Genomic DNA, 72,089 nt, shown 5'->3' on the forward strand with positions numbered 1-72,089 from the left:
GTACTGTCACGACAAGTGCTGGGTCCTCCTAACGGTGACCAACACTAGACTACAGTAAGCAGGTTCAAAATGACGTAGGTTCCAGAAGTTACACAGGGTGATTCTTTCCATCTGTAGGTAGGCTGTTTAGGTTTTCTTATTGGTAACGCCACGTAGCGCTCTGTATGAAAATCACTGGCTGCGCTGTGTGCAGTCTGTGGCTAGTTTGCATTGTCTGCCACTGTAGTGTTGGGCAGTTGGCTGTTAACAGCGCGTAGCGTTGCGCAGTTGGAGGTGAGCCGCCAGCAGTGGTGGATTTGGGAAGAGAGATGGCGGAGTTGTGAGAGCGGATGATCTGGACAGTGACAGTAACTTTGTAAGACTGGATGTCATGAACTGATATATATAATATGACTTTTGAACAATATTAAGGTAAATACATTGTTTTTTCTCTATCAAAATCTTTCATTTGCTAACTATGAATCTTTTATTTAGCTGGCAGTAGTGGCGCTCGCTGTATTGCTGTAGCTTGAGTAACGAAGATTTTTGGTGAGGTAAGTGATTTGTGAAAGGTATAGGTTAATGTTAGTCAGGGCCATTCTTTTGTAGGGATTTTTGAAAGTCAGATTGCGTTGCGCTAAAAATATTGTGTGTCAGTTTAAGCACGGTCCTGTATAACATTTCTAAGGGGACGTTTCACATCGTGTTCAAACCACAGGGTTTGATCGATGAGAGGATATGGAACAAAAAAGGTCTAATGAACTTAAGTCCGGAAATGCATGGTTTCCATACTAAAGACCAGTTATTCAATCATACTTTGTCACAGAGACTGCGATCTAATAACCCCTATACCATTACAATACGCATGGTTTCCTTCTAGAGGGTGGTTATTGTTCCTCATGCCCTAGTACTCTCTTCTGTCATAGTAATTGGTAATATTGTGTCCGATTCACTTCTCTTCCTGACTCGTCTTTTAGTAGATGTGATACAGAGTTGTGGACAATGGTTCTGCATTCGAATCGAGAGCTTGCCGACATGCAGTTTACTTACGGAAAGGCAATTGGCAACGGGCGGCGGGTAGCAAGGCTGTATCAGGAGACCTATCCCGCCGACAATAATCACAGCATTCAACATTTTTCAACAGTGTTTCGCCGTTTGTCTGAGACAGAGTCGTTTCAGGAAGCAGGGAAGGACGTACCCAAAATGTTCGGACACTAAACATGGAGGGAAATGTGATTAACACTGTGGAAGGCGACCGCCGTGTCAGCACCACGCAGTTGGCCCGCCAGGACAGGTAAGCCAGACGACTGTGTGGTACATTCTCCAGGACAATTGTTACTATCCTTATCACTTAGAGCGTGTGTAGGACTTACTAGACCAGATTGGAAGCAGCCTTGTCACTGGTTTCTTCACCAGACGATCACGACTCCAGGCTTTGTGTCATGCATCACACTCACAGAAGAGGCGACCTTTACGTGGAGTGGTATCTTCAGCTTTCATAACAGTTATCTGTAGGATAGTATGCAGAACCCCTACGGTATGGTGACAGTGAACCATCAGCGTCGGTGCTGCCGAAATGGATATGGAAGGATATGCCGGGAGGATGGGCCGGGATAAATGGCGACCGTATTTTGGGACTAGTCTTCCATATCGCTTAGCTCGCCGGAACTACCGGCGTTTCCTGCAGATGACGTTGGCTTCCATGCTGGAAAAAGTGCCATGGATGATTCGAAGGGTTATGTGTCTGCTACATGATGCTGCCCACTTCAGCGTTAACGTCCGGACGCATCTCAATCATGCATCACACCCACAGAAGAGGCGACCTTTACGTGGAGTGGTATCTTCAGCTTTCATAACAGTTATCTGTACGATAGTATGCAGAACCCCTACGGTATGGTGACAGTGAACCATCAGCATCGGTACTGACGAAATGGATATGGAAGGATATGCCGGGAGGATGGGCCGGGATAAATGGCGACCGTATTTTGGGACTAGTCTTCCATATCAAATGGTTCAAATGGCTCTGAGCACTATGGGACTCAACTGCTGAGGTCATTAGTCCCCTAGAACTTAGAACTAGTTAAACCTAACTAACCTAAGGACATCACAAACATCCATGCCCGAGGCAGGATTCGAACCTGCGACCGTAGCGGTCACGCGGTTCCAGACTGCAGCGCCTTTAACCGCACGGCCACTTCGGCCGGCTTCCATATCGCTTAGCTCGCCGGAACTATCGGCGTTTCCTGCAGATGACTTTGGCTTCCATGCTGGAAAAAGTGCCATGGATGATTCGAAGGGTTATGTGTCTGCTACATGATGCTGCCCACTTCAACGTTAACGTCCGGACGCATCTCAATCATGTGTTCCCTGGTCGATGGATCGGACGAGGAGGTCCAGTTGCGTGGCCTGCTCGTTCCGCGGATCTCAATCCGTGCGATTTCTGGTTATGGGGACATTCAAAAGTATCGTGTTTGCAGAGCCCATTCCAGATGTGGAGACACTGGAGCAGCGTGTTCATGCTGCCTCTGTTCGGATGCAGCCTGGCCGATGTGAACGTGTGAGACAGAACATGCTGCGACAGCTACACGTATGCGTTGAAGCCCATTGAAACCATTCTCAGGACATACTGTAACTGTGGCTGCATGGTACAGCGCGAATTAGACCGCAGTCTCTGTAACAAGGTATGAGTGAGTAGAAGGGCTGTAGCATGGAAACCATGCCTTTCCGTACATACGTGGGTTGAAACTTTAATAGTGGCAGCTATTTATTTACAGCTCGTACAAAATAGATACGTGTTTCAAAGTTTTACTGATCTTCAAAGTAGTCACCAGGATTGTGTATAACCCGTTGCCAGCGACGTGGAAGTCGTAGGATACTCTTAGCAGTGGCAGTTGTGTTGACTGTTCGAGTTTCGCGGTCTGTTGCCCGACGAATTTGTAGCGGTTCTGAAGCGAATGCCGTGAAGTGTTTCCTTCAGTTTAGAAATCGAGTTGAACTCACCAGGGTGGAGTGCAGTAGGTGGTATAGCACTTAGCAGCCCCATCAGTCAAACAAATCAGTAACAGCTTGCACTGTTATGCGCTTGAGCATTGTCTTGTAAAATGATGGTCAGGTCCTGCAGAAAGTATCATCACTTCTGTCCCTATGCTGTTAATTTTTGGAACACAACCTACGACCAGCTTAGAGACAGAAGTGACTTCCTACAGGAGCTGACCATCGTTTTCCAGGATAATGCTCAAGCACGTACAGTGCAAGCTGTTACTGATTTGTTTGACTGATGGGGCTGCTAGGTGCTATACCACCTACTGCACTCCACCCTGGTGAGTTCAACTCGATTTCTAAACTGAAGGAAACACTTCACGGCATTCGCTTCAGAACCGCTAGAAATTCGTCGGGCAGTAGACCGCGCCGCGCACACTGCTAAAAGTATCCCACGACTTCCACATCGCTGGCAACGGGTTATACACAATGATGGTGACTGCTTTGAAGGTCAATAAAACTTTGAAATGCGTATCTATTTTGGACGAGCTGTAAATAAATAGTTGCCACTATTAAAATTCCAACTCTTGTAAGTTCATTAGACCTTTCTTGCTCCCTATCCTCTATCGATCAATCCCTAGGGTATGTACACGGTGGAAAAAGTCACCCTGTATATACACTACTGCCCATTAAAATTGCTACACCAAAAAGAAATGCAGATGATAAACGGGTATTCATTGAACAAATATATTATACTAGAACTGACATGTGATTGCATTTTCACTCAATTTGGGTGCATAGGTCCTGAGAAATCAGTACCCAGAACAACCACCTCTGGCCGTAATAACGGCCCTGACACGCCTGGGCATTGAGTCAAACAGAGCTTGGATGGCGTGTACAGGTACAGCTGCCCATGCAGCTTGAACACGATACCACAGTTCATCAAGAGTAGTGACTGGCGTATTGTGACGAGCCAGTTGCTCGGCCACCATTGACCAGACATTCTCAATTGGTGGGAGATCTGGAGAATGTGCTGACCAGGGCAGCAGACGAACATTTTCTGTATCCGGAAAGGCCCATACAGGACCTGCAACATGCGGTCGTGCATTATCCTGCTGAAATGTAGGGTTTCGCAGGAATCGAATGAAGGGTAGAGCCTCGGGTCGTAACACATCTGAAATGTAACGTCCAGTGTTGAAAGTGTCGTCAATGAGAACAAGAGGTGACCGAGACGTGTAACCAATGGCACCCCATACCATCACGCCGGGTGATACGCCAGTATGGCGATGACGAATACACGCTTCCAATGTGCGTTCACGGCGATGTCGCCAAACACAGATGCGACCATCATGATGCTGTAAACAGAACCTGGATTCATCCGAAAAAATGACGTTTCGCCATTCGTGCACCCAGGTTCGTCGTTGAGTACACCATCGCAATCGCTCCTGTCTGTGATGCAGCGTCAAGTGTAACCGCAGCCACGGTCTCCGAGCTGATAGTCCATGCTGCTGCAAACGTCGTCGAACAGATGGTTGTTGTCTAGCAAACATCCCCATCTGTTGCCTCAGGGATCGAGACATGGCTGCACGATCCGTTACAGCCGTGCGGATAAGATGCCTGTCACCTCGACTGCTAGTGATACGAGGCTTTTGGGATCCAGCACGGCGTTCCGTATTACCCTCCTGAAGCCACCGGTTCCATATTCAGCTAACAGTCATTGGATCTCGACTAACGCGAGCAGCAATGTCGCGATACGATAAACCGCAATCGCGATAGGCTACAATCCGACCTTTATCAAAGTCGGAAACGTGGTGGTACGCATTTCACCTCCCTACAGGAGGCACGAGGCATCACAACAACGTTTCACCAGGCAACGCCGGTCAGCTGCTGTTTGTGTATGAGAAATCGGTTGGAAACTTTCCTCATGTTAGCACGTTGTAGGTGTCGCCACTGGCGCCAGCCTTGTGTGCATGCTGTGAAAAGCTAATAATTTGCATAGCACAGCATCTTCGTCCTGTCGATTAAATTTCACGTCTGTAGCACGTCACCTTCGTGGTGTAGTAATTTTAATGGCACGTACTGTAGATGATTGCATAGGACTGCATGCAGATCTACATAAAACCAGTCTGACAACCAAACCGACGTCTTGACACTTCTGATGACGAGTACATTACCGTAATCTTGATCACTGTCTGTATGCGTATCCCGTCAGCAATCCGCGCAGATCAGCTGTGTGTAATTTTGGGAGAGTGCAGTGGGACGGAGTGCAGAGAAGCGGGAAGGAGGCCGCAGCGCTTCCTGGTCGGCTTTTTCTGCGGAGCACGCACTCCGCATCACGAGTGGCACCTGCCACCGCGCCGGCGCATTAGGGGGGATCCGGCGCCACGCATTCCACACTGCGGGGGTCACCGGGGTCAACCGGCCCGCGAGCCCCTGCCGTATCGCGCCTGCTCGCCCGCTTCCCGTCCTCCGCGAGCACACAAAAAAGTCCGTCCCCAGGTCCAGCAGTCTCCCGCGTACGTCCGGCGTCTCCTCCAACCACTGTGACATCTACGGTATGTCTCACGACTGCTGGTATCGTCGAACGTTGAAAGACTACATGAGGCTGTACGATAGATAGTCATAAAGTCTTAATTAAAACCTCGAAAAATTAAATTTACGTAATTACTTGTTTGCTTAAAGATACGTACCTAAATTCTTGGTACACTGCAGGGGTGGCTGTTATCCCTGGAATAACCGGTTTTCGGTCATATCTGTTTCTTTCCACCCCAGTTCCACATGACTGTTACAACAGCTCAAAATAACCGATTTCCGAAATACGCGATTTTCAGTTTATAATACCTATTGTTTCCTGTAATAACCGTAAAAATCGAGCAGAGATCAAAGACGTTTTGACTGTCTCAGACTGTAGATACATAGAACCAAAATACTGAATTGGCAAATAAAAGAAAACCTTGTCTGTCCACCTTTCCTCGCGTTTCTCTAGAAGTAATAAGTGACTAAATAAATAAATAAAACCCCTCATTCTCCTACCGAGTCTAATTTTTTGAAACTCCGCTCAAAAATCGTGTTCTAATGGGGAATCATACCACAATTTGGGCATTACGCATAGCCAGTGCTAAAAGATGAAATCTGATATTAAATAACTCTGTTTTTCATGTTAATTTTTCCGTTTTCGAGGGCTACAAACAAAAAAGGATACATTTTGTACACACAGGTGGTACATCAGCTACTCTATTTTTATTGAGTACTATGAGTGAATTATTGTTAATTTTTTAATTTATTACTGCTACCATACTATTATTCTTCTTTTATTGTTTCATAGAAATGGCAGACTAACCTTTAATTTTTTAAAGCAACCGAAGCATCGAACTCCAGTGCATTACTTTGTAAAAATATTTCCAGACTACGGCTGGTGTCGCTGTGCAATGCAATGGATGTACGGAGACGACAGCGACAACTACCATGCAGGCCAGGTGGAGCAAGCCTCGCACACGACACGTACAGTCGTACCTTATGTCACGACACACACGGCAACAGCGGCATTAATGTCTCAGCAATGCTGTACCAATTCGCAGGCCATGCGTTTGTTGCTCGTTTCTGTCGGCGTTGTTGTTAAAACACCAAAGATTGCTTTTCTCATTTTCTATAATAACACAGTACTGCAGACGAATGCAAATTTTACGGATATAAATTCCTCCTGTTTTAAAAAAGTTTTATTTAAAAACGAAAAATTATAGCACTCCTGTTATGGCTAAATGATATTTCGGTATTTTACTGAGCTATAATGAAATATAAAGAAGACCTAATAAACGAGAGCAAATAAATACCGAAAAAGACTGGTTACTCACAACTAAAATACCGGTATCGGTTTTAATCGGTCGGTCCTTAGTACACAGCACCATAGTTCGCCGCTAGAGGAAAAAAAAAAAACACTGGTATAGGGGTAACATTCATATCGCAAGACTTCCTACAAAAGTATTTTGTCACACATACAATTGACAACCGTAGAAATTTTCGTTAGCGTTAGATGTGGTCCTCTCCCAAATGGGTAACAGCTCACACAAGTCGTTAGTGGGCTAAGTACACCAACAACATCCTGTACCAATGGTACATCCACCACTGGTTCTCAGGAAGTCTTGTGAGATGAGTGTTCAAAAATGGTTCAAATGGCTCTGAGCACTATGGGACTTAACAGCTGTGGTCATCAGTCCCCTAGAACTTAGAACTACTTAAACCTAACTAAGGACATCACACACATCCATGCCCGAGGCAGGATTCGAACCTGCGACCGTAGCAGTCGCACGGTTCCGGACTGCGCGCCTAGAACCGCGAGACCACCGCGGCCGGCGAGATGAGTGTTATCGGTGAAATATTTATGATAAGGAAGAATATGGATCTGATTGCTTATCGTTTTACTCGCAGCAATTTACGCCGTCTTCTTAGGTTCCTGCCTGACAAGTTCGGAAATTACCACGTATTCGGAAATAAACAGCCAAATATTTATTTCATTCTTCGTTCTCTAATCCAACGGAGATGTTAAATTACACTAAATATTGCAGAAGATATTTGTACTACGTGCGTAAGAAAGTCCCAGAATGTGTTAACAATGCGAAGATGAAAAGAATGCACAAGAGATAGTCAAAATAATGTGAACACCAGTATTTACTTGGGAATGGTTTATTAATTAAGGGTTCGACTCCCATTTGCCCATAATACAGTTGCTATTCTTCTTGGAATACTGGCATAATAATGATTTTGTAGTCTCCAGTGGAATTTTATGCCACTATTCGATCAGAACCTCTTCTAACTCCTGTAGTGACGAGGGAGGCGGAAACCTGCTCTGGAGTCTGACCTCCAATACCGCCCATTGGGGACTGCGCAGGCCAGGGAAGACGCTGCAGTTCAGTTGCATGCTCCTCATACAACGATCTTACTGCCCTGGCTGTGTGAATGGGTGCATTATCGTCCTGAAATATGGCATCATTGTTGGGGAACAACTCTTGAATCATGGAATGCACTTGATCACCTAAAATGTTCACATAATCGTTGGTGGTAACACGCCCTTTGAGAATAATGATGGGACAGCAGAATACCATGATATGGGTGACCACACCATCACACTTCCACCTCCATACTTAACCGTTGGAATCAAGCAATTAGGATTGTAGGATTCTTTTGGCGTTCTCGGCCCGATGTTGGAAGTAATGAAATCGTTGAATCGTCAGACCATACGACGTGTTCTCACCGATCAGCCGTCCAGGATTTATGCCCCTGACACCATGTCTTACGCTTCTTTGCGTTGGTTGTCGTTACTAATGGTTTCGGTATAGCAGTTCGTTCGTGAATATTCCCTTTATGGAGTTCTCAGCAGACAATGTAGGTAGATACGCGGTCTCGAAGATGGCTAATGAGCTCTGCAGTCACCCTAGCCGCCGTAGTTTTGTGTTGTTTTGACACAATTCGTGTTAGCGTACGGCAATCTCTGTCATTTAGATTTGATTTACGCTCACTACTACGTTTGCACGATGATGTCTTTCCATTTTTTGTGTAAGCTGCCATGACTCTTAAAACAGGTGCTCTTGAAAGATTCAATAAGTTGGATGCCTTGGTTACTGATGCTCCAGATAATTCGCCCCCTCAATCTGCTCTCTTTGCAACTCTGTTAGGTCTTTTATTGCACTTGGACCTCGACCTCTGAATGCAAATGCTTTGCAAGAATGAAGGGGCATATCAACTCTCTGTGAAGAACCGAGAATCTCTAAGATATAGACAAGCATATTACAGTTGAGGTGACAGTGGGAAATGTGAAAAATCAGCCATGAATCAATTCTGAACGTCTTCCAAGATAGTCTGAACATGGTGCAGATCGCCGTCCACTAGGTTTCGCAACTGATTCCGTCCATTCAATAAGCCCACTGAATCTAGCCAGCCGATAACGTGTCTCTTAAGGAAAGGCAAACCTATGTTTCTAGCATTTGTAGACTTAGAGAAAGCTTTTGACAATGTTGACTGGAATACTCTCTTTCAAATTCTGAAGGTGACAGGGGTAAAATACAGGGAGTGAAAGGCTATTTACAGTTATAAGAGTCGAGGGACCTGAAAGGGAAGCAGTGGTTGGGAAGGGAGTGAGACAGGGTTGTAGCCTCTCCCCGATGTTATTCAATCTATATATTGAGCAAGCAGTAAAGGAAACAAAAGAAAAGTTTGGAGTAGGTATTAAAATCCGTAGAGAAGAAATAAAAACTTTGAGGTTCGCTGATGACATTGTAATTCTGTCAGAAACAGCAAAGGACTTGGAAGAGCAGTTTAACGGAATGGACAGTGTCTTTAAAGGAGGGTATAAGATGAACATCAACAAAAGCAAAACGAGGATAATGGAATGCAGTCGAATTAAGTCGGGTGATGCTGAGGGAATTAGATTAGGAAATGAGACACTTAAAGTAGTAAAGAAGTTTTGCTATTTGGGGAGCAAAATAACTGATGATGGTCGACGTAGAGAGGATATAAAACTTAGACTGGCAATGGCAAGGAAAGTGTTTCTGAAGAAGAGAAATTTGTTAACATCGAGTATTGATTTAAGTGTTAGGAAGTCGTTTCTGAAAGTATTTGTATGGAGTGTAGCCATGTATGTAAGTGAAACATGGACGATAAATAGTTTAGACAAAAAGAGAATAGAGGCTTTCGAAATGTGGTGCTACAGAAGAATGCTGAAGATTAGATGGGTAGATCACATAACTAATGAGGAGGTATTAAATAGAATTGGGGAGAAGAGGAGTTTGTGGCACAACTTGACTAGAAGAAGGGATCGGTTGGTAGGACATGTTTTGAGGCATCAAGCATTGGAGGGCAGCGTGGAGGGTAAAAATCGTAGAGGGAGACCAAGAGATGAATACACTAAGCAGATTCAGAAGGATGTAGGCTGCAGTATGTACTGGGAGATGAAGAAGCTTGCACAGGATAGGGTAGCACGGAGAGCTGCATCAAACCAGTCTTAGGTCTGAAGACAACAACAACAACAACATGTCAGGCCATCTAGTTAATCTTCTTTAGGCCCCTAATCGCCATGGATGAGTGCACGGTGCACCAGTACGATCCGGAGACAAAGGACAAAGCGAGAAGTGAAAATACCAGGTTCTAACATCGTCTAAAAAAGGCTATGATCCAACGATCAGACTAGTAGACGCAAAGGTTTTTTTATTTTTATATATATTACTGACTTGGTGGATGCTAACAGATTATACTCGTAACTGGTAAACCGTCACAGGAGCATACTAGCGAAATGTCCTGATATGGTTACGGGTCACTGCCAGAACGAACCGCCAAGGAAGTCTCGAAAACGAAGTGTTTCAGTTCCACAATAACGTTCCATCTCTTTCAGCACAGTCACGGTCATACATGCTGCTTCTTCGATGATGCGTGTGGATAGCCATTACGCACCCTTCTCTGCAAAGTAGACCGCAATGGTTCAATAATATTGAGATATGCTGACTGTGGTGGACAGGGGAGATGCACCAATTCATTCTTGTAATCACAAAACAAGAGTTGGACGATGCGACTGTGTGAACGGGGGCTTTATCGTCATGGTGCACAGCATCACCATAGAGGAACGAAGTTTGCACTATGAGATGGACCTGATCAGCCAAAATGGGCCCATAATCCTTGGCAGTAATGTGAGTTTACAGAGCAACCATGCGGCGCAAGGAATACCATGATATGGCTACCCAAATCATCACCGAATCCCCTCCAAGTTCCACACTTGGGACGTAAATTCGACTAGAAGTTGTAAACAGTGTGAAACAAGACTCATCCGACCAAACGACTTTGTGCCGTTGCTCTGAAGTCCATGTTTTATTACTTAGGACCACGTTTTCCTGTTACGGACATTTCCATCACTCAGAGTAATTCTGGAATTCCGCATCGCTCTGCAGTACCGTGTCTCTGGAGCTCCTTTAATGCTGCTTTGGTGCTCGCAGGGTTCGCGAGTGCGACATTCAATTCTGCGGTTACTTTTGCAGCTGCCGTCCACTAACACTTCATCGCAACCCTTTTCAATGACCCTCTGACACGATATCTCAATAAACACATTCGTCCGCATTATGACTTAGCAGATCATATTTGCCCACTTTCCCTGTATGCCCCGTCTTCCTTGGTTACGGAAGCGCCCACCATACGAACATCAACAATATGCCCACGCTCGAATTTACTTAGCTCCAGCGTAATGCACTCAAAACTACACAAAACAGTCTTCTGACTATGACTGACACTTGCGACGTAATACGGGTTCCATTCTATCATTGGCTGTCTGGTGCAGCAAACGGTTATGATATTTTTTGAATAAAGAGGATCTCGGTTGGAAAATGGTTTTTATTAATACCAATTATGCACTTCTACCTTATAAGGCACATCAGATTATGTAAAAATGTAGCAGAAGAAATTTCATTCAACAGTTGCCACAATAGGGCATCAAATAAGAATTAAAATCGTCTGGATAAGGCATCAACTCTTCAAAAAGCTTATCGGAACCGAAATGAATCTCACTTGTACTAACCAGGAAAGTGCTTGGGCTCGAACAAACAGATCTGTACGAACGTTTGGTTATAGGACCATTATGTACCTCTGAATGTGCTGGTGGGTGTCGTTTTTCTGCAAAACTCTGCAGTCATGCTCTAGATATCACTGTAGATGTAACTGTAGACGCCGTACGCAATGCAGCAATCTTAACTATAAATGTAAATGCGGAATGTCAATAAAATGCTCAGAGCAATACGAATGACTGCCAAACGCACAGTGAAGAAATGCAAGTTGATCGCATGGCGTATTTGCACATTCAATAAAATCAGTGTTGAACGCCACGTCAATGACACTTTTGAAGTTGTTCACTGGTTCACCAATATCGTAGCCAGCGTTCTGCCACGCGTAACGAAGCATTGGTCTGTATACTCCCGCAGATAACTGACTGTAAATGACAGAATGCATATTCAATAAAGAATCTGTCGTGCAATTTCGGCTGCATATTACTGGAACGTAGTTAAATGAAGTCTGTTATTCTCATATATTTTATATTGCCTGAAGTAATACACATCCAAAGGTCGTGCATATTTTGTAGTTTTAGGCGGAATGATTTTTAAATCTACATGTTTTCCGCCAGATGCTTCCAGTAGTACTCGTTCATCCTTATGTCCGGACCAGGAGCCACAAAGTACTAATGACTTTCTCGACAAATGTGGATTCAAAACTGACAGAAAAAACGTCTTCAGATGTTGTTTCCCGCACTTGCCGTAGCACTACCGTTTGCAATGAGTTGTTCGTCATTATCATCCCTATCACCATCATTATGTGTTAGTGTTACAACACTATCTGTTTCTAACTTATGCTCATATTTCTGCACTATAATAGATACCAGACAACATGCGAATGATACGTCTTCTACATCAATACCATCTTCACGAAGAAGGGTTCTTCGTAACTTCATGTCAACCAATCGCAATACATTAGCAGGATTGATTACCAATCGCCGAGCCATCTGACGCTTCAATACACAAATAATGTCACAAAACGCAACTTCAGAGACACACTGCACCGTCCCTACTGGTTCCGACTGGCGTACCGGCAGGTGAGTGTGCAATGCGGCATGGCATACGCAGAGGCCTCTAACGGACGACTGCAGAGTTTTGCAGATGCGGGAGTATCAGTAGTGCGATAAGAGACCTTTACATTATTTCTCACACGATTTTGGTGTATTTGTGTTTGTTCGAGCCCAAGTACTTTCCTGGTAATATCATATCAGCATATAAGATTCTTTTCGGTTTCGATAAGACTTTTGACGAGCCGATGCCTTATCTTGATTTTCATTCTTATTTTATGCCCTGTTGTGGCAGTTGGCGAACGAAGTTCCTTCTGCTATATTTTTACATTACTCGCTGGTGCCTCACAAGCGCGAAACGCGTAATTGGCATCAATAAAAACAATTTTGCCGCCGAGACTGCCTTTATTATTTAAAAAAATTAAAATTAAAAAATAAACTTGCAACGTATTGAGGAAATTGCACAGGTGCCGTTCGTGGTCAAATACAACAGCGCAACCTATAAGCTTGGCTATCATCTCCATTTATGTTCAGGTATGCATTTCTCGCGGTGTTTCCATATTTTTGTCCAATCGCTGTGAATTGAAATCAGGCACCTACACTGTGTATCTGGACATCCCAAAAAACATACTTATTCATATTAGGTGCGTTGTGCTGCCACCTATTGTCAGGTACTCCATATTAGCGACCTCAGTAGTCATTAGACATCGTGAGAGAGCAGAGTTTGGAAAATTGTACTGAAATGCAGGAGGATCTGCAACGAATTGACGAATGGTGCAGGGAATGGGAACTGAATCTCAATGTAGACAAGTGTAATCTGCTGCGAATACATAGAAAGAAAGATCCTTTATCATTTAGCTGCAATATAGCAGGTCAGCAACTGGAAGCAGTTAATTCCATAAATTATCTGGGAGTAGGCATTAGGAGTGATTTAAGATGGAATGATCATATAAAGTTGATCGTCGGTAAAGTAGATGCCAGACTGAGATTCGTTGGAAGAATCATAAGGAAATGCAATCCGAAAACAAAGGAAGTAGGTTACAGTACACTTGTTCGCCCACTGCTTGAATATTGATCACCAGTGTGGGATCCGTACCAGATAGGGTTGATAGAAGAGATAGAGAAGATCCAACGGAGAGCAGCGCGCTTCGTTACAGGGTTATTTAGTAATCGCGAAAGCGTTACGGAGATGATAGATAAACTCCAGTGGAAGACACTGCAGCAAAGACGCTCAGTAACTCGGTACGGGCTTTTGTTGAAGTTTCGAGAACATACCCCTACCGAGGAGTCAAGCAGTATATTGCTCCCTCCTACGTATATCTCGCGAAGAGACCATGAGGATAAAATCAGAGAGATTAGAGCCCACACAGAGGCATGCCGACAATCATTCTTTCCACGAACAATACGAGACTGGAATAGAAGGAAGAACCGATAGAGGTACTCAAAGTACCCTCCGCCAAACACTGTCATGTGGCTCGCGGAGTATGGATGTAGATGTAGATGTAGAATGGCACGCTCCGAGGAACTCACGGACTTAGAACGTGTTAGGGTGATTGGGTGTCACTTGTGTCATACGTCTGCACAAGAGATTTCCATATTCCTAAACATCTCTAGGTCCACTGTTTACGATGTGATAGTGATGTATAAACGTGAAGGGACACGTATAGCACAAAATCGCACAGACCGACCTCGTCTGTTGACTGACAGTGACCGCCGACAGTTGAAGAGGGACATAATGTGTAATAGGCAGACATCTGTCCGGACCATCACACAGGAATTCCAAAATTCGTCAGGATCCACTGGAAGTATTATGGCAGTTAGGTGAGAGGTCAGAAAACTTGGATTTCATGGTCGAATGACTGCTCATAAGCCACACATAAAGCCAGTAAATGCCAAACGACCCCTCGCCTGGTGTAAGTAGCGTACACATTGGACGATTGAACAAAAGTAAAACGTTCTGTGGACTGGCGAACTGCGGTACACAATGTGGCCATCCGATTGCAGGGTATGTGTATGGCGAATGCCCGGTGAACGTCATCTGTCAGCGTGTGTAGTGGCAGCAGTAAAATTCGGAGGCGGTGATGTTATGGTGCGGTCGTGTTTTTCATGGAGGGGGCTTACACCCCTTCTTGTTTTGCGTGGCACTATCACAGCACTTCCTTACACTGATGTTTTAAGCACCTTCTTGCTTCCCACTGTTGAAAAGCAATTCGGGGATGGCGATTGCATCTTTCAACACGCTCGAGCACCTGTTCATAATATACGGCCTGTGGCGGAGTGGTTACACGACAGTAACACCTGCACAGAGTCCTGACCTGAATTCTATAGAACACTTTTGGGAAGTTTTGGAAAGCCGACTTCGTGCCACGCCTCACCGACCGACATCTGAACCTCTCCTCAGTGCAGCACTCTGTTAAGAATGGGTAGCATTTCCTTAAGAAACCTCCCAGCACCTGATTGAACGTAAGCCTGCGAGAGTGGATGCTGCTGCCATCCAGGCTAATAGTGGGCCAACACCATACTGGATTCCAGCATTACCGATGGAGGGCGCCGCGAACTTGTAGGTCAGGTGTCCGGATACTTTTGATCACATAGTGTATAGCAGACAACATTTTCTTGGAATTAAAGTGAACTTTGGGAGCACATATCAAACGAAAGCCACTGAGCCTGGTATGCAAGCTATATGAGAAAGAAGAACACTCAGGCTTCAAGCAAAATGTAAGAATCCATCCTAAAGGATGCTTGTTTTGACAAGTGTGCATTTTATGGAACTTCTAGATTTATATGTCGTGATTGCAAAATACTGACGTGAATTATTTACAGAACAACGGTAATTGATAGAAGATGATCCTATTGACATCAGTTTGGAATCCGGAGATGTGTAGGAACTTGTGATACAACACTGAACCTACAAATTATCTTACAAGAAAAAAAATCTACGTTTATAGAATTTGTTGAATTAAAGAAAGATTTTGATAATTTTGACTGACATACACCCTTCGCAATTATGAAGGTAACTAGAATATAAATACTGGGAGCAAACGTTATCTACAAGGTGTGCAGAAATCAGGCACCAGTTACAAGAGTCAAAGGACAATAATACTCTGCAGTTACGGCGGTAACTGGAACATAAATACAGGGAGCGAAAGGTTATCTACAAAATGTAGGAACAAGGCAACAGTTACAAGATTAGAAGGACATGAAAAGGAAGCAGTAGTTGAGAAGGGAGTGAGACAGGGTTGTAGCCTGTCTCGAATGTTTTTCAATCTTTACACTGAGAAAGCAGTAAAGGAAACGAACAGGAAATTTGTAAGCGGAGTTCAATTTTACAGAGAAGAAATAAAATTTTTGAAGCTTTCTTGCGACAGCAAAGGACTAAGAAGATATATTGAAAAGAATAGACAGTGACTTGAAAAGATGCTGTGTGATAAATATCAACAAACGTAAAACGAGGTTAATTGAATGTAATAGAGGGAATCAGATATGAAAAGAGACGCTAAAAGTAGAGATTTAATTTCACTATTACGATTTAAAAATAAATATCGATGACTGACGGAGAGAGGTAATAAAATGCACTGACAACATTAAGGAAAACGTGTCTGAACAAGAGAAAGTTTTGAACATCCAATTAAGAAATAAGTATCAGGAATTCTTTTATGGATGTCCTGGAATGTCCTTGTATGGAGGCGAAACGTGGACGATAAACAGTTCAGTGAAGAACAGAAGCTTTTAAAATGTGATGCTACGGAAGAACGCCGAATATTAGATCGTATAAGTAATGAAGATGTATGGAATCGAATTGGGAAGAAAAAAATATCTAGTACATTTCTGTTGATGTAAGGGGTTGGTTGACGGGACACATTCCGGGGTATCAAGGCGTCAGGTTGTTAATGGAGGGAAATATGGGAACAAGGCTATAGAAAGGAGATTACAAGGGATGTAGGTTGCAATAGTTACACAGAGATGACTAGCTTTGTACAGAGTAGGATAGCATGCAGAGCTGCATTAGACCAGTCTTGGGACTCATGGCCACAACAACAAAAGCGTGCTTTGAATATTTCAGGTCACATAGACACTTGTCTCTTCGGCTCTAACCGTTTGGTAATTTGCGCCTTTTCCGCCATATTGCGACAGAGGTTTCGCAGTGGTTAAAGGATTGGTCTCATATTCTGGAGGAGGAATGTTCCGATACCTGTACACCCATTAAAATTTAGATTTATAGATAATGGCAAGCAAAATATACAAAAGTGAAAATATACGACAGCCGAAACACCAAGACGAAAGAGAAAAAAATATAACGCTCTCTTGCGCCCACTGTCAGGAAATTTTCGTACAGCTGTGAATGCTTAACGGAGACAACAGAGAAAGCACATGAGTGTAGGTGGCGTTCATATTACAAATACAAAACCGATTTCATACAAACGAGTGAAATCACTCACGTGACAAGGCATTATAGAAAAAGACTTATAGTTAATACAGTATAATTCATAATGAGATACTTAAAACCGTTTAAAAGGACATAAGGTGTCAGCTAATTATCTATCGCTTTTTCATATGCGTGAGGGTTGTAGTTAAGTATTTCTGACATGTAATATATTTAATTTCTTATTATATTATCAGCAGCTGGTATGCAAATTTATAGTTCGGTATGGATCGGTACGCATGCGACAGCGTGCGCTACCAGTTTGTTCCGAAACACGACGCATAAAAATGGGATTTCTCCGGGGCTCGTACCTCGGGTTCTATTGGTGATAGAAAGGTAGGATCAAGTGTTCTGGATAGCGTATGGGTTATTGACTATTGGTACATTAGATCTACTGCATCGCATTATTTAACTTTATTGTACTGCAGCTCCAGAAAATTTAGAATTTGGTACTTTCTATAACTGCTGTCCTAACTTCTACTGAATTATTTTGGTGATCCCATCGTCTGTTCCGAAATATTTTGTAGATACCAGATTTTTCAAACCAATGGTTCAAATGGCTCTAAGCACTATGGGACTTAACATCTGAACACATCAGTCGTCTAGACTTAGAACTACTTAAACTTAACTAACCTAAGGACATCACACACGTCCATGCCCGAGGCAGGATTCGAACCAGCGACTGTAGCAGCAGCACGATTCCGGACTGAAGCGCCTAGAACCGCTCGATTACAGCAACCTGCGACTGTAGCAGCAGCACGATTCCGGACTGAAGCGCCTAGAACCGCTCGATTACAGCGGACGGCCTAGAGTTTTCACTCAGACATTGTTTTCTTCTGATCCCTAGACTTCCTGCAACCAACATTTTTCCCTTGCCTCTTGTAATGGTACTTGAATTACGCAACCATTACGGCACCTCACCTGAACCTCTCGATACCAGCTATATTCTACTGTGTTTCTGCAAAGTAGTTGACATATTTCTGAGACAACATTCAGATTTGATTTCATTTGTGATACATCGATATGTTTATATTGCAATGATATTATTCTTATGTGTATTCTTTCTTTTGTCACTACGATCTTTGACGTACTTGTAACTCTGATTTTTGGGCGCGTAAGCGATAGTTTGTTAGTTACTTAGTTGTTGACTCGTTAGAGAGTTGGACCTTGAGAAGGTCAAGTGTTGGACGTCATGTTGGAAAGACGCATAACGTAGTCCGCTTATAAAATGTGAACTTTAACAGTGACTGTGAGAGAGATGTTTTCAAGTATGTTTTGTATTGTGAAGTGATGTTTGTGTTTACGTGATATTGCGATAAAAGCAATTAAAAGGAAGTGCAACTTAAATTCGGAGTGCTGATTACTTTTTTACATCACCATTGTCCTGCAAAAGTGTGATCTTCAAGAATGGTTTGTGAAGCGCATCTACAAAACTTTTGAATATAGCAAAATAAAACCTAGGCCTCTTTGCATCCGAGCTTGGAATCATAATCACCTAGATTTTCAACGATTGAGCCATGATAATACGAGACCAGCGTGGGAAACACAAAAAGATGAGTGCCTAGTTTTTTATTATTACATGAAATGACTATTAACTGTGCTCTAATGACACCTGCCACATAATACGACTGTTGTTGCCCGAAAATGCAGTATTTAGCAGCGTGCGCAACAACACAATCGTTATTAAAATTTTTACCTTTGTTGTGGTAGGGTTGTTAGACTCTTCAAGAATATAGCAAGATAAAACCTAGGCCTCTTTGCATCCGAGCTTGGAATCATAATCACCTAGATTTTCAACGATTGAGCAATGATAATACGAGACCAGTGTGTGTTCTCACATCTAGAAGATGATGTCTGTTCAAATTTCCCGTCAGTCGCAAACTGTTTGTAGTCCGTCCTGCTTTATAGGTTCTCCAAGACATTCAAAGATTTCCGGCAGTTCCTCATCACAATGACCTCATCTAGTACCCCTGTTAGAAATATCTACAACACTGATGAAGAAAGAACCGCAACAGCAAGAAGGAATTGCGAGACATACAAGGAAATTGGTATGTGTGTTCTCACATCTAGAAGATGATGTCTGTTCAAATTTCCCGTCAGTCGCATTAGAGTGGCGTTAGTAGCGGATGCAAATCAGGTTTGCTTTAAACAAACGCTGTAACGGTCATCAGCATTAGGTATCTTTGAGATGCGACGTGGTGAACTGATGTTAGACAAGAATGCCTTTAAGGTGACAAAGACACCATTACCAACCCATCATTGCGTTTGAACAAGCCCATGTAATAGGGCTACGAGAAAACGGATGTTTGTTCGGTGATACTGCAGAACTAATTGGCAGTAATGTAGCTACTGTGTCGTAAGAAAATGCGGTCGTAAGAAGAAAGGGCTCCGGACAGCCACTTGGCGCTACCGAAAGAGAAAACCATTTTGTTCGGCAAATGCCTCTGGTGCATCGTACTGCATCTGCAGCAGCACATTGAGGAGCAGTTAGCAGCACAGTGATGGGACGACCTGTTAGAAATCGGTTACTTCAACGACAGCTTCTAACAACCCTACCACAACAAAGGTCAGCATTTAATAACGATTGTGGTGTTGCTCACGCTGCTAAATACTGCATTTTCGGGCAACAACAGTCATATTATGTGGCAGGTGTCATTATAGCACAGTTAATAGTCATTTCATGTAATAATGAAAAACTAGGCACTCATCTTTTTGCGTTTCCCACGCTGGTCTCGTCGTAAAATCATGGCTCAATCGTTGAAAATCTAGGCGGTTATGATTCCAAGCTCGGATGCAAAGAGGCTTAGGTTTTATTCTGGTATATTCAAAAGTTTTGTAGATGCGCTTCTCAAACCATTCTTGGAGATTACACCTTTGCTGGACAATGGTGATATAAAAAAATAATCAGCACTCCGAAATTAAGTTACGCTTCCTTTTAATTGCTTTTATTGCAATATCACGCGACACACTAAACATCGCTTCACAGTACAAAACATACTTGAAAACATCTTCCTCACAGTCACTGTTAAAGTTCACATTTTATAAGCTGTCTTTCCAACATGACGTCCACGACTTGAATTTCTCAAGGTCCGACTCTCTAACAACCCAACAACTAACTAATAATCGCTTACGCGCCGAAAAATCAGAGTTACAAGTACGTCAAAGATCATGGTGACAAAAGAAAGAACACACATAAGAATAATATCATTGCAATATAAACATATCGATGTATCAAAAGTGAAATCAAATCTGAATGTTGTCTCAGAAATATGTTAAGTAGTTAACAGAAATACAGTAGAATATTACTGGTATCGAGAGGTTCAGGTGAGGTACCATAATGGTTACGTAATTCAAGTACCATTACAAGCTCCGGGCCAGACTCCCTGTAGCGTGAATTCCACTGACCCCAAATAACCGCCATTTGCGAATTCAGTGGTGTCAAGCGAGAGCTCATTAGAGGACAGGGTCGAGGTCTGTTGTTTTATCTTATGAAAGATGGTTCTGACCCGATACCAGTGTGGCCGTGTGTTGGTTATAAGACTGGGCATACAACTGGAGCTATGGTCTGGGGTGCGATTTCGTACGACAGCAGGAGCACTCTCGTCGTTATCCCACGCACCCTGACTGCAAATTTGTTATTCGATCTGCTGTGCTGCCGTCCAAAAACAACATTCAAATGGTTCAAATGGCTCTGAGCCCTATGGGACTTAACGTCTGAGGTCATCAGTCCCCTAGACTTAGAACTACTTAAATATAACTAACCTAAAGACATCACGCACATCCATGCCCGAGGCAGGATTCGAACCTGCGACCGTAGCAGCAGCGCGGTTCCGGACTGAAGCGCCTAGAACCGCTCTGCCACTGCGGCCGGCTACAAACAGCATTCCAAGGGGCGTTTCCCAACAGAATAACGCTCGCCCACATACCGCTGTTGCAAACCCAGCAAGCTCTACGTAGGGTCTCCATGCTGCCTTGGCCTCCTCGATCACCAGATCTGTCCGCAATCAAGCACGTATGGCACGTCTTCGAATAAAAATTTCAGAATCCACAACCGGCATTAACCGTACCTATATTGACCGACCAACTGCGACAGGTATGGAATTCCATCTCACAGCTTGACATCCGGTACCTGTACAATACTATGCATGCACGTTTGCATGCTTGCATTCAACATTTTGGCGGGTACACCGGTTATTAATATACCAGCATTTCACATTTGCAATGGATAACCTCACGCTTACATTAACGTCTGGTCTTGCAACGTTTATCACTTTAATATCTAGACAAATGTATTCCCGAAATTTCATTGCTCTACATTAATTACTTTTTGATGCTGCGATGTTTCTCCGTCAATGTATTATTTACCAACTAGGATCACGTAACAACAGCAGTTGTTATACATTCTTTGTTTTTTTTTTCTATTTTCCCTGTACTACTTCGTCGTCTTCCCATGTTGTCTCCTCTTTTTTCCTGATTTCTTAGTTATTCTGCCTTCAGAGCCTTCTAAATTTAGTAATTTACTCTTAAAAAATATTTTAGATGGGTCACGTTTTATGCTCCATCGGACAGTTCGCCGTTGGTGTGTACGGCGTGAAACAGCTGAAAGGAAACAACCTGCAGTAGTCGTCAGAATGGTCCAGCTGGAGGAGGGACCTTTGTGGACTGCGGAACTTTTTCGTGGCATTCCCTGGTTGATATTGTCATTCTAGAAGGTACAATGAATTAACACACGTATACATCTATACTTGGGAACCATGTACACTGCTACATACAATATGTCTTTCCCCGGCACGATAGCATGTGCGAGCAGGACAGTGCAAAGTGTCACACAGTTTGCGGTGTACGACGTGGTTCGAAGCGCACCAGGATGATTTTACCGCTCTCCCCTGGCCGCCAAATTCCTCGACTTCCAATCCTATCGGCAGTCTGTGCGACCATATCATTTGGGCTGCTCACGCCATTTATCCTCAACCGAGAAACCTAGCGCAGCTGGCCATGGTGCCGGAGTCGGCATGGTTCTACATCCCTGTCGGTACTTTCGGGAACCTCATTGATTCTCTTCCTTCTCGTCTCATAGTGGTCCGCCTGCAAAAAATGCCTATTCAGGCTTTTGACAGGTGGTCACATTAATGAGACTGGACAGTGTAGTTCATCATTAAATATCCGTGTGCATATAAATAATTCGCTGTTACCACTACGGGGTACGGTTTTAGTTTTTTATTTGAAGAAATACTGTAGTACAACCCTGTGCTTTTTACGTTTTCTTAATCTTACATCTGTCGCAAACTGTTTGTAATCCGTCCTGCTTTATAGGTTCTCCAAGACATTCAAAGATATGTTACTTGCTCCATGTTACTTTTCATGAATGTTGTTATGTTTAGCAGTATTTCTGAGACCTGTTCTATTGGCTATTCTTTCTGAAAGGCTTATTTAAGGGACTGCTTTTGTCAGATATCCTCAAATTCTTGTAAAACCACATACAAAAGACGGCTCTTTATTTAAGTTCCGTTTGATTCCCTACCCAGAATCGTTAATGAAATTACGCGATTTCTTTACGTCAAAATTTTAAATTCTAACATTTTTTTTAAACACTGTAAAGAAGGTAAGCTGTCCCATTATCAAACACTAGTATTTCAGTGCCAATACCTTTCCGCAGTGATATCTCCGGTTCCCGTCAGATCGCAGAAGTTAAGCACTGTTGGGCCTGCCCAGCACTTGGATGGGTGACGTCCTGATCTGCTGAACGCTGTTGGCCTGCGGAGTGCACGTCAGTTGAGGAGCTACTTGATTGAGGAGAAGTGTTCCCGTTCAGGAAAACTGCTAGCGGCCTGGAGAGTTGTGTGCTGACCACAAGCCCCTCCACATCCTCGGCTCAGTATGACATGGCGCTCGTTTGGTACCATTGGGTCTCCTGAGACCTGTTAGAATTGAGTTTAAAGAGAATTCCTATACTATAATTGTCTATATTGCTGTGCGGTACAGGATCCTTACCAGATTGGACTGACAGAGGACATCGAAAAAGTTCAGAGAACGCAGCTCGTTTTGTATTATCGCAAAGTAGCGGGTATGATATTCTAGTTGGGGTGGAAATCATTAAAACAAAGGTGTTGTTCACTGCTGGGAGAACTTTTCACGAAAATTCAGTCTCTAAATTTCTTCTCTGAATGCGAAAATATTTTAACGACGCTCATCTACAGTGGGAGAAATCTTTCATAAAATAAGAGAAACCAGAGCTCGCAAGGAAATATTTATGTATTCGTTATTCCTGCATGTTGTTCGAGAGTGTAATGGTTGAAAAATAATACCAAAGTGGTTCGATGAACTCTCTGCCAGCCACTTAAATGTGAATTACAGAATAGTCGTATGGATGTGGATGTACATGCATGCTGCCTTTTTCTGAAATGAGCACCGTATTTTTAGTTAATATGTTGATGAGGTGCGTCTCTCGAAGTGAATTTAAGATAAACGTAAGACTCACAATCCTCTTCTCTGTATCGTAAACCCTAACTGCATAAGATAGCGTAATATTGTGTGGGCGAATTATTTATCCATCTAGGGTTGGTACTGAGGGGAGCTGGATGTGCTTATTGTACGAGACGAGAACATTAGGCGGCCTCTCTAGGCTAGCTCAGATGCAAAGAGAAGGAGCCCGTTGCCAGAAATATGTAAATCCTGAACCTGCGAATTTGAACAGCTGATGCTCACATGGCCTTTGGCAGTAGACAATGCTCCAAGAAATGGCGGAGTGTCAGACAAGCTGAAAGATGGCTTCTTATAGCTCTTCAAGAATTTATGATAATTCACAGTCCAGTATTAAAGAAAATCTGAATACATCGACGATTCCAGGTAAAGGGGGCGCATCCAGTGACACAAAAATGTTTCAATATATTTAAAACAACAGAAGTTAAAATTTCACTGTAAAGAAACTTTTAGACGTTGAATCTCTGGATTCACAACTTTACTCGCTTCATGCAATTTCCACAAACGAGATCTCAGATGATAGCATTGCACGATAGCCATCATCCGTGAAACCTATGTATCTGTCTCTATTTTATTTTTGATTTACCATGTTTTTTACATATTTTTCATGATTGAAATGTTTGTCAGAACATGGTATTCTTCACAGCGAGACAAAGCAAATGAATGCAGCATAGATACCTCATATCTAGTCGTATTTGTGTATTTACTTAATTAGCAGTTTACTATTTTGCCAGTAAATTTATTTAAATATTGATTGCAAGTGTTATTAAAAAACTGTGGTAATTTAAAAGTGGTCGTTCTCATGTGTTAGCTGACACCACAGTTGAAAAGAGAACCTTCTGTCAAGAAGGCATAAATAGCGTTTGAACAATATTTAACGCCAATCTGTGTCATTTGTCGTGAGCACACTTGCGCAAGAATACTGACATATTTGATTAAGGACAAACCTTACCCATATTTATTGTGAATGGTCTGAGCGTGACCAAATGTTTTTAACATTTCTTTGTTGTAATATATTAGTTATTCTGTGAAGTGGTAGAGGGGAGTCAAATGATGCATGTAAAACGTAAGGACAATGGACTTTTAGTGGGTAGGGTACTTAACCAAGGAAAAGCAGGCAGTATCAGAATTCTATGAGAGTCAAGTAGAGAGGTACAGTTTTTCGAGTGGGGAGCTCATGGAAGCGATTCTGGACACTTGTATATTCGTTCTGGAAGAAGGCAGACTTGCCTGTGCTATGGTGTGGCTCTTGATGGATCAGGTGATGGATTCTGGGTGGTGAACGGCCGTTACCGTAGTTTAATTTTTGAAGGGACTGGATATTTAGAGCGGACTGAATGTGCTCCAACCTGTGCTTAACTTTTTCCGCTTGTATTACGGAATTGAGGATACTCGAATATAAGTTATTATTCTTCGTATAACGTGTGACTATTTTTAAATCATCATGTTGAACTCTGAACTGTTTTCAGCAGGTGAATATTTCGTGTACTGTGTTTACCAACTAGATTTAGTTCTCGCTTACGTTTGACGACTATTAAGTTTGGGGGTTTTCCTGCCATTCTCATAACGCTCTCAGCGTCTCGCTGTATTGTAACTGAAGATCGTAGGAGTACTTCCCATTTATTTGAAATGTCCTTTCTTGAATAAACGTTATTTAACATAATTCTCTGTCGTTTATATCAACTACAGATGTTAGACTATAATACTTGACATTAAATTATTCATTTAACTTTTATTTTGTGTATCTGTGTATTTTATTAACTAGCAGTTCTGGCCAATGCTTGTACTATTTGACGCAGAATCACTGCTACAGGTTATTATTTGCAAAGAATTAACTGTAAGACATGGAACAAGACGTGTGCGGCTCGACCCAATGATTGCATTGAGCTACTCTTATCAGAGTCGTGCATAGCCCAAGTAGGTAAAGCGCAAGTGACCACAGGTAAAGGCGCAGCTGTTTTGCTCGCATGGGATGCTGTTTAGATGAGTAACTATTTAGCAAAAAATGGTTCAAATGGCTCTGAGCACTATGGGACTCAACTGCTGAGGTCATTAGTCCCCTAGAACTTAGAACTAGTTAAACCTAACTAACCTAAGGACATCACAAACATCCATGCCCGAGGCAGGATTCGAACCTGCGACCTTAGCGGTCTTGCGGTTCCAGACTGCAGCGCCTTTAACCGCACGGCCACTTCGGCCGGCAACTATTTAGCAGTAAATGTTAGATATCGTCGCAATAGAATGCATAAATAAAGAAATTGTGATTGTGAAAATAGCTGCAGAGCTTCTCCACAGCGACTGTAGCAGCTAGCAATAAAGTACGCTGAGCTACGGCACCATCAGCTGTGATACTTTTAACTACCCCTGGGCAGCGGCCAGTAGCTCTAGGCACAAGGAGACCTGACGACTTTAAGTGAAGTTCAGAGCCACATAAAGTTTTCAGTTGCAGGGCTAGATGTCTCTGACACTGACACACGCAAAGAGCCAATCTGCTGGACTGCTAAGTTGCACGGGAAGGTAATATGCAGTCAGGGCTAAAGTAACAATTTATCGGATACGAGACAGAACTATGTAATCACGCACATAACAACTTGGACATGTACGTTTGATGCGACATACGTCGGTAACTGGTAGCATGGATTTTACAAATCACGAGACGTCCCCTTTATAGTAAATTATTTTTATTTTATCACTTCCATGAAGTTATGCAATACATTTAAATACTGTTGCTCTTTATCGCATGTTCTGCTGCATATTTTATTACTTGCACTGAATTGTACAGGTTCTGTTAGAAGGAAAAATTCTAAAATAATAGAGAGGAACCACAGGAAACTTAAATGTTGGCCGCGGAAGGGAGGCTTTCATTTCCGCTCCTCTTCATTTACAAACCGTTGCCTTAACCAATGAGATTCCTCGCTCATTTTGGAGGTAGTTGATAGTAGATACGATGACGGCAATGTTAAGATTAGCGTATTAAATCAGGTCATCAGAGCCCTTACGGAAATATTAAAAGCTAAAAAGTAAAAGTGTATATCCCTAACTAAAACTTGATCTACCCTGTTACCACACTTACTCACACATTTACACGGAAACAGTTAATATACTTAACTCGTTCATATAGAAAACACTGTTAAAATATAGGCAAAACAAGAGAACATCAGCTAAAGTAGTGAAAGCTGATGCTGTGCTCTTTGCATTTAGTTTGGCTTTCTGTGCCCTACTCAGGTCTCGCTCATGCATGCCGTCTTTGCCACATTGTATGCCAATAGGATAAATTACGTACCAGTACAACACAATATAACTGTCCCTTAAGGTAACTGCTAACAGATTCTCTTCCGGTACACACTGGAGAACGACAATAGGAATTTACTGATTAGTCCGTGCTGACCTCTGTGGCCGAGTGATTCTCGGTGCTTCAGTCCGGAGCCGCGCTGCTGCTACGGTCGCAGGTTCGAATTCTGCCTCGGGCATGGATGTGTGTGAAGTCCTTAGGTTAGTTAGGTTTGTTCAAACTCTAGGGGACTGATGACCTCAGATGTTAAGTCCCATAGTGCTTAGAGCCATTTGAACCATTTTTCTTAGTCCATGCAGAGGACCCGGGTTCGATTCCTTGCCGGCTCGGAGATGTTCTCCGCTCGAGGACGGGGTGTTGTGGTGTCCTGGTCATCACTCCATCATCCTCGAGACGCAAGTCACCCAGTGTCGCGTCAACTGAAAAGCCGAAGCTCCTCAGGTGGGGACTTCCGGCTATCAGTTCCACACGACCATTCAGTGATCATTTACTCGATGTGCATACAAAAGAGAGGAGGAAGTAATATTGTGAGCAGTGAAGTATTCTCTGCAGTTTCATCGGTTTAACTTGCACAATGCCTAGTTTCCTTTTAATAAAGGGTATACTCAAAGCTCTCATTCAATTCATATTCCCTGGTTATGATAACTCTTATCGAAATCTGCTGATTGCAAAATTAATTTATTCACTGTCATCAAAACTGGGAACTTTTCATAGGATACAGTCACACTCAAAACTTAATAAAAACAATGTAACGTGCTGTGCTATAATAATCCGTTGATGAAAAAATAACTGATGTAAAGTAGGGAAATACAAAAGGTAAAATAATTCAACACAGTCCACACTGTGAGAATCGGAGGATCAAAATAGCGACCAGAGGAGGTGCAAGTGTGTATTACTCATATGCTAATGCAAGTAGGATCTCAAACATTTTAAAATGGCTTTTTAAGTGCGCACCAAGAGCGTGCGCTGGAGACTGCCATGGAAGTACGTCTAGATGGACTCGTGGAGTCGACCACCAATACATACAAAGGCACGAAGAATATAAAAATCATTAACTGACAGAAATTTTCCACAAATGTGTGTCATCATCATATTTACTCAAGAATCAACTCAAAGCTAAGATCATCCTCTCAAGACAAAATAATACCCACGGAAATGCATAATACACATGAATCTACCCCATGAAAAATTTAGAATAAACAATATTCACAAAACTTTTCACTTATCTCCTTAGAGAACTGTACCAAATTAAAGGCAGACTCAAATCGAACTAATCTAACCGAATTCTTTGTCCATGATGCTAAAGCAATGCTCGCAGAAGCGCGTCTATCACTTACCAGGTCGCGCCGGAAAGTACTTGAATTCCTTATACGCATGCGCGGTCACCATGCGCTAGTGATGGGGGAAAGAATCACTGCCATCTAGCCTCCTGCACCTCAGGAAAACGGGACCATCGGACCATTGGGCTCTGTTACTGACCGGCGTCTCTTGTTTTAGCATAAGCTGTGTAAACGATAGGTTGTCACTACGAACTGGGCTCTGAATACGGCGGGAGGGGGGGGGGGGGGTTCAAATTACTCGTATCCTCCAATTTACACACACACGGATCGCCCCCGTCGGAGGTTCGAGTCCTCCCTCGTGGATGGATGTGTGTGTTGTCCATAGCGTAAGTTAGTTTAAGTAGTGTGTAAACTGAGGGGCCGATGACTTCAGCAATTTGGTTCCATAAGATCTTACCACAAACTTACAATTTTACACACATGGAGGCTACGTGTTGATGCAGCACCGAAAATACAAACAGAAAAGCTGGCCGCTGTCAGCACCTTAAGGCACAAGTTGCAAGTTTATGAAATGGGTCTTTTTGCCTCTTTTCAGTAGGAGCTGTAGCCTGCTTGTCGTAACAAGAAAAGAAACAATGTCTGATCCAGCTACCCTGGAAACATGCAAAAATCTCATGTGGAAGATGCATTGGTCCCAACGTCATCGAAACTAGAGAGCACATTCGGTAAACTACTGTAGTAGCTATCCTATCAAGGCGATATAAGACACACTTTGTACATTCTGTACTCTGCAAGCCGCGCAAACTCGCCAGAGGAGGAATCCATCCATCTAAGGGTAAAGCATTACACGGATGCTCATTAGAATCACCTTGTCCCTCCTATGTGGTAAGTAGGAGGAACGCAACAGCCAATCAAATACGATACTTAGGCTTATTATGCCTGATTCTGAGCCGTTTTTCCCTCCAGTTAACACACGATATCGCGTCTCAATGCCGAGATCACTGCAGGTTGGGGGACTGGCAACTCGTGCCTCAGCACGTGCCATGTAGGCCTCCTGGGTCTGCATCGTATGCGGCTCCATTTCGTCGAGTTTCCACGCAGCCTGCCATCGGCAGGGTGACACATTCTTCTCCAGCCTCCTTAGCTAAAAAGGGTTATCCTGGCTAGTCTCGACTTATATATGCTCGGTACATACAGCTGACAGACTCGCATGTACTAGTGAATCGGCCTTATCAGAAAGTTTCTGCTGCAATTACATCTGATCCGGTTTATAACACCTTTTTTGACCTATTTTGTATCTGTTTCAATATTTCTACGTCAATTTGTAGTATTGATTATGTATAATGCTGCATCTGTCATGGAAATTCTTTGACTTTGTGTACATATTACCGTTAAGCGAACTTTTTAAATTATGCTTGTGAATTTAACTAACCACTGAAATGATTGTTATATAATGTAATGTAAATGACTTGGTCCATAGTTCAGTAACGTAGTGCTGAATGTAAAAGATGTGAGGAGACCCCGCAGCTACGGAAGTAGCTTGGCGGACTAGGAAAGGTGTGGTTGGCGCGCAAGTGGCAACTCGTCGGGTAAGGTGTCTGGGCCGAGCAGTGCTGTGGTTCACACCTCGCTAGAAGTAACGGACCATTCTGGCTCATATTTTTGGAATTTTGAGGCCAGAAGAGCTGAAGTGTAGTATTTATGGGCCTAGGACGCTGCAGTTGGTGATACCATTATCATGATATGGTTTCCGGTACTATCAATATAATTCCGATGCCAAGATGATATGTAACAGGGCGAAGCCGACAGTATTGCTATGACTGCATCGCCTCCAGGTTAATGGCCACTGCAAATTATGCCACCAGTACCACCAGACTTCCACTAAACTGTTTTTATTTGGCACACTATAAATGGACCAGGTATTTGAAAAATTTGGTTGATTTTAATAATAATCGTGGTGTTGCTAAAAACACTATCTTACAAACGTGATTATCCTAAATCGCAAAACTGGGCATTAATCCTATCCTAGTGAATTTAATTCCGAGTGTCCTAATTTATTATGAGAAAGTGACTGAACTTGAATTTAATGTTGTGTTGTCATTTGCACACCCACTTATATTTTTGAGTTGGTCAAAAGACTGCATATCAAACCACATTTCTTATTTAAAGAGTTATAGTTTGTTGTACTTTACTTAATTAATCATTAATGATAAGACTACTTAACATTTCTCATCCAAACTAGTGTAGTTGTGTTAATGAGCATGGTTCTTCAGACCACGAAAGTTTAAGGGCACTCATGAACAAGGCTAGTTAGAATCAATGCAGAAGTTCCTTTACAGCCAGTGTAGTTAGATTTGATTTTTTGTTTAGTTACTTCAAACTGAACTTAAGAAAGTACTTTTTACTGTGCTATCTGTTCTAATGCAAGGTGGTCGATGCACAGACGTAGATACGCTGTACTAAGCAATGAAGTTATAGATCATGATCATTAGCAGACTCCCTAATTTAAATTCAGAATTTCAGCCTTTTCCCTGTTCAGTATTGCTACTACACTCCTGGAAATGGAAAAAAGAACACATTGACACCGGTGTGTCAGACCCACCATACTTGCTCCGGACACTGCGAGAGGGCTGTACAAGCAATGATCACACGCACGGCACAGCGGACACACCAGGAAACGCGGTGTTGGCCGTCGAATGGCGCTAGCTGCACAGCATTTGTGCACCGCCGCCGTCAGTGTCAGCCAGTTTGTCGTGGCATACGGAGCTCCATCGCAGTCTTTAACACTGGTAGCATGCCGCGACAGCGTGGACGTGAACCGTATGTGCAGTTGACGGACTTTGAGCGAGGCCGTATAGTGGGCATGCGGGAGGCCGGGTGGACGTACCGCCGAATTGCTCAACACGTGGGGCGTGAGGTCTCCACAGTACATCGATGTTGTCGCCAGTGGTCGGCGGAAGGTGCACGTGCCCGTCGACCTGGGACCGGACCGCAGCGACGCACGGATGCACGCCAAGACCGTAGGATCCTACGCAGTGCCGTAGGGCACCGCACCGCCACTTCCCAGCAAATTAGGGACACTGTTGCTCCTGGGGTATCGGCGAGGACCATTCGCAACCGTCTCCATGAAGCTGGGCTACGGTCCCGCACACCGTTAGGCCGTCTTCCGGTCACGCCCCAACATCGTGCTGCCCGCCTCCAGTGGTGTCGCGACAGGCGTGAATGGAGGGACGAATGGAGACGTGTCGTCTTCAGCGATGAGAGTCGCTTCTGCCTTGGTGCCAATATTGGTCGTATGCGTGTTTGGCGCCGTGCAGGTGAGCGCCACAATCAGGACTGCATACGACCGAGGCACACAGGGCCAACACCCGGCATCATGGTGTGGGGAGCGATCTCCTACACTGGCCGTACACCACTGGTGATCGTCGAGGGGACACTGAATAGTGCACGGTACATCCAAACCGTCATCGAACCCATCGTTCTACCATTCCTAGACCGGCAAGGGAACTTGCTGTTCCAACAGGACAATGCACGTCCGCATGTATCCCGTGCCACCCAACGTGCTCTAGAAGGTGTAAGTCAACTACCCTGGCCAGCAAGATCTCCGGATCTGTCCCCCATTGAGCATGTTTGGGACTGGATGAAGCGTCGTCTCACGCGGTCTGCACGTCCAGCACGAACGCTGGTCCAACTGAGGCGCCAGGTGGAAATGGCATGGCAAGCCGTTCCACAGGACTACATCCAGCATCTCTACGATCGTCTCCATGGGAGAATAGCAGCCTGCATTGCTGCGAAAGGTGGATATACAGTGTACTAGTGCCGACATTGTGCATGCTCTGTTGCCTGTGTCTATGTGCCTGTGGTTCTGTCGGTGTAATCATGTGATGTATCTGACCCCATGAATGTGTCAATAAAGTTTCCCCTTCCTGGGACAATGAATTCACGGTGTTCTTATTTCAATTTCCAGGAGTGTAGTTTCACATGTGCCGTTAATTGGTTTTATAAACCTTTACACCTAGTTCATTTAGGGTACGTGTTGTTGGGAGGCATATGTTAGTGTCTACTATCTCATTGGCCATTTGTTAGTGACAAATTTATCTGCAAGGTTAGGCTACTGTGTTGTAGTATGAACAGTTATAAGAAAGAGTTAAGTGTGTGTGTGTGTGTTTGAAGGAAAGGTAGGTAAGCCTTCTGCTTTATCGTTTTGCTTCACACAAGAATGTCTGATTATTAGGTTGGCGACTGCTTTCAATATGTAATGTTACAACTTGCTTTTGTGCTAGGAGAACGTCTTTCCCTGACCCATCATTTATTGTTGGTAATACATAGCTGGATTGTTTCGGAAACGAATGCCAGTTTGATTGTTCTGTTTTCATTAGGTTATCTCACGTTCACGACTTTCAAAAATTCTTCGCAGGGGTATAACGTTAGCATCGATTGCCGTTTTAAGGCGGTCTGTGGTACCGTTACAGGTTCCTTCCAGAAAATACATCATTTGTCATCAAATACAGTGATTTCACTAGGAAACTGAATCTCGAGCGGAATTTAAGAGAATATCGCTATTAACAACTGGAAACGCCAAGTTCAAGGCCATCACTGCATACTAGAATTTTGTTCGACTCTCAGACAAAAGTCAGTAAAGCTTAAGCAAAAAATGTAATCTGGGATTGAGTTCTTTCTGCACTCAAAATCTTTTATATAATTCTACGCCTCCTTATTACTCTGTATGTTGAATGTTTCCGCCCTTGATGACATGAAGCTGCTCCCAGTGTTTACATTCTTCTTCGTAGAATCCATCACTTTTGGCCTTGTTATAGCAAATGATTGACGTGAAAACAAGTTTTAGAGAACGAAATACATTAATAGTTAGTAGATTTCATCACTTTTGGCCTCTTTATAGCAAATGGTTGACATGAAAACAAGTTTCAGAGAACGAAATATATTAATATTTGGTTGAATCCATTACATTTGGCCTCGTTATAGCAAACTGTTGACATGGAAACAAGTTTCAAATGTTCAAATGTGTGTGAAGTCCTAAGGGAGCAAACTGCTTGGGTCATCGGTCCATAGACTTACACACTGCTTAAATTCACTTACTCTAAGGACAACACTCACACTCTTGCCCAAGGGAGGACTCGAACCTCCGGCGGGAGGGACCGCACGATTAGTGACATGGCGCCTCTAACCGCGCGGTCTACAAGTTTCAGAGAACGAAATACATTGATATTTAGTAATTTTAAAGGGTTTCAACTAGACTCTGTCTAAACGAACGATTAATTATCAGGGGTCATCAAGGAAGAAAACAGCGATTGCATGATTTTAACGATGAGTTTATCCCTTACTCCTGAGGAGTCGACTTTCATCACTGAGAAACACAACACACTTGACTACAAATCAAGCTCTTCAGCCTAAGTCAACAATGAATTAATGCTATCATTATGGCTGCTCTAGCTGTAGGCATTGGCCTAGCAATCAGTTCTACGACTCAACGACTACGTTTCACATCATACCAACCAAATATTGTACTATCAACGAATCGCTGCGTAAGTCTTATTTCTTGGCCGGTTCTTCACGAAGTGAGAGAGCTTGGGTGCTAAGGACGTTACCTCGATCTTGTACGGGGTAAAGCTGTTCGGCCAAGGCCCGGCGTAGTTCAATGACGGTTGTTTAAACACCGATAACAGAGAGCGGCGATTCGCACGTAATTCGCGCACGAGCGCAGAGTAAGGCTGTCTCGGCGTTGCAGGGAAGGGGTTACTTTGAACACCACATCCGGCTTGTCTCTTCCCGGTGAGCCTGTTATGTTCAAACAATTTACACCTTTCGATGTAACAGAACGGAGTATTAATCTTAAGTGAAATTAGTAAATGATATGGGCACTCTCAATTCTCTTGCTTCCATTAGTCTGTTGGCGCGTTTTTCGACACATCCTCTCCACGCTACATGTTTAGAATAAATCTCAAATGACACTGCAACCCGTGGTCAGTTCAAGAAGATTTTCTCGACAGCAGGGGGATAAACCGTACTGAATCAAGGTGACCGTGGGTTCCACAACACTACATGCAGATGACGCACCACGAGGAGCTGCCGCCGCAAGGCAAGTGGATTCTTACCAGCCCTAGTAATCCGGCGAGCTCTCAGACATATTTCATCTCAGCCTCTAGAGACGATGATCAGAGAATCAATCATCCGATTTGGATTGTAATTGAAGAAGGGCTTCTTCGTTTGTCGGCCGCCTCCGCTGCTGAGAAGTCATCATAGATAGCTGTAAAGTGGAGGACTCGGGTTTCATTCTCGGTACTACCGAGTACAGGTGGTCCAAAAAGCATGATAGAAAGTATGTTAAGTTCCTGATTTCACATAAGTATAATTATTCCATATCATAATAGCATATCTAATCACATTTCAGGTGAATACCTGATTACCAGAAATAAGGAAGAAGCAATATGGAATCTTCAGTGCAGCCTAACACACTCCAAACCACTATTCAGCAATCGCTGTTGAGGTCCCCTACAGCATACATTTGGCGCATTAGGAAAGCATCTGCTCCCGGGTTCAGCCCCTCATTTTGTGGAAACTCCTTCTGGCACAGGCTTCTGCGTCGCTGTCAGACAACCTTATGTCCCCAAGGCATGCCCGTCTATCGTTGTAGACTCAGACGAACGAATAACCGAGCTCATCGTCAGGCCGTGAAGCCCGGAGTGATGTCTACTGCTGTGTCATTCTTTGCCTTTCGGCGTCATGCGGATGCGGTATGGAGGGGCATGTGGTCAGACCGCTGCTCATCCGGCGGGTTTGCACACATTGCAGACCGTGGAGTCGCCACTGCTAGGTCAAGTATCTTCTCAATTAGCACCAAAACAATGAATGCACCTCGCACGAATCCTCCCGTCGAGGAAAAATACAGAATGGTCCAAAAAGTATGTTAGAAAGTAAGCGGTCGTTGTGGAAAAAAGACAACATGTAAGAACACGAACTTTATTTTATTGAATACAAATGGAGAGGGAGGCTTCGCCTCCTCCACCTCCACTCGCCCTACCGAAGGAGCAGGACCCACCCTCACCGCAGCAGTCGTCGACTTCTTCATCTGGTTCATGGCAGCAGGAGGTGGACGCGTACCCTTCTGGACGTTTTCCGGGGCCAGAGTGCAGGCCGGATGGCGGAATACGGCCGGAAGCTTGACGTACCCTGTAGCCACAGCTTCCGGTCCGTTGCGGCGGCCACACTCCTGCATTCCCCGCTGCGGTCGCAAACCGTACATGACGACGGTCCGTCGCTTTGGGGGAGAGGAATGTTCTTGCGTAACCACAAGCTCCGGAACGAAGACGAACAGAAAACCAGAGAAGGTGGCGAGGAAACGTCGGCCAATGGTGCGAGGAATTGGACCACGCTGGGCCTGGAGCGACATGTGAAAGAAGTGAATATAGTCGCAGCTCCTGCCAGCTTCGGGGCTCAGATTGGGCCAGTCGGCGACGGACATTGGTGCTTCGCTATCAGATGGTCGTGATCTGTATTAAGTGCTCACTTGGACTCTGTGTAGCAACTGTTTTCACGTCGCCTCTCGCTAGCGACATTTGCTGTAATCAAAATTAAATATTCTTAATTTGCTTTCTAGAAATAAAACTACTAATGTTGTTTGTTCGAATTGTTATATAGAATTCCGAGAACGCAACATCCTTTAAGCACCCTATTAGCGACGAGTGGGCAAGACCTCACACTAATATCCACCACTTGGTTATTTATTATGTAAATATTGCAGTCCTGCGAAATAGTGATATTAGTAATGATATTTTAAAAATAATTTATCTTCGTGATAAAAATACTATAGAAACCTTTCTTTACCCCTCATAAAATACATTTTACTCCTTAGGGGATAATTACCCCAGGTTGGGAACCAATGCAATAGAAGAACAGTTCGGACAAGACAATTGATTGTATCAGCATGACAATGCACCCTGTCATCAGCGATGCAACTGTTTGTGTGCAGTGACATTCCTGGACTGACGTGGTCTGAGTCTCGACCTCAGACAAGTGAAGCACCTTTGGGATGAGTTGGAATGTCGACTTCGCTCCAGAACTCAGCACCCACCATCAGCATCTTCTCTGGTTTCGGCTCTTAAAGAAGAATGGGCTGCCATTCCTCTACCACCTCACTGAAAATGTCCCAGCATAGTTCAAGTCGTCATAAAGGTGAAGGGTGGACATTTTCTACATTTCTGTGCAGTAATAGGAGCCTGTTACCAGATAGTGTACATGTAGATGAAGTTGCAGGAAGTGTAGAAAGCTTATAACAATATGAAAGTCGGATTTCCATGAGCGGCTGTGGAAACCTGATAAGTTTTCTTCGGCTTGATGCAGGAGAGAGTTGCTGCTTACTGTGTACGCACGTGATTAGTCGGTACAAGGCTAATAAAATTCTAGATGATGAAGCTGGAAGAACTGTTGTTTACAGAGCCAAACTGGTGAGCTTCAATAAAAGACGATAAATCGGATATTCAGAGGATGCTGGTGTGTGATTGTTGACCTATGTTGACCTTGAACTATTGTCTTCTTTATGCTTCGGGGATATCATTGTGGGAGTTGAAAGAATCTACTTGAAGATGGTACATTGACTGTTTGGGGTCTACGCTTATCCATTCAGTGGCCGGATATTTTTCTGTGACAGTAATTATGCTGATTGACAGTATAATTTCAACATACTTAAGGCAACATGCAGAGTGAAAATCTCATTCTGGAAATATGTAAAATTGTCAGTAACTGTAGAGTATGCTTTAATATGTAAACTGTAAACATTTCAGCTCAGCCTCATAAATTACGTAGACGTTACACCAACCACATTCCGTATGTAAGAATAGATCACAAAGTGCGTTTCTCATTCAGAAATCGCGTTTTACTGTTTTTTTTTTTTTTTTTTTTTTTTTGTGCTGCTGAATCCTTGAACATATTCTCAGTTGGAAGGAATATAATAAACTTTCTTGGGGCTGAGAAGCTTATGTCCACGAATTAGCGTGGTTTTAGAAAGCATCGTTCGAGCGTAACTCGGCGTGCCCTGCTGTGACGTGATATACTGTGAACTATGGATGAAGATCAACAGGCTGATTCCATATTTCTAGACTTCCGGAAAGCATTTGACACAGTACCCCATCGTAGGGTGTTAACGAAGGTACGAGCATAGGAAGAAAGTTCACAGACATATGAGTGGCTCGGAGACTTCTTAAGTAATAGAACGCAGTATGTTGTCCTCAACCGCGAGTTTTCATCAGACACAAGGGTGTGGTCAGGAGTGCCCCAGGAAAGCGTGATAAGACCGTTCTGTTGTTCTCTATACACATAAAAGATTTGGTGGACAAGGCAGGCAGCATATCTGTGATTGTTTCTTGATGATGTTGTGGTGTGGGTGAAGGTGTAGAAATTGAGTGACTGTAGGAAGATACACGACGGCTTAGACAACATTTCTAGTTGGTGTTATGAGTGACAGCTAGCTCTAAATGTGGAAAAATGTAAACTAATGCGGATTGAAAGGAAGAACAAATCTGTAATATTCGGATACAGTATTAGTAGTGTCCTGCTGGACACAATTATTTCGTTTAAGTATATGCTGCAAAGCGATATGAAACAGAACGAACATGTCAGAACCGTGGTAGGGAACGCGAACGGTCACTTCGGTGTACTGGAAGAATTATAGGACAGCGTGGTTCACATATAAAAGACACCGCATATAGGATGCTGGTGTGACCTATTCTTGAGTACTGCTTGAGTGTTTGGGATCCGTACCAGGTCGGATTGAGGGAGGACATCGAGGCAATTCAGGGCCGGGCTGATAGGTTTGTTACCGGTAGCTTCGAACAGCAAGTAAATGTTACGGAGGTGCTTCGGAAACTCAGGTGAGAATCACTGGAGGGAAGCCGACATTCTTTTCGAAGAAATTTACAGAACTGGCAGCGCGTAGAACCATACAAACTTATAAAGCACTGTTGTACAGCAACCAGGTTCCTCGGTGCATTAATAAATTTTCGAAGCTACTGCGGGACGCAGACGGTAGAACCATCTCCGACTCAGACCGTGTGTCACAATCATACAATAGAGCACGCGAAGAGCGCCAGTATTTCAAAAGCAGGGCAATGCTCGTAACATATTGAGAGGCACCCACATGCCTTGCTCATACTGTGGCATCAAGCAGTCAGGCCTGCAAGATGAGTGGTCTGCCAAGCGAGTGGATTCATTCATATCGGTCGAGTAACATGAACTCTAGTACTCACAATAAAGTTACAAATTATCCTCCTGTATGAATAATGCGCAACGGAAACGCTCACCTGACTATCAGCAATTTACCGAACACTGACTGTTCACTACGCACTGGCAATACCACATTTTCTTTTTTTTTTATTTAACGGCTTTTATCAACACGTGGCCATCGCACTGAATATGAGTGGCGCACACATTATAAATCCTGGATATCATGACAACATACAATTCGAAGGAAAAGGCCACCAATCTTTTTCTTTTCACTATCTTATTTATTCCGATAAATTCTATAACCTAAACACACAAATTCTATAACCTACAACAATGACACATGAGAAATTCCGCCCAGTGGGCATGGCTTTACATTGGTGATTCTCTACCTTACGGTCTCGTAATTATTTAACGCTACAGTGCACTTTCTGGATAGGATGGTGGATCTTATATTATATCTCACACTTCGACTCTCACAATCATCATCACGAAACTTTCCTCCAGACCGAGCGTTACAGAAGGAACAAGCATAACCCACTACCTCTGAAACTACCTTGCTACTCTCCCATGCAAACCACACATACTTAAATTACATGACATACACCACACTGCAACATGAAATACAAGACAGGGAATAGTCACAACATTATCACTTTCAGCTTTCCCACTTCAATTAATATTTATCCCAGTTTCACACGACACTGCCCCACTTTGTAATTCTACTTTCGTACTATGAACTCTGGAGATATATGCACGTCTTCCTGTGCAATGCAAGCCAAGTGGCGTTGCTGGATAGACGGCCGACTCACCTTGCTTCTCTCTCAGAGTTTGAATCTAGCGTCACACGGAATCATATCACGCAAAGTAATATTAAGAACAAATTCATCACACACGCGAGTCCTCAACTGATACCATGGACGAGTACTTCTCTTTATCTTTTGTCTCATACACAGATTGAGATTCACACAGTACTCACCACGTGGAAGTACTCGTCTCTAATTTCAAGTCCTGCACACGCCATTTCTTAAATATTTCAACTTATGGTACACACGCTATTTCTTAAATATTTCAACTTATTGTACACACACTAGTAATTCAGCTTAACTTAAGCACACGGAAGTATTTCAACTTATTGCTACACGTGGTTTCATTGTGACCGTTGGTCACTTCCAAAGATTACCACGATCCCATTAATATTACCTGCCTGACATTTAATTCTGCCCACAAAAGTTCCTGAAATAGAGAAATTATTATTTCAAACTACTCTTAAATATTCCACATGCATACCATGTCTCCACTCTTTTGTCTTTACAGAGCACAACTAAGACAGGTCTTAACAGCACAAGATCCGGCGGCAGAGTGCTGAAACATGGCCGTTCTTCAGGTCCTCTCGCACCTCTGCTGAAGTGGGGGAACACCTTGCTACCGTATTGGTGAGCCACATTTCGGGCGCTCAAAGCTCAGGTAAATTTTATTTCTTTGGTCCCACCAAAGGTGGCCAAAGGATCGTCTCAAAGATGATCATATATTCACATTCACTATCTGCGGTTAGCAGACGACCATACATTCATTCATTTCACAGATCTCACCAAACTGGGTGTAGAGATTTACTTTGTGGGAGTGCACATGTGATCAATTAAATAAATAAATTGTCATTCTTTCCCACACTGGTATCCGGCTTCGCTGTATTAATTGAAATTGAGTTATTTTACAAAAAAAAAGTGTTGTTCTGACAAAAATAATTAAGTATGTTGTACCTATTTTCAATGTCGGGCGGTACTGTACCCTTCCAATATTTCTGCAAAGAGAGCCGAGCCACAGGAAGGAGCGCAAACGCTGCAGTATGATAGCATCCAGCATTTTGTTCTGCGAATTCTACGGTACGGAGTAACAACATGCAGCATCCAATCTCGGCCACTCTAAAGCCTTTTGGTACGGATTCAGGCAAGGAAAACCGTCCGTACTTGAGACATCACAGTGTGCAAAGGACCGCACGCACCCCTGATTAAACGATAGCAAGTGGCCTCCTAACCTGCTATGATGACGTGATGTCTGGTGAAGTGATGTCTGGCCTTAAATATGTTTAGGACATCTCATCCTGAGCGTCTAGTAATTCCTTCAGTATCACCAATACCGAAGGAATGATAGTGTGTTTAGTTAGATATAGCCGGCCGCTGTGGCCGAGCGGTTGTAGGCTCTTTAGTCCGGAACCGCGCTGCTGAAGCGGTCGCAGGTTCGAATCCTGCCTCGGGCTTGGATGTGTGTGATGTCCTTAGGTTAGTTAGGTTTAACTAGTTCTAAGTCTAGGGGACTGATGACCTCAGATGTTAAGTCCCATAGTGCTTAGAGCCATTTGAACCATTTTTTTTTTGTTAGAGGTTAATTCCGCAGACGAACCGTGATGTGCTGCTCCCTGCCCGTTTAAAGACCTTATCTACGAGACTGCAGCCTGCAGCTGTGGCTGGACCTCCTTGCTCCACGCTGCCGCTTCCGACGGTTCACAGCTATGACAGACGGAAAATTTATTTATTTATTGCCAAATTATAGACCTGTTACCTGATGTTTAAAAGAGGTCGTACATCTTACAATTTTCGTTTTTCATCTTTTTACAGTTTTCTTTTCTTTTGTTTTATCTACAACATTTACAAAGAATGATACTTTTCTAAATAACAATAATTTAAGGTTGAAATATAAATAAAATTTAGTTGTTTTTTAAGAAGAACATAAAAAGAAGATAGGATAGAGGAGAGATTTGTTAGTACCATCACCGAATGTGATTGACGGTGAATACCTCGCAATTGTTTCTTCGAGCCGTTGACCGTCAGTCACACACACACACACACACACACACATACACACACACATACACACAAATGGTTATTAGTAGAGAAATAATGTTGCTTATCTTATTTATTACTAATCCTATGTATTATTTTTAAGTGCCCATCATGTACAGCATTTGGTGTTTTCTTTGCTAGAACGCCAGCACTTTAGCTTGTTTACTGTCACATCTCAGCTTCCTCCTCCTGTTCCTCCTCATTGTCACTATTTTCGCTGTCACTGTGGATATCGTTGTCCAACCTCTGGAGATTTCTGTTACGCTGCACATAGGCATGTCTGTGATGTCGTGTCCGCATATACTCTTCATGTGTTGTTTTTGAAACACTGTTTGTCAGTGCGTTTAATTGTGCCCACTGTTCTTCGTCTCTTATTGCTGTGTATATATCTATGTCTGTATCTGTGTAGTCTAAGTGTAGTGTATGTCTATTGTTCGCGTACTGCCTGCAGAAAAAGACAGTGTGTTCTGGGGAACCTTCTTCCCCGCATGTGCATGTAGGTGTCTGTCTCAGACTCACGCGGTTTAAGTGCGTGGGATAAGGTCCGTGTCCGGTTAAGAAATGTACCATACCGTGGCTGGGATCGATATGTCTCATTCTCAACCGCTCCCTTATGTCAGGTAGGAAGTCGTTCAGTCTACGTCCCTTATCACTTACATCCCACTCACCTTGCCATGTATCCAAAAGCCAACTTTTAAGGTGACGAATCGTCTCTATCGGCACACCGGTTATTGTGTGTGCCTTATCTAGTCTCCCCACCTTTAACCAGTACCTTGCAGCTCTGTATTTGATCGTGATATCTACGGGGCATATTCCGAGCACCACACACAGTGCATCCGCTGAGGTGGTACCGAAGGCTCCAGATAGCCTAAGTAGGGCACTTCTCTGCCCTCGTCTGACGGATGCTTTGTTGGTGACCACGTTCAGTCTATGTGCCCACGTGCTAGCTGCGAAGGTGAGTACTGATTCGAAGAGCTCACAGTGGTACGTACGTATGACTGGTAGAGGTAGTCTGCACTGTTTTGAATTTAGCCTCACCAGTTTGTGAAGTATTTTTTCTGCTTTGTCTGTTGTTAGCCTTATGTGTTCGTGGAAATTCAATTTTTCATCTACACTCCTGGAAATTGAAATAAGAACACCGTGAATTCATTGTCCCAGGAAGGGGAAACTTTATTGACACATTCCTGGGGTCAGATACATCACATGATCACACTGACAGAACCACAGGCACATAGACACAGGCAACAGAGCATGCACAATGTCGGCACTAGTACAGTGTATATCCACCTTTCGCAGCAATGCAGGCTGCTATTCTCCCATGGAGACGATCGTAGAGATGCTGGATGTAGTCCTGTGGAATGGCTTGCCATGCCATTTCCACCTGGCGCCTCAGTTGGACCAGCGTTCGTGCTGGACGTGCAGACCGCGTGAGACGACGCTTCATCCAGTCCCAAACATGCTCAATGGGGGACAGATCCGGAGATCTTGTTGGCCAGGGTAGTTGACTTACACCTTCTAGAGCACGTTGGGTGGCACGTTGGATACGTGCGGACGTGCATTGTCCTGTTGGAACAGCAAGTTCCCTTGCCGGTCTAGGAATGGTAGAACGATGGGTTCGATGACGGTTTGGATGTACCGTGCACTATTCAGTGTCCCCTCGACGATCACCAGTGGTGTACGGCCAGTGTAGGAGATCGCTCCCCACACCATGATGCCGGGTGTTGGCCCTGTGTGCCTCGGTCGTATGCAGTCCTGATTGTGGCGCTCACCTGCACGGCGCCAAACACGCATACGACCATCATTGGCACCAAGGCAGAAGCGACTCTTATCGCTGAAGACGACACGTCTCCATTCGTCCCTCCATTCACGCCTGTCGCAACACCACTGGAGGCGGGCTGCACGATGTTGGGGCGTGACCGGAAGACGGCCTAACGGTGTGCGGGACCGTAGCCCAGCTTCATGGAGACGGTTGCGAATGGTCCTCGCCGATACCCCAGGAGCAACAGTGTCCCTAATTTGCTGGGAAGTGGCGGTGCGGTCCTCTACGGCACTGCGTAGGATCCTACGGTCTTGGCGTGCATCCGTGCGTCGCTGCGGTCCGGTCCCAGGTCGACGGGCACGCGCACCTTCCGCCGACCACTGGCGACAACATCGATGTACTGTGGAGACCTCACGCCCCACGTGTTGAGCAATTCGGCGGTACGTCCACCCGGCCTCCCGCATGCCCACTATACGGCCTCGCTCAAAGTCCGTCAACTGCACATACGGTTCACGTCCACGCTGTCGCGGCATGCTACCAGTGTTAAAGACTGCGATGGAGCTCCGTATGCCACGGCAAACTGGCTGACACTGACGGCGGCGGTGCACAAATGCTGCGCAGCTAGCGCCATTCGACGGCCAACACCGCGGTTCCTGTTGTGTCCGCTGTGCCGTGCGTGTGATCATTGCTTGTACAGCCCTCTCGCAGTGTCCGGAGCAAGTATGGTGGGTCTGACACACCGGTGTCAATGTGTTCTTTTTTCCATTTCCAGGAGTGTATGTGTACCCCAAGATAGCGCGTAATGTGTGCTCGTTTGATGTTTGTGTCAGACAGAAGATGGGCAACTGCTGGATCTTCCTCTGCTGAAGTCAACCAGACTGACTGCAAGTTGCCATCTTCTGCTTGCTGACAGGGCACCGGAGTGCCAGGCTGTAGGTACACTGCCTTCCCGGCTGTAAGCTGTGTCTGCTGAGGGTACCCTGGGCTTCCGTCTAGCAATCATGCTAATAAATTTTTATTACAGATACCACTGTTGCACTGTTTGGAACACTCGCCAGACCTTGGAGCTCGACCTTCGACACTGGTAACGTCACCGCCTCACCTGCCCAACCTCGAAGCCCTCTGACCTCCTGACTTGAGAGGTGAGCGTCACAGTACCTTAAATTCGGAAATGGGCTTGTAATACCGAAAATACGGATGAAATACCTTCTGCACCATTCAAAATTTTTCTCCGTTTAATATCCGTTGACAACTTGTACTGTACTTCAGATTCTGAATCTGTAAGTTGTACTACAGAAACTACATTTAATACGCAGTCGATGTAATAGTGTATTTATTTCTGACAGTATATAATTGATTGCAAATATAATGAAAATATTGAAAATTGCTGGGGAATAGCCTAGGGAACTTACTTTTAATGTATCGATAGCAACGATGAAACGACAGTAGCTGTGATGTTGATCTTTGCGTATGGAGAGTCTCTGTCGCGTTTGCGAGCTGAGAGGAGGCGGAGCAGCTTTTGTGTAATGAAAAAGTGCGGAAGTGTTTTTTGTGCGCTCCCGCAGACGCGGGGTGCAGCTATGATCGCGCCAGCGCAGTCGCGCCTAATTCGTTAACCCGCGAGTATTGAGGGCACGGAAGGAGTGGACAGGTGGAGGAAGCTGCACTTCCAACTGTTGCCTGTCCCGTAATTATCGGTGGCTCTGAAGGCGACTCGGCATTCTCATCCAGTAGCAGCAGCAGCGCCAGCGGCAGCTCAGCATTGTCGTCGGCTACATACTTCGTCGTTCGCACAGCTACATCTTAAGGCTATTATGTGAAAAATTATAAACTTACGTAGGCATTACCTAGTGACATTTCTTTCACAAAATATGACTAACTTGAATAATAACCTGCAATAGTTAGAACTTGTAGGGCACCTGTGTCGTCATTGTCCTCAGGAATTATTACCAGGCACGATCCCTTTCCTTTCCATGCAATCAACGAGTGTCGTAAGAATATGAACATCGATTTACTGCCAATTTTGTGTATTTGCTAATGACCCGTTTCAGTATAAATTTTCTGCCTCAGCAAGTGTTCATTCTTGTATTGCATTACAGGGCTTAACTAATTTGAAATTTTGAGTATTAACCTCATTCGCTTAAAGTAACGTAAAATGTCACTGGCAAAACTAATAATTAAAGATACAGCACAAATTAAGAGTCCAAATTTCATTTATTCTGTATTTAGCTTAGCGAGTCCCTTCTGCTGGCTTGGTGTGTATCTTATTATTGTTATATTAAAAGTAAAATCAGTTGCGCGTTTGCTTAAAGTAAACTTAATTCAGTCTTTCAGTAATTAAAAGTAAACTGCTTTTTTTAAAAAAAAAACACTTGGATTATGTTACACTGAGGTTCCTGAAAGTTAATTTCTTTTTAAATATCAAAGTTTTAGTTACATTTATTTAATCAGTAACTCCACTTACTTTTACTTTCAGAATTTAGTATTTCAGAATAAGTAAATGCAAACTCAGTGCATTTTGACTCATTTATTTTCTCGTGGACTGTTGTGCTGTGGAAAAGCGTCACAACCCTCTGTTGCCACGCCAGTGATTATTGCTTTAATTTCTTTGCCATTACCCCTCTTAAGATTCTGGAGATTTATTGCCCTAGCGGGTTGGCGACCGTTCAATTATCCCCTTTTTAGCTAATAATTGTTTTTCTTTGTATTATCAGTAATTTTTGTAGTAAATAATACGTGGTCCCCTTCTCCCCTCTGTGCGGTTCGTGAGCGATTGCAGCATGTTCCACCCATTTCAAAACTATCATCAGTATTTAGATTGGGTTTAGAATAGAGTCTTCCTTCAGAAGGGTCTGTTGTACACTTTCCGCCAACTAACCGGTGTCATTTTCCTATGTTAACGATAGCCTTATTCACTGTAAAATTTCATTAGGCATATACGATCGCGGTCAGTTATAACGCAATCCAGCAGGCCGATTAGGAACGGAGAGTTTACAGGCTTCCTTGCACCATGACAAGTCTCAATACCGATAGTCTGAAGACATCTGGAGCACCGTGAACTGTCAGCTCGGCGACTATTGTTGCCGCTTCTCTTGATGTAGCAGGAACAGTGAAATGCGCAAGGATAACACTGGACACTGGAGTGGAACCATATTGTCTTTTCAGGCGATCCCTGGTACTGCTACACTGTCGCGATGGCAGTATCTGTGTCTGGAGGCTTCGAGCACACTGCATGTGTTGTCGTCATTCAGGGCCAGCACCAGGCGTGGTGGTGACGGGTGCCATCTGGTACACAACTTGATCATCTTTGATTTGTATATCCGATAATTTGGGCAGCAGGCGCTCCATTTCGGTAGTGTTGAGGCCAGTGCTATGCCTTCAAGGTCGTCGTAGCGTTATCTTTCAACAAGATAACGCAAGGTCTTGAGTTTTCCGTACTTTGATAGAGAAAGCTCCTGCTGCCCACGCCAGCAATTTCTCCAGATACAGGATGAAAACATCCGGTCACGGCTTACCGGCAGAATGATACACCGCTACGCGCCAACAGCTATGATCGAGAAAACATGGTACAGATTTGAAGCAGCATGGAATGATGTACCCTTACCTTTCGTCAAAGTTAAGTTCTATTGTACTCAGTCTGGTTAGAACTATTGTTACCGCCAGAGGTGGCAGCTCTGTGTACTAAATTTCGCACCCTGTATAACCTCAAATCATCTACAAATTTTGTGATGCATTCTCCTTATTATGCTGCATACTCCCGATAAGCGAAATGTCGATATGTTCTATCCTTTTCTTGTTAAAATGTCAGTGGCTAGCAATGTAGACTACTACAGGGCGTATTTCATTGGAGTAAGAGCGATGATTATTTAAACACTCTCTTACTACACTACTGGCCATTAAAACTGCTACACCAAAAAGAAATGCAGGTGATAAACGGGTATTCATTGGACAAATATATTATACTAGAACTGACATGTGATTACATTTTCACGCAATTTGGGTTCATAGAACCTGAGAAATCAGTAGCCAGAACAACCACCTCTAGCAGTCATAACGGCCTTGATACGCCTGGGCATTAAGTCAAACCGAGCTTGGATGGCATGTACAGGTACAGCTGCCCATACAGCTGCAACACGATATCATAGTTCATCAAGAGTAGTGACTGGCGTATTGTGACGAGCCAGTTGCTCGGCCACCATTGACCAGACGTTTTCAATTGGTGAGAAATCTGGAGAATGTGCTGGCCAGGGAAGCAGTCGAACGTTTTCTGTATCCGGAAAGGCCCGTACAGGACCTGTAACATGCGGTCGTGCGTTATCCTGCTGAAATGTAGGGTTTCACATGAATCGAATGAAGGGTATTGCCACGGGTCGTAACACACATGAAATGTAACGTCCACTGTTGAAAGTGTCGTCAATGCGAACAAGAGGTGACCGAGACGTGTAACCAATGGCACCCCACACCATCACGCCGGGTGATACGCCAGTATGGCGATGACGAATACACGCTTCCAGTGTGAGTTCACTGCGATGTCGCCAAACACGGATGCGACCATCATGATGCTGTAAACAGAACCTGGATTCATCGGAAAAAATGACGTTTTGCCATTCGTGCACCCAGGTTCGTCGTTGAGTACACCATCGCATGCGCTCCTGTCTGTGATGCAGCGTTAAGGGTAACCGCAGCCATGGTCTCCGAGCTGATGGTCCATGTTGCTGCAAACTTCGTCGAACTGTTCGTGCAGATGGTTGTTGTCTTGCAAACGTCCCCATCTGTTGACTCAGGGATCGAAACGTGGCTGCACGATCTGTTACAGCCATGCGGATAAGATGCCTGTCACCTCGACTGCTAGTGATACGAGACCGTTGGGATCCAGCACGGCGTTTCGTATTACCCTCCTGAACCCACCCATTCCATATTCTGCTAACAGTCATTGGATCTCGACCAACGCGAGCAGCAATGTCGCGATACGATAAACCGCAATCGCGATAGGCTACAATCCGACCCTTACCAAAGTCGGAAACATGATGGTACGCATTTCTCCTCCTTACACGAGGCATCTCAACAACGTTTCACCAGGCAACGCCGGTCAACTGCTGTTTGTGTATGAGAAATCGGTTGGAAACTTTCCTCATGTCTGCACGTTGTAGGTGTCGCCACCGGCGCCAACCTTGTGTGAATGCTTGAAAAACTAATCGTTTGCATATCACAGCATCTTCTTCCTGTCGGTTAAATTTCGCGTCTGTAGCACGTCATCCTTGTGGTGTAGCAATTTTAATGGGCAGTGGTGTATTTAAACACTCTCTTGCTATTAAAGTGAGGCTGGTGCCGTTTAAGGAGCTGTTTTATGGGTTCAGCAGTCCCAGGAATTTATGTGTGTCGGTCGGAAAACGCTTTCTGGGTAATCTGTGGCCTTGTGCATCATGTAACGTGTCTCACGCAATGCTTATGGCTAGGAGTTTGCGGAGGACGAGGTCGAATGGACATTTCCCTTGAGGATTCCTGCCAGTACTGAACCAACCAGGCAGAACTCCATCTCAACCAGCTGGAATGATCGACAGGCCATTGCTCTGTGAAAAATCGCAGCGTGGTGTTCCCTACAGCATCGTGTAGCTCAGTTATGCGTATGTGGTTGTTGTGAAGGCTGTTTCTCATTAGTGTTGTGGACTGCTAAAATTAGTGCTGTGGTTACCACTGTAGTACCTCTTGTATCGAGATCCACATTTAAATAATAGTATCATTCAGTTAGCAATAATCGGAGGACGACAGCTTAAAATTTAGTATACTAATTATTTTTGATTCATTAAAACTTCATGTCATAGTTTTGTAGGTTTAATTACGTTGGACTGAGATAGACCTATCGATAACAACCTTAGTACAGGAGTAACATCCACAAGATGGCAGTTAATGCTAAGTGACTACTTCGTTAAAAGCTCCGCTCCACCACACACGGAGGGCGCCAACCGAATGCCATACAGCGGTTGCTCCCGGGTCCAGAGAGCGACTGTAGGCGCTAGCGTCATCGTAGTTGGAGCGTTGGCAGCATGCAGATATAAGCAATGTCCTATTTTCCGAAACTCTTCACACTGTGCCCGCTTTTCGTTCGCACCAGGTCCTGGTCGAGACGCTTCCTCCTGTATAGACAAAGGAGATGGACCTTTGGTGCAATAGCTGTTCGCGTATGGCGTCCACCTATATCTCTTTCCCAATATAGAGTGATGCTTACGTTTAACAAATATTGGCGACCCTAGGAATTTATGGATTCCTCTGCCCTAAAGGCCATATTTTATGGAATATTTATTTCACCGACGACGTCGCAACGTTATTAGTGACTCACTGTCACTGTAGCTGCTGCAAAGCCAAATTCTGCCGCTTGCTCTCCAGATGTCGTAGCCTAGCAGGCAAACAACGTGTGTCGGAAGTTCGGTTCTCCACAAGAGTTCTCATCGTTGCTATGCCTCCTAGCTCTTTCCAATTGTTTATCGATATTTCGGCTCTGGGTCTCAGTCTTACATTGTGCGAAAGTGTGTTCTTCATGTCGGTAATAGGCTAGGGTCAGAAGCAATGATTGTTGTGTACAGCCGCCTGGGTGGCCGAGCGGTTCTAGGCGCTACAGTCTGGAACCGCGCGACCACTACGGTCGCAGGTTCGAATTCTGCCTCGGGCATGGATGTGTGTGATGTCCTTAGGTTAGTTAGGTTTAAGTAGTTCTAAGTTCTAGGGGACTGATGACCTCAGAAGTTAAGTCCCATAGTGCTCAGAGCCATTTGAGCAATTTTTTGTAAATCGTCCTTCACAGAGCCGAGTAGGGCCTACTATATTTTGTCAGTATTTCTATTTCTGTACAAATTGTTTGAATAATAGAGCCATGCTGTTTTCCACATGTCTGGCTGTGTAGTTATTCAAGCCACGGTCATATTATGGAACAAAACCCCCATATCTGTAAATAACTGATGGCTCTGATTGCATTTTACCACGAGTTCAGCAAATAATCACAGCCGACATAGCACATAGGTAATTAGAGCGCAATTCATTCAATCCGTGCTAGTTCAGCACTATGTTACGCGAGAAATGTACGGATAACCCCCTCAGAGTTTCTTTATATTTTCAGCTGTAGTTGATTTTTTCTGTTTTGTTAGTAATCGCGTCAAAAAACGTGGAATTTCATTTGAATATTCAGCAAAAGTTCTTCAGAATGATGCAGGTATTGGATGAACAAACTCGAGGAAGAAAAGAGGAATGGAAAATGAAGGATAGAGAGGCAAGGGAGAGTAGAAGGAAAGAAAAGGTGGAATTGTGAAGAAGAGCAAAGGGATAAGGATTTTATGGACAAGGAAGAATAGGAGATGAGAGAGAAAGAGAAAAGGCAGAGAACAGAGAAGGCGTGAAAGAGACAAAAGGGCAGACTGTAAAATGAAGGAGAAGCGTAAGCGTTCATGGTTTAGGGAATATCCCATCCGCATGATGATATGCCGAATAACCAACAAAACATTAAAAAAAAAAAAGTGAAGGAAACGGCAAATGCAGACGAGCCTAGACCATCTTCTTTAAGGACAGGTGAAAATGCACTGGTCTCGTATTCGGGAGGACGACGGTTCAAACCCGCGTCCAGCCATCCTGATTTAGGTTTTCCGTTATTTCCCTGAATCGCTTCAGGCAAATGCCGGGATGATTCCTTTGAAGGGGCACGTCAAATATCCTTCCCCATCCTTCCCTAATCCGATGGGACTTATGACCTCGCTCTTTGGTCCCCCCCCCCCCCCTCCCTCCAACCAACCAACCAACAAGTGAAAATTTAAAACAATAGCAGAGATGTGAATGACAAAATTCGGAGTTATGAAGCAGGAAGGGATGAAAGTACTACAGAAGTAGTGTGCTCTTCGAAACCTTGTCGAAAAGGCATTGCATCCAATCATAAGATACCAGAAATCTCAGACATTAAAATTTCACAGATCTCAGGTTTTAATGGGAAATCTGGTACAAAAACTTAAACAGGAGAATTAGATGAAACGGAAGAGCGTTAATGTAATTGTGCAATCGGTTATTTTTGAAGCGTTGACAGTGTCAGATAATAATTATTTTTCAAAAATGAAACGTTTCAGCAATAGAAATAGAAAAAGAGAATTCAGCACTATGAGACGTTAAAGGTTGAGATCATGAGTGTTACATCACTTGACCATCTTTCACAACAGAACAGGAGGAATGTAAATATGGATAAATTTCAGTATCTGGACTTTTGAAGTCAAACTTTTGAAAACTGTAAAGGAGAGAAATTCAATGGGATCAGAAGATGAAGAGTAGATTTGGGGCAAAACGTTGCTATCCAGGCGTCAAGCGTAGGAGGAATTTGTGAATACGTTCCACGGCATGAGACAAGTAGGAAAATGATAAAGATAGAACTATCATTGGTTGAAAGCAAACATTGCGATTTTTTGTGGGTAGAAAGGCACGTTTGCTTTTACAGGACATGTTGTTGCATTTCACAAATCTAGAGGGAAAGAGTGGTAAAGTGTTGTTGCCACCGTGCAGAAAAAACGCTACCTCTGTGGCCCGTCATTGACCAATAATGTCTTTCTCCTCGATCGTTTATTCTCGCTGTAATTGTTACACCTGTAAACGGGCAGAGTATACTCATAAAAGCGGAAACCTGCACTTCTACATGGAATGCCAACCTTACCAAACCACCTGGTCAGCTTCGGATTTACAAAGCCAGCAATTTTCGTCTCCTGGACATCTAATTTGCAGTCGGAAAAAAGCTGAGGCAATAACGGTAGCTGGATCCTCGAATCCCCCTGTGAAACAAGTTTTTCTGCTCCTCGTCAGGAGTGACTTTTAATAAGCTGCAGGTTTCTTACACCAGGCTGTGTGGTACTTACGTGTTTCTAATCATGTGCTCCATAGCTATTAACAGGCAAGGGTGGCCATCATTTCAATATCGCCTAACTTTTTTACACAGTACAGTTGTTGAATGATAAATAAGATCTAGAAGCTTTACCCCTCTCTTCCTGCTTTCTAATTACACCATGAAACTTCGTGTTTGTTAAGCCCATTTAAAACAGTTAGCTCTCTAGAATAACCTATGAACACTCGACGATAATCTATACGGTAGAAACAAGAACTGATCTCAAAGACATTTCGTAACTGTAGAGGCTCAGTAGGCGAACGTCACTGAATGTAATGTGCTCATACTTTGTCGAGTAGAATGTCTTGAAAAACTGCATACTCCTGCGCTATGGGTACACAGCACAATACCCGCTTTAAATCTGAACCAATAGAAAACCTTGAGAAACAACCCTACTCTAGCAAAATTGGTGTATAGGAAACTATACGATTTGCAGGTGTTTAAAAATAAAGGATATGATTAGTATCGTTCGAGTCAGGAGCAATGTAACAAGCTGTAGGAGGGAAATGAAGTATATCTGTGCGAACTGGGCGTCATATAAGGCTCCATTATTCTATGAATATACACTGATGAGTCATGACGTTATGATGACTGCCCATTGCGAGATCGAATGCGAACTGGTGCCAATGCGGACACGTGACGAGAAAAGTGTACAGGCTGGCCAGAAACAGTCTGCAAAGCTCGTAAGGACGTTTGCACTGTAGGTTGTGCTGAGAAATAATACTTTAGAAAAAAATCGATACGTTGCATCGTTTCCGTGTTTTTTAGCATTAGAGTTAGCCAATCAGACTGCTGCGAGCGCAAATTCAAGCGGCTAGCCAGATACAACTAATGTCTGTTGTTCTCGTAGCCTAGATGATAACGCATGAGGGTGCCTGACCTTTGACTCGGTGTCTACCCTTAGTATTGTCCCACGTCTAATTTTTGTATCGTTCTCTTGTTCGGTTGTAGGAATCCAAACAAAGAATTACATTTGGCAACACCTACTCTGGTGGGTCGCTTGGATTTACATCTGCAATGGTCTGATTGGCTAACTCCTATGCCAATTAACTCGAAAAGGTGCAAGTATTGAATTATTTTAGTAACAGTTGTTTCTCAGCATATCCTAAAAGTTTTTCAGACTGTTTGTGATCACCCTTTACAAGCGGAGCAGAAGCGAATCAGGAATCGGGCAGTATATATGGAAATCTACTGCTAAAGCGATTTCGAAAAACACCTGATTTTTATAACATGGCGCGTGGGAACGAGCATCCCGGAAACGGCGGAGATGGTGGCTGTTCGCGTGTTAGCCTCTTGGGCATATATGGAAAACCACAAGTAGGGGAGATAAGTTGTTGAACATCCACACCTCAACACAAAACATGGAAATCAGAGACTTTCCGCTCTGTATGGCAGGATAGATGGCAGATATGGCGATAGAGTAGAATTCTAGTGCAGGCACAAATGTTTGGAGCACACCGTTGAGTGCACATTCTTGAACATTGGTTTCCGCAGCGGACAAGCTCTCCGCTTTTCCAGGTTGAATCAACAACATCGTCATTTACGATAACAGCGTCTCGAGACTGGACCGTGCATCAATGGAAACGTGTCGCCTGGTCAGACAATCATGTTTCTTGTTACATCAGGTCGATGGTCGTGTTTGGATACGCTGTCATCCGGGCGAATGTCCGCTCGAAGCATGCACTGCCACACGTACGCAAGATAGTGTGACATTCACCTGGGCATCTGTTGGACCAGTGGTAGCAGTTTAACTGTGTAACCTGTGTAACTGAGGACACCACGATCGCTGTGGACAACATGAAAATTGTTGCGGACCATCTGGATCCCTTCATGCTTGACAGCGATGGCATCTTCCAGCACCATAACTGTCCTGTCAGAATGCCTGGATTGTACTACAGTGGTCTGAGGAACATGGTAGGGACCTCACCTGAGGTCTCGGCTAGCAAATCAGTCCTATATTAACACCATGGAACACGACTGGCACGCCGGCCGCGGTGGTCTAGCGGTTCTAGGCGCTCAGTCCAGAACCGCGCGACTGCTACGGTCGCAGGTTCGAATCCTGCCTCGGGCATGGATGTGTGTGATGTCCTCAGGTTAGTTAGGTTTAAGTAGTTCTAAGTTCTAGGGGACTGATGACCACAGATGTTAAGTCCCATAGTGCTCAGAGCCATTTGAGCCATTTTTTTGAACAACTGGCACGCGGCTGGGAACTGCTAGTACCGCGCCTCAAAAGCAGCTGGTACCAAATACCTCCTGAAACCTGACAAGGACTCGTCGAATCTAGACCTCGCAGAATCGCTGCTGCAGTGCGTTCCGAAGACGGACGAACACACTCTTAAGCACCTGCTCATGACGTTTCGGCTTATCAGTGTCCATTACTTTCATACAGTAGTGGTCACTTGTACAGCGTCGCTGTCAGTCGGCGAGAGACGCGGTAGTTGATATGCAGCCTGGTACACTGACCTGTCAGACGGAGCGAACAGCAGGGAAGAGGACAACGGGTTCTGCAGGTATTACGTGCTTGCTATCTATTATGGAAGTAGCTACACGACTTTGCACTTGGTCACGGAAGACGTGAGGTTATCTACATCATTGATAAGTGGTTGGTGGAGAAGATTCGTCGAAGTGTAAGTGAAGTGTCTAGGATTCAGAACGACATTCTGGAAAATGTCGTTTATGTCAAGACACTGAGCGATGAGATCTGTTTTTGATTCGTTAGTAAATTTAGTGGTGAAGTAGACACAAAACAACCAACTAGTGTTAGATGGGAAGTCGCAATTTCATTCGTGAGCATATGACTGCACTCTCCTAGAGTACGTAATGTACCTTCCTAATCGACGAGTGGTGAAATTCACCATGTTTTGTCTGAGAATGGTCATATCTATTAAGATAAAGGGGAAAAGTGAGGAACCAAGAAACATATCAATGTAAAGGACGCTGTGTGGGCCCTCGTTGTTTATCTAACGGAAGATACTCCGTACCTCTAAAACAATATCTTTCGCGCTTTAATCACACAAGGAGTGTTCAAATGAAGAAGTACGGAACGTCTTAAGAACCAAATCGTCTATGATTTGCATATGCTGCTTTGAGATAACATAGTGAGACACCTATGTACGAAATGTAGAGTCGTGACCTGCCCCTCAAAAAGTCAAAGTGTGCCCTCAGCAGGAAAGGTGATGCTCGCCGGTTTTTTCAGCGCCTGAGGTCCGGTACTCATCTAATCCCTCGAGCACTCAAAACCATTAACAGTGATGTGTAGTGTGAGACACTCTACAGCCTGCTCAAGTCATTCAAGACCAAACGGCCCGGGGTGCCAACGGAGGGCGTGATTCTGCTCTACGATAATGTACATACACACGCCTCCAAGATCACACAGAGTGTAATGGCCCAGTTCAGGCAGGAGCAGCTTGAGCATCCTGCCTACAGCCCAGACATGTCGCCCTGCGACTTCCAAGTGTTTTGTCCGCTAGAAGAACATCTCAGAGGGAAGCACTTCACCTCGGTCGCCGAACTGGAGGAGGGCTGGCTCCTGACACAGCCATAGAAATTATCGGAACAGAGAATCCTTCGGCTCGCGAAACAGTGGGACAGCTGTGCTCAGACCTCTGGTGATTGCTTTGGAATAGTCTTCAGTTATACCTACAGTATTGTTTTGTACCTCATATAAGAAAGGCAACAAAAAAATCGTGTGGGGCAGCCAGAGGTCTAGTGGCTATACGCTCAGGCACTGTCAAACGGGTCGAGATTTTCAAATAACAACATAAACATGTACACCAACGAGATATAAGCAGCTATACCCATATATCAATGTTGCGACCAAATCTGAAATGCAACGACATCGCCGACTCGTAATGATGCCTTGTAGGCAAACCAGTACCAAACTGCTACACAGTCGATCGTGCTTCCTGTACCTTTGGTAAAAAAAAAAAAAAAAAAAAAAAAAAAAAAAAAAAAAAAAAAAAAAAAAAAAAAAAAAAAACCTCTGCAACGTCGATGGTGGAGGACATCGTACTGAAGGTGTGAGAGTCACAAACAACTGATCGTGTGCGCCGTCTTTTAGTTTGACAAGTCCAGAAATTACATTATGAAAGGTAGCAAATAACCAACATTTCCATTATTGTCCTTTACAGTATAGTAGAAAAAAATTACTGGTTTGATACGGCCTGCCACGACCTCCTCTCCTGCTCCACCCTTGTCATCTCAGAGTAGCAACTGCGCCCTACGTCCCCAATTATCTGCTGGATGGATTCCAATCTCTTTCTTCCTCTATAGTTTTTACCCTCTGCTGCTCCATCTAGTACCAAGGAAGTTATCTTTTGATGCCTTAACAGATGTCCTATCATCCAGTCCCTTCTTTTGTTAGTGTTTCCCTTGTGTTTCTTTCCTTGTTGATGCTCCGGAGAAACTCCTCAGTCCTTACTTTATCAGTCCACCTACTTTTCAACAGTCTGCAAGCTAGCCTATGGTGGCAGCATTTATCCGTCTGCCAAACGACGAAAAGTTCATAACCACCACACCCAAGAGGTGCCACGTTTATCAATAGCGCAAGGAATCCCAATCGTCCTCATAAATAGTGGCCCCTGTGTGGATCACCTAATGAGTTGGTTCAAAAATGGTTCAAATGGTTCTGAGCACTATGGGACTCAACTGCTGTGGTCATAAGTCCCCTAGAACTTAGAACTACTTAAACCTAACTAACCTAAGGACAGCACACAACACCCAGCCATCACGAGGCAGAGAAAATCCCTGACCCCGCCGGGAATCGAACCCGGGAACCCGGGCGTGGGAAGCGAGAACGCTACCGCACAACCACGAGATGCGGGCGCCTAATGAGTTGATTGGCGTGACATAAAATTAATTTAATGTCTTCGAACCCACAACAAAATAAATGAGATCGTAGACAATGAGAATGGATGTCGTTGAAAAATTAATAACAACGGTAGATTTACTAACTAATATCTAGGTCAAGAGAGAACAAACATATGAACAGAGACTTCAACAGTATAACACTTCATTAACACGAACTCAGGTTGGTTGGCAATAGACTTGGGGAACCTAATGTGTAGATGAGACTGTCTACTGGGAGTGGAAGAATGCTAATACAGGCAAGCACATTCTGCAATATCGTTCCACTGATTGGTGTCTCGGGTCAAAATATAATTAAGCATGCAATGGCCACTGGGAATGACTAGTGTGATTATGGGGTTGCTATAAGAAAGATGGCCGTGAAAATGATTGAGAACCATCTGAACTTGGCGAAGCTGCACAATGTTACCAATATAGCCGGTGAAAGACGAGATGCTGTCATCTTCTTGCGGTCACTGCCGAAGCTGCTAGGTTCGGTTGCGCATCGTACTGTCAGAGATGACCCCACGTCCGCCGGTGATCGTCTCACGTCCGCGAAAATATACAGTTTCGCCCGGGTGTCTGGACATCTTTACAACTAACTGCTGCCTCTGCAGAAACGGAAGAGCTCTAGCAACTGTACTCTGCGATGGTCGAGAAGCAAATCCTCTCCTCTCCTGTTGCTCACAACCTTCCGAAAAACAGCCGTTCCTTCCGACGTTCTTGAATAAAACTGTCATGACCCAGCAGTGGTTACTGTGCCGATCATGTTTTCTAGCAAGGAGACCCGATCTTCCTCAACCAATCACTACATTGCAGTACACATTCTGTTCTCTGAAAAGCAGCACACAATGCCTGGAGATCCTGCAGCCAGTAACTAGTTACTGTCCGCCATCCACGTGGAGCACGTATTGGTCTCACCGCGGACTTCTAGTACTCAGCCATACAGAATTGATGTCATGAAAGTTTACGGGCCTGAAGATGACGTTGACGCAACGTCGAAACTAGTAGCAAAATAAACATGAAATCTTACACACAGCTGGAGGAGTTTCATTGTCAATAAAAAAATATTCGTCGTACGTCCCACATTCATTTCTGCGGTTACTTCACAAAGAGATTGTCTGTTAGCACTGACAACTCTACGCAAACCCCGCTGTTCTCGGTCGTTAAGTGAAGACGGTCGGCCACTGCGCTGTCGGTGGTGAGAGGTTATGTTTAAAATTTGGTATTCTCGGCGCACTCTCGACACTGTGAATTTCGAAATGACAACTCCGCTAATACGCCGCTCTTTTATACCTTTTCTACGCGAAACTGCACATTTGTGTATGTGCATATGGTGATCCTACGAGCTTTGTCACTTCAGTGTACATTGGAACGATAAATCGCAGTCTCAATAGGCCGCACCCTTCCACTGTAAAATTCCGGCATGTACTTATGGACATTTTACCTCATTACGTTAAGAATAACACGATTTTCTCAAATACAACCAACATTTAAGTGCGATTATTGAATGGCAATAGTCGTTGCGTAATCTTTCCTTGTAATGTATAGGGGCACTCCCACCACGACGGGACCATGTAAAGGTTCCATTCAAAAGTAATCGCCATACGCGCTAAGACGTGACGATCAAGTCCTGTTTCATAGAACTTGGTCGTTCGCTAACGCCTCCGCAACCCCAGCCACTCTTGTACTTCCTAATACGACTGAAACCTACGTCCACGGATGGCTTGCTTTATGTCGTGAAATATGTGCAAATCTCACATTGAAACCTGTGGGCTGTAAAGAGGATGCAGCACTATTTGCCAACCAAATCGCTGAAACGTAGCCTTCGTCCAGTTGGCAGTGTGGCATCGGACGCTATCGTCTTACTGCATTCCGAGAGCCCCGGATCAAACGGCAAAGCCAGCTCTGGAAACATCCCACACCTCCCTCGCCAAAAAAATCCAGAGCTGTTCATACAGGCTCCGGTAAGGTCACCATGACCTTCTTCTGCAACTGCAGGACCCTACACTCGTCGAGTTCCTCGTGCGTGGAACCACGGTCAATTCGCAGCACTATGAAGACACTTTTAAGAAATTGCTATGAACCATGAAGTCAAAACGCTCAGGAATGCTGTCTGACGGAACCATACCTTTGCGAGATACCATCCACCCCCATATTGCCAATTGGCCGAAGACTAGGCTTCAGCGATTGGGTTGGCGAACGCTACGACACCCTCTGCGCAGTTCGGATCTTCCACTGTGTGATTGGTATATATTTGGTGACCTGAAGAAAGACGTCTGTGAACGTCGGTCTCAGTCAAAGGTCAAGAATGACTGAGAGAGAGAAGGCCGAGATACTGGATTCGGTATTCCAAAATTGTTTCACCGCTGAAGGTCGTAATACGGCTCTTCCTTTGAATCGTCGTACGTACGTAGAAATGGCAGATATTGGGATAACCGACGCAGAAAAGAAAAACAATAGCTTAGTAGCGGAAAGGCGCCAGGAGCAGATGAGACACCTGTAAAATTCTACAGAGATTATGTGAGAGAACTTTTTTCCCTTCTAGCAGTGATTTACTACTGTACATCGCTTGAACAACGAAGAGTACCTAGAGACTGGTCAAAAGTGCGGGTCATTCGCGATTATAGGAAGGGCTGTAGGACAGATGCATACAATTATAGACCTATTTCGTTGACGTCAATCTACTGTAGAATTATGAAACATGTTTTATGCTCAAGAATTATGAGTTTATTGGAAAAGGAAAATCTCCTCTATGAAAATCAACAGGGATGCCGCAAGCAGAGATCCTGCGAAACTCAGCTCGCTACAATTTTATCGAGTGTCGGAGCAGATTTTCGCCTGGATTCAACACTTCCTTGCAGACAGAACTCAACACGTTGCTGTTGACGGAACAAAATCAACATATGTGAAAATAATTTCCGGAGAATCACTAGGAAGCGTGACAGGACCGTTACTGTTTACAAGATATATAAATGATCTAGGAGAAATCATCGGATGCTATGTCAGGATGTTCGCAAATGATACGGGTGTCTACAACGAATCAGCAACGCCAGGAGATAGTAACGGTTTGCAGAACGACCTACAGAGAGTTAATAAATGGTGCAGGCTCTGGTAGTTGACCCTGAACGTAATTAAATGTAACATATTGAGGATACATGGGAAAAGAAATCATACTGTATAGCTTCACTAGCGATGACAAACCGCTGCAGACAGTATCTGCCGTTAAAAATCTAGGAGTAACTATCCAGAGCGACCTTAAGTGGAATGACCACATAAAACAAATAGTGAGAAAAGCATTCGTATTAAGAAACTTAAAGAAACGTAACTCATCCACGAAGGAAGTGGCTTATAAAGCTCTTGTTCGACCGATTCTTCAGTGTTGCTCGTCTATCTGGGATCCCTACAGTTAGGACTGCTAGAGGAGATAGAGAAGATCCAACGCAGAGCGGCACTTTTCGTCATGGGATCGTTTGTCGGCACGAGGGCGTTACAAAGATGCTCAACAAACTCCATTGGTAGATGTTACAAGAGAGGCACTCTGGATCAAGGAGAGGTTTTTCGAGAGGGTACTTTCCAGGAAGAGTCCGGCAACATATTACTTCCCGCCACATACGTCTCATGTAATGACCATGAGGAGGAAATTCGAGAAATTAGAGCCAATACAAAGGCTTAGCGACAGTCATTCTTCCTACGCGCTGTTCGCGAGTGGAACAGTGTTGGAGGACTCCGTTGGTGGTACAAAAAGTACACACTACCACACACCATTAGGTGGTTTACGGAGTATCGTGTAGATGTAGATATTGTGGATCTGTCAGTGGCCGACCGGGTGTTACGTAACAGGTATTGATAGATGGTCTCCCAGTGCGATAAATGTTTTAACGCGTTGGTTATTGCTTTTGAATGCATCCATTCCACGGTCCGGTTGAGGAGTGTACACACATTTTCACACGAAAGAGTGTTTCCTCCTAAAGACAAACTCCCATAGAACCAGTTGTCATATGAATGGAGGTAAATAGCATCTGACAGACCAAAGCGAACTCTTTGTAATCTAGGACAGCGAATGAAAACAGATTGGAATACAGAAAAATTACAGATAAAACAGCAAACCGGAAGTCGAACTAGATACTACGGACACAGAGCAAGAGATACACGAGGGAAACATTCATTATATTCTACACTGATTCTTGAAAAAGAAATGGCGAATAGCTGTCGTATGATTCTTTAATATTATTACCGGTTTCCCAACGTTAAAGCTGCATCTTCAGGTACGTCTAATAAAGAAGGCTAGCACAGGAAGGAATTATAAATTATAAAAGAATTGTCAGAGATATCAAAAATCTAGCAAGAAGACCATAAAGCACAAAGGAAGCTCAGCTCTAAAATGTCCAATAAAGTAGTAAAATCAAGAAAAGGGACATAAAGATGAACAGCGGTTTTAAACAGTAGTCACGATCACAATACAGCACCAAAGCACCAAAAGGGTCACAGAATGAAATTAGAGTAAATAAAAGAACGGTAAAGGATGCAAAAGAATTAAAGTGTGTTTTACCGGAAGGGGTCTGATGCATATTCGTAAGAACCTCACGGACGCAGGCAGCACAAAGTTGAGCGCGTGCGTGAGTGACAAGTAAACGTCAGGCGTGGCTTATCCGGAACAGACTAACAGTCTATGAAACTGTAAATAATGTGAATAAGAATTCTGGAGTTCTCTCATCTGCTATCCTTCTTTAGTAGTCGTTGCTGAAGATGCAACTGTAACGTTGTGAAACCGGTAGTACTATTAAAAGATCATATAACGGCTTATTGCAGTTAATTTTTCAAGAAAGCGTATTTACAGCTGCAGGTGTCCATACTGTAAGGTTTGCTGTTATTCTACGCCCTACTACGGTGACATATAATGAATGATCTCTATGACGCATGAGCTGTATTGTCATAAGATACAGAGGAATATGCTCTACCAATGATGTTGCATGTACACAGTAGGAAACATAAATCTTAATCGCTTTACTTCAGCGGCCAAAAACTCGGAAGTGAAACACTACCATTGGACAGCAGACATGAACGCAATTTTGATCCAGGAGGCGATAAAAAGACTGGCGAACATTGCAAGTAATGATGCAGTTATTAACAAGAAGGTGGACGCATACACCGCGGTTTTCTATAGAGGAGAATGCTGTCGTCTTACCGTGAGGGAGGGAGAGTAGCAGCTGCATTAAATGACACCCAAGTCATTAATGTCTATGCTCCGTTTGGCACTAATGCAAAAACTGAGCGAAGAGACTTTTTCAGTGGCGGAATTGCAACGCTAGCGGAAGATACTCATGCTCTTTTAATCCTATGGGAAGATTTCAACGGCGTGTCGGACAGATTGGACCAGAAACGAAAGTTAATATTTTGAAAGGAACTACAAATCTTCATTCCTCACATTCAGCCTCATGACACGTGCTGTTAGCTATATCCTCAATCAGATATGCTATCCTATTAGATGGCCTATCGTGAAATTCATAAAGCGGTTCTAACCTCACCGCCAGTAGTAAGCAAAATTAGTGGTGCTACATGCGATTTAGCTAACCATCTTACTTCCTTGCCGAGTCCACTCGCGGGCAAATGCTTGCATGAGAGAGGGCACTTATCAACTGCATTTTGGAGGTAGGTGGACGGTGTTTTCATAGTGTGGTGTCACAGTGAAGATAAATTACTGGAGTTTATACACTACCACAGCTCCATTCATTAGAACACTATAGAAATAAAGGCAGATGGTTATCTGCCATCACTGGATGCTTTAGTCAGCCGGAAGAATGATGGCTCTGTAGGTCATTCAGTTTACCGCATGCCCATTCACACCGACTTATTATTCAAGACCATCGAGATGTCGTCACCCGTTGCAAACCATGACCGTGCTTGAAACAGTAGCCCACGGAGGTTACACAGTCTCAGATCCACATCTAAGGTTTCCGACCTCTTGCGATCAGTGAAGGACGATTTATTATTGCAGAAGCCTGGAATTTACAAAACGCCTTGTCTGTGAGGTATGGGCTACATGGGCCAGACCGAGTGCGTCCTGGAAGACCGCTACATCGAACATCAATGCTGCACTCGCCTTTCGCGACCAACCAAGTCTGTTATTGCTGAATACTGTATCTCCGCTGGACACGAATGGAGTACGATAAAACAATGCTTTTGGCCACAGCACCATGTTTTTAGGACTCATTATTAAAGAACCCGTAGGAGGAAGCGTAGCGGAAAATTTAATGAACCGTGATTGATAATGCGAGAAGACCACCATTCCGACAATTTATTGGAAACGCCGATAACCATGGCGAAAGGCGTTTCTAAGGACAGCTGAGTTCTGCAGTTCCACCATTGAAGGCGCTGTCCGTCAAGTGAAGCGGTCACTCTGCCACTACTATCTTAACGCATGCGTGGAATATACTCTGTCTGTTGCTAGCTAATAACTTATGGGAAAGAGGACGTCTTCTACATCCCCCTTCGCGTCCCTCATGGACTTTTAACAGCTACATGCCGTTCAAGAAGCCACACAGTCATACTCATCATTCCATCTCCTTCATGAACATAATCATTTTCATGCACCACTAACAACGCAGTTATACCATAACAGTGTTATTTTTCTTGTCATATTTTAAGTGTGAACCTGGAAAGTTATAAAAATCATAAAATTTATGTAACAAAATGCCTTTTTTCTTAAAAAAAACTTACTTTCATCTCCTTCGTATAGCCTTTATTTCAAGCATATTAAATAAATATAATATTTGCCTGAAGAGTGGCTTTATCTACTGCACAGACCCTCCCCCCCCCTCCCACACACACACACCCTCATTTCGACGAGATCTGTAATAAAAATAAAGGCAAAAAAGTCTTCATCCGTCTTCCATTGCTCACCTGAAGATAAATGGCAGGTGCCCACTCGAATATTGTGCAGTGTAATAAACGACGACCGACTGAAAACCCAAGCTTTCTTGAATCTTAAAGAACGACATAAAGTAAAACAAGGAACACACAAATTTGCAATCAGCAATGCCTAGATGTCTAGCAATAGCTTTACATTCGTTCATACCATAAAAACAAAGATACAAAAATCTTCATACATTCAAATTCCTTGTGGAAGTCATCATAAGAACAATCACATCGCTACACAGAAAGCATTAGCTCATACACTTAATGCAAACTGTCTGTTAGTAATATAAGATTTTCCTGTCTCGATCGTGAAGTATTTTTACTAACGTCTGCCGATTCCAGTGCCGCATGCTCCAACATAAAATGCAAAATGCTTGAATACAAATTGCCGGTCAATGTGGACTGCAGTATAATAAGCCTGAGTCTGCTATTTACAATACTGCAGTTCGTTCTGGCGTGCTTCGTATTCAAGCATTTTGTATCTGATGATGGTACATGTAGCATTGAAACTAGTCAAATGTTAGTAAAAAAGCATTAGAATCTAGATACGAAAGTATATATTACTAACAGCATTGTGGTCGTTACATCCCAGTGAAGATAATGGCATTTCGAATATTCTTTTGGGTTATAATTTACTGAAATTGTAGATTAATACAAGCAGTAAAGCAGAATGATATACAACATTGGTTCATTAAACAAATCTGTCTGGTTAACTGAATTAGCTTCTGCGTTGTTAGAAATTCCAAATATTTTATCACCATGTAAAGTTATTTTCCTCAAGCTTTTCGACAATAATTGCACTTTATAGATTAGACCCTGTGGTGCATATCAGATCCGTTAACATATATTTTTTTTAACTTATCAATGAGCAATGGGTTTGTTTAGAAATAACTTTTCTGCTACCAGTCACCACCTTCTTTTATTTATTTTTTACACCACGCGTTTCGAGAAACATCTCCCATTTTCAAGTCTGTTTTTCTCTGTGTACTGCGCCATTTTTTCCTAATGTTCATGTTGTGCGATATTCTGCATTGTTCTGTTGTATTTACTGCACTATATAAAATTTTTTTGTTAATTGTTGAACTTTGTATATAGTGAATGGCGAAATTTGGAAGAACTGTTACTACCAGTTCCTCTAAATTTCGCCTCTCACTATTTATAAAGATCGACAATCAGGTAAATCTTATATGTTGCAGTGAAGGCAACCGAACTATACAGAATCTCAAACATCAAGAACATTACGAAAAAATAGCATAGAACACAAAGAAAAACGGATTTAAAAATGGGAAAAATTTTCCGAAAAGCGCCGTGCAAAATATAAATAAAAGAAAATCGTGACTGGTAGAGGAATACTTATGTGTAAACAGACCAATAGTTTTCACAGTCGCAGGCTTCCACAATCCATTCCTAATGGATCAAGTCAGATTATTGGTGATCAAACGACAGAATTCCACAGGCCAGAATTTCAAAATAATTTTTCTTATTATAGCTTGTCTTGCTGAGCAATTAAAATTGTTAATTTTCTAACATAAATTCAATTGGAATTTCGTTTTTGTACTCACTACTATCGAATCAACTATTCTTCACCTCTTCCTTCGCAGCTTGAGAAATCCGCAACCAAAAAAGTACCGCCAAAGATGGTATTTTTGCTCTTCATACAGCAAAGGCGTTTTCCATCCAAAGAATAAACACCACTACACTACTTGGGACGAAGCTATATAGTTATTTTACAAAGTGTGCTTGCATAGTTTTGAGATGTAACGTTATTTATTTTCCTTTTCATAAATAATTTCTGTCGCAAACAGCTCAGCCACTGACTGGACTCACCGAGCTATTTTTAGCATACTCCAGCACGTATCTCTTCCAATGAACCGTTAGCTGTCTAACAGTGACGACGTGACGATGTCTCTTGTGTGTTAGGAGATAAGGATTAATTTAGTGGAATCTATTACCACCTACAATGGCCATATATATATATATATATATATATATATATATATATATATATATATATATACTTTTCAGTTAAATACAAATCCTTTCCGCCTGCTTATTTGAAGAATACATATTTTTAAAAAAATGGCTCTGAGCACTATGGGACTTAAAATCTGAGGTCATCAGTCGCCTACAACTTAGAACTACTTAAACCTAACTAACCTAAGAACATCACACACATCCATGCCCGAGGCAGGATTCGAACCTGCGACCGTAGCAGTCGCGCGGTTCCGGACTGAAGCGCCTAGAACTGCTCGTCCACAGCGGCCGGCAATACATATTTGTTTTAAATATATAAAATAAGGTCTCCTACCACACCAGGTACATCATCATACAAGGCTTAAAAGTGAAATCAGGACAGAATCTGGTTACTACATCCATAATTCTAATAGGCATGGCATCTCACATTCTAATGCATGCGATTAGTATGACTCTGTGTGCCGGCCGCGGTGGTCTCGCGGTTCTAGGCGCGCAGTCCGGAACCGTGGGACTGCTACGGTCGCAGGTTCGAATCCTGCCTCGGGCATGGATGTGTGTGATGTCCTTAGGTTAGTTAGGTTTAAGTAGTTCTAAGTTCTAGGGGACTGATAACCACAGAAGTTGAGTCCCATAGTGCTCAGAGCCATTTTTTTTTTTTTTTTTTTTTTTTTACTCTGTGTGTGCACCCAGAACTACGTGATATCATGAGCAACTTAAGCAAAGTTATTATCTCTTGGCACCTCTATGAGGTTGACAGAACAAATATCGACAAACTGTTTCGCTGGCCACAGCTTCTGATAGCCCTCATGCAGTTGGGCAACATGTAATATTTACAGTAATCGCACGATCAGCACCAAGGAGACAGCTGTACGCCAAAGGCGGGGACACATAATAGAGCATCAATTAGCAGAAACGGCTGAAGCCCTTACTTTTACGGGCGCAGCTTTGTTCCCACCATTGGTATGCAGGCATCTGCTTGGTACAAACAGAGCGAATACTATAAACATTTCTTGTATGACATGTCTGTGGGAAGGAAAAGTATAGTTTAGTGAAAATAATTCATCAAAATAATTTCTTATAGTTTTGAGGAAATTGGATCATTTTTTATTTCGCCCGTTTCTTGCATAAAATTCAAGTTACCGGTTTCGGACTGACACGCCCATTTTCACACCACTCGCCTAAAAATTACCAAGTACTTGTCCATCAATAATGTGTACAAGTAGTATGTACGTCCTTATTGTAGGTGCTCAAATAATAGACATACCTTGCTATTAACCGTAATTATTCATACAGTATGGCGGGCAAATGGCACAGCATAGTATACAATGGGCGACAAGTATCCTGACTGATCTTAGACTAGGTGCCCCTTGCAGCTGACTGATACAACCAAACTGACAAATATTAACCACAGTAGTCAACAGGACACCGTTTCAGGTGTCTCTCTCACGCATTCGCGCATGCGCTATTAGTTTTCTATTGTGCTGCCGCAACCATGTCGCTTTGTTTGTAACTTCTTTAAACTAAAGAAATATCAGATTAACATTATGGAAAAAGTTAACATATTTGATGACAAAATCACGTGGCATCCAGATGAGGATGTCAGCTTTACCTTAGAGGTAATGTTAACAACTTTTTTACAAAGTAACATAGAGTCTAAATGGAACATACAAAGCCAGGAGCCGACGACATAGCGCGTCGTCTTGTATACAACCCTGTATTTTTGTTGCAGGGTATAGTACCAGGCATTACTACCATGCATACAGGGTGTCAATATCAAAATCTAAATATGCTGTTCATTACTGCATGCTAGCCGAATACACTCCAAAATAAAATGAGGCGAAACACATAAAACAGTTAAGGATTTACAAATTACACTATTAGTGTAATATCTAGTACCCTAAGCGCACATATGTAATTGTTTGATACACTTGTTCAAATGTGTGTGACCAAAATCTGCACGCCTCGTGATGGCGCATATTAGTATGATTGGTTGGTTTGGGGGAGGCGACCAAACAGCGATGTTATCGGTCCCGTCGGATTAGGGTAGGTTGGGGACGGAAGTCAGCCGTGCCCTTTGAAGGGAACCATACCGACATTTGCATGAAGCGATTTAGGGAAATCACGGAAAACCTAAATCAGGTTGGCCGGACGCAGGTTTGAACGTCGTCCTCCCGAATGCGAGTCCAGTGTGTTAACAACTGCGCCAGCTCTCTCGATCGCATATTAGTAGTAACACACTGTTTTGTAATGTAGCCCTATGCAATGATATATTACCAGCATTTTATATACTAGTTTTAGCTGCGATTATTATATTTATATGATCAATGCATCAGTAAAGTTTGGCTTTATATGATCAGTGCACAGATGGCGTTTGTCTTTGATTGCGGCCTATGCGCCATGGATGATTGCGTCGGATGATGCTCAGATGGTGCTGTATAAGGTCTATTTAATGAGCTGCTCTAGGTTTCACACCAGATGTTAGCAAGATACATCTATAAGCATAAGAGTACCTACAATATCGGCATTCATACGGTTTGCACACATTACACAGGTCTGCAAAAAAATGTTTTTTGTCAGCTGCATGATATATTTCTACTGAATTACATGTTTTAGAATTCGCTGATATCAGAAGTGATGTCTAATTTTTTTCTATCACATAAGGTTTTTTGCAAATTCATGCACAAAAAATTGGTAAAAGCGCTCGTTTATTCAAAATTATCAAACATAACATTATTTTACAACCAATGAAACATTATTTTGAGGCATATGGTAACAATATTATACTTATTCATGTTTTTTATTAAACCTTTCTTCTTTTCCTTGACACTTCGCCGAATCTTTTTCCGATTTCCATCTTTAGTTTCCCGCTTAAGCATCCAACAAAAGTCAGCAAGCGTAGTGACATCCCATCTTCCTTGGTACTGTCTCTCGATATCGCGGACATCCTGGTGAAACCGCTGCCCCTGCTCTTCACTGTAAGCTCCCAGGTTTTCTGGAAAACTGTCTATGTGGGAGTGTAAAAAATGGATCTTCAAGCTCATCTTGCAGCCTTGAGCTACGTATGCTGCTAGCATCCGTTGAACAATGGTTTTCTAGTCAGAATCCTTAGTATTTCCCAAAGACTTTCGCACTACATCCTTGAACGATACCTAAGCTTCTTTTTCCTTCTCATTCATACTTTCCACAAAGAGGGTGTCGGTTAAAAGTTTTCTTATGTCGGGGCCAGTGAAAACTCCCTCTTTCAACTTTGCTTCTGACAGCTTCGAGAATTTTGTACGTAGATATTTAAAGCAGTCCCCATCCTTTTGCAGCGATTTTACAAATTGTTTCATCAACCCTAATTTGATATGGAGAGGGGACAACAAAACCTTTTCTGATGGTACCAAAGTAGTATTGATAACATTTTCTCTCCAGGTCTTAAAGTTTCTCGGGGTGGCCAATCACTTTTAGTCCAGTGCTGTCCTCTGGCTCTACTATCCCACAAGCATAAGAAGCATAGGATTTAGTATAGCCTGTCTACTGACCCAAAAGCATCGTGAGTATTTTGAAGGCCCCTCAAACCATCCATTGATGGTCCTGATATTTGATTTGTTCAAGGATAATAGCCAAATCATTATAGTTTTCGTCCGTATGCACAGAATGTCCCATCCGAAGCGATGAAAGTTTATTTCCATTGTGCAATAATACTACTTTAAGAGTAGTTCTGGATGAATCAATGAGTAGGCACCATACAGATGAGTCATACTGCATATCAAAGCAATGCATGAGTCCTTCCCCACCATTGCAAAAAACTAAATTTCCTTCTTTTGGGAAAAAATGGGTAAATGCTTTTTCTCGGTGTATGTACCATGAAAATGAGGTGCCAGGTGATAAAAGATTTTTATTTTTTAATCTGGAACCCAAAAGTTCGGCTGCATCTTTTGAAAGACCTAAACCTTTTCCCATATCATTGAGCTCACTTTCAGAAAATAATTGAGGCCTTTCATCTCTGTCTGAAGAAAAATCTGAGCTTGATTCACCCTCGGGGGGTAATGTAACTTCGTCCTCCAACTCACTCGGATATTCATCCAAACTGGAATGTGGCTGTGGGATACGTATTTCAGAGCTATGGGGCACAGGACGTATAGCTGGGTAAAGGTTAGGACAACTTATGCTTCTTTTGTTTTTTGAACTGAATCCCTCTACGTCAACTGAACAGAAGTAGCAATCAGTGGTAGCACAATAGAAAACTAATAGGCAGCCACATGCGCATGCGCGAATGCATGAGAGGGACACCTGAAACGGTGTGGTTTTTCTGCTCACGACATATCATAGGAATTGCAAACCGAAATGCATTTTTCTTAACCTTAAACCACAAACGAAGATCTTACTCACATCTTCTACACACCTTATCTTGAACACCAAGTTTTAATTTAAAGGAAACAATATAAACTTTCCTAACAAAATCACTTATGTTTCTCTGTTGACTTTTAATAGTGTTTTCACCACAGATATAACAAAAACTGTTTGGAGAAATAACACAACCTCTTGTAGCCATGACTAGATAGAAACAACAGCACTGTTCAGTTGAATAGCATAATGTCTACTGAGAGTTTCTCTTCGTGTCATGCGAGATACAAATCGTTATTTGTCTTGTCGCGACACGATAAAACTGAACAATAAGATTGTTTGCATTTGCTTCTAACGCCCAGGTTTTCACGGTAAAACCTGCAAGTGGTCACAAAGAATAGTTAACATCGTAAATCGTTTAAATTTAAGTTTATTTTATCAATTATAATTGATATAATTTTTGATAATTATTAAATTTAAAAAACACAAATGCTTATTAATAATGAACGTATATACTGCAATATACTTAAAAACCTATGTGATAGAATTTTTTAAATATTTTTCCTATTTTTGGTAAGGAAAATGTTAAAAAATCCTATGCAGTATTTTAGTGTCAGACCTGTGGTATTGTAAGACATGTACATTGTAATTTTCAGGTGTATGTTTTGAAAATGGGCCTCTCAGCTCGAAACAGGTAACCACTACAGCTGAATTTTATATCAATGGAACTGAGACAGACGAATTGAAAAATTACCCAATTTCCTCAGCACTGAACAGTTGCGGACCTACCATCCAGCGGCAGCGTGCCTCGAATAAGTATTCTTGTAGTTTGACAGCGTTCAGACCACCCTACCAGATGGTCTGACCAATAATTATGCACCCTTTCTGCCATACGTTGCTTATTAATGAATGACTTAACGTTAATTCAGCAATTGAATTCATTCAATTTCACGTCACCCAACTACTTGAGGGTTATCGGAAGCTGTGGCCACGGAACTGTTCGTCGATGCTTTCTTTGTCAGCTTCATAGTGGTGTCAAGAGATAATAACTTTGCTTAAGTTGCTCATGATATCGCGTATTTCTGGGTGCACACTCAGAGTCGCACTAATCTCGTGCGAGTGCTTGTGAGATGCCATGTCTACTAGAATGATAGATGTAGTAACCAGATCTTGTCCTGAGTTCACTGTTAGTGTGTTAGGAGATCAAGATTAGTTCAGTGAAAGCTATAACCACCTTCAGTGGTCATGAATTTACGAGTACTGGTCAGTTAAATGCAAGTCCCTTCGGCATGTCCGTTTGAAAAATAAATATGTATTTTTATAAAAATGCTCCACTTTCAAAGCCATTATCCCTATTCAGTACTGACCCATAGAGTAGGTCACCCAACAGGATAAGTTCTGTTTTAGCAGGATAGCCAAAGAGAGTACCAATCAAAGAAAAAACTCATGGTAATAAAAGAAAGAGGCACCTGTTCCATCATCTGTACATGCTGTTCTATTGGTATCTTGCCATTTTTGCATTATCCGTCACGTTCTTAATTAATATCAATATTGGCCTGCATTGTGTGGTCTGATTAACCAGTGTGTTAGACAGTTAATGGACCTTTCAATATAACTACACTAAAATCGAGTTTAACCATGGAACGTAACGAACAGAATGACTCGGAGCACGCCGGTTAAGACTAATTAAGGAAACGACTATACACTTTCAACAGTAATGATAGACTCACTTCTGTTCTCTTCTGTATTTAAGATTTAGTTTCGAGTACGACTGATAGAGAAGTTAAGCGTTAGAGTTTCTAAAATTTTAGAAAAAATAAAATGTTTTAGATCTCGTTCATCTTGATCTCTGTTTATTCTTATCTGTATGCCGTGAATTAAGAAATCAACATAGTAGTTGTCTACTGAAATAAGGATCACGTGTAATCGAAATACGAGGACTGAGTGTGGCTTTCCTGCACTTTATTGAAGAATTAGCCCGCATAAGTAATAAAGAGAACACATTTTGTTTTGTTTGTATTAGCGTTATTAATGTTAGAGTTATCATCATAATACTGAAGTTATTTGAATGTTTTCGCAGCAGCAGTGGCGTAGGCTCAGAAGAAAAAGAACATCGCTTCCATTGTCAGTCCCTAAACGGCAGGCGCATTATGCAAGGATGTGTCTGTCAATTATCTGTGCGTTGTTGTTCATTTGACATATCGCCGATCCGTCCGGAACATAAGCTTTTGTGCGTTGCTATTGATGGGCAATTCATCGCTCGCAGTCCC

The sequence above is a fragment of the Schistocerca nitens genome, chromosome 8 (assembly GCF_023898315.1).
Source record: "Schistocerca nitens isolate TAMUIC-IGC-003100 chromosome 8, iqSchNite1.1, whole genome shotgun sequence".
Lineage (NCBI taxonomy): Eukaryota > Metazoa > Arthropoda > Insecta > Orthoptera > Acrididae > Schistocerca > Schistocerca nitens.